General features: G+C 37.6%; 3 protein-coding genes and 1 long non-coding RNA gene across 6 annotated transcripts in view; 2 read left to right on the forward strand and 2 right to left on the reverse strand.

The window, feature by feature from the left end:
* LOC118762145 overlaps nt 1-9947 on the forward strand; it is an 11993-nt gene extending 2046 nt beyond the window's left edge. The window contains exon 3 of the long non-coding RNA XR_004997924.1: nt 9937-9947. This is a non-coding gene — a long non-coding RNA (uncharacterized LOC118762145). The remainder of the gene's footprint in view (nt 1-9936) is intronic.
* On the reverse strand, nt 2999-10440 carry LOC115232633 (RING finger protein 37-like). 2 transcript variants are annotated; one of them, XM_029802628.2, is made up of 2 exons: nt 10328-10440; nt 2999-5251 (listed from the first exon to the last, which is right to left on the reverse strand). In XM_029802628.2, the coding sequence occupies exon 2, from the start codon at nt 5189-5191 to the stop codon at nt 3515-3517; it is 1677 nt and encodes a 558-aa protein (XP_029658488.1). In that variant the 5' UTR covers nt 5192-5251; nt 10328-10440; the 3' UTR covers nt 2999-3514. The 2 variants fall into 2 exon arrangements, with proteins under 2 accessions (XP_029658488.1, XP_036356424.1); XM_036500531.1 differs by lacking the exon at nt 10328-10440 and adding an exon at nt 9844-10265.
* A 3946-nt stretch (nt 10441-14386) lies between these two features.
* LOC115226101 (biorientation of chromosomes in cell division protein 1-like 1) lies at nt 14387-43806 on the forward strand. 2 transcript variants are annotated; one of them, XM_029797087.2, is made up of 10 exons: nt 14387-14662; nt 19409-19533; nt 24926-25152; nt 28268-29860; nt 31032-31198; nt 32920-33061; nt 34707-35517; nt 37699-37827; nt 39895-40251; nt 42658-43806. In XM_029797087.2, exons 1-10 carry the CDS (start codon nt 14534-14536, stop codon nt 43454-43456), a joined length of 4479 nt encoding a protein of 1492 aa, XP_029652947.1. In that variant the 5' UTR covers nt 14387-14533; the 3' UTR covers nt 43457-43806. The 2 variants fall into 2 exon arrangements, with proteins under 2 accessions (XP_029652947.1, XP_029652955.1); XM_029797095.2 differs by lacking the exon at nt 39895-40251 and having other exon boundaries at nt 14388-14662.
* Nucleotides 43807-47430: 3624 nt separating this feature from the next.
* LOC115228680 (peroxiredoxin-2) lies at nt 47431-65250 on the reverse strand. The gene is made up of 7 exons (XM_029799214.2): nt 65103-65250; nt 60265-60346; nt 57338-57482; nt 53256-53391; nt 50317-50420; nt 48286-48416; nt 47431-47590 (listed from the first exon to the last, which is right to left on the reverse strand). The coding sequence occupies exons 1-7, from the start codon at nt 65115-65117 to the stop codon at nt 47505-47507; spliced, it is 699 nt and encodes a 232-aa protein (XP_029655074.1). The 5' UTR covers nt 65118-65250; the 3' UTR covers nt 47431-47504.
* Nucleotides 65251-72089: the final 6839 nt, after the last annotated feature.

The raw sequence follows: 72089 nt of genomic DNA on the forward strand, positions 1-72089 counted from the left end.
TCTCCTGGTGACAAAGGGCCTCTCGCTCAGAATAAAAGGCAGACTGTATGACACATGTGTACAAACAGACAGGCTACATGGCAGTGAAACATGGACAAGCTCACAAGGAATAAAGCAAGTATGATCCGATGGATGTGTAATGTCAGTGTGCATACTCCACAGAGTGTTAGTACCTTGAGAGAAAAGTTGGACCTAAGAAGCATCAGATGTGGTGTGCAAGAGAGACAACATTGCTGGTATGGTCATGTGGCAAGAATGAATGTGGATAGCTGTGTGAAAAAGTACCACACCCTAGCAGTTGAGGGAACCTGTGGAAGAGGTTGACCCAGGAAGACCTGGGATGAGGTGGTGAAGCATGACCTTCGAACATTGAGCCTCACTGAAGCAATGACTAGTGACCAGAACCTTTGGAAATATGCTGTGCTTGAGAAGACTCGGCAAGCCCAAGTGAGACCATAACATTGTGGCCTATGCCAGGGATGTAACCAGCCCACTTATGCATACCTTTCCTTCATTGGACACTAAACCCTGCTTGTGAAGACCTGTTGAGGCAAGTGAAATTGAAATCAAATTTGATGACTGGCATCCGTGCAAGTAGAGTGCTAAGAGTACCATACGAGCGTGAGCAATAAGCTGGCCTCCATGCCGGTGGCATGTAAAAAACACCATTCGAGCGTGATCGTTACCTGCAACACCTTACTGGCACTTGTGCTGGTGGCACGTGAAAAAGCACTTGAGCGAGGTCATTACCAGTGCCGCTGGACTGGCTCCTGTGCAGGTGACACATAAAAAGCACCATTTGAGAGTGGCCATTGCCAGTACCGCCTGACTGGCCCTTGCGCCAGTGGCACATAAAAGTACCAACTACACTCTTGGAGTGGTTGGCGTTAGGAAGAGCATCCAGCTGTACAAACTCTGCCAGATCAGATTGGAGACTGGTAAAGCCATCTGGTTCACCAGACCTCAGTCAAATCGTCCAACCCATGCTAGCATGGAAAGCGGACATTAAACAATGATGATGATGATGATAATGATTTGTTTGGATTGTTTGAAGAAGCTTCTGCCAATCAAAAGGTTCAAATGAGTCAAACAAATTAATATTTAAAGGAAGTAATTAACACTCTGGAGGTACAATTTATATAAAAGGGAGACCATATTCCACTTCATTCATTACAATTTCAAGCTATTTTGCAGATATTTAAAAAAGAAATTACCATATGTACACACAATGCCTAAGAGGAAATCCTATTCTGTAAAGGCAAAGTTAAATCAGATTGACCACATATGAAATAGTGAAATCAAAGCCAAACTATCAAGAGAGTCCACCCTGCATGGTTGGGATTAGGATGAGGCTAACCTCAGGAGTTATGTACATGCAGTTGTGGACATTGAGGGCCTAGCTAGGAAGAAGGCCAGGACTGCCACTGACAGTGGACTTGAGAAAGCAGTTCTCACCTGGTTTGTTGAAGAGCAGAGTGGTGGCACCCTACTGTCAGGCACCATTATCAAAACCCAGGCAGAGACCTTTCATAGCCAACTGCATCCAGAGCAACCTGACCAGCAGACCTTTCTAGCCAACAAGCGCCATGGTATAGGTACTGTCAAGATCAGTGTGGAGCAGAGATCAGCCAAGCTGCAGATGACTTCCCTGCTACCCTGAAGCAGCATTTGGAAGCAGAGTCCCTCACACCAGAACAACTGTACAATGCATATGAGTCCAGCCTCTACTGGAAGATGCTACCAAACAACACTCTAGCAGTAATAACAAATGTTCATAAGACTTTGGGCTACAAACAGGCAAAGAACAGACTTGCCATCCTCTTTGCCTGCAATGGGACAGGCACTCACAAGCTTAAACCCCTGGTTGTGGGCAAGTTTCGATCACCCAAGTGCTTCCACCATGTAAACATGAAGTCGTGGCTGTGATGCTGCTGCCAGGGTCACTTGGTACAGGAGTTCTTACAGGTTGTATATTCGCTGTTGATCCATGGTGAAGTAATTCACAAACAGTGAAGTACTGGAACCTGGTTGAGATGTGTGTGTAAAGAAATGATGTTGACAACGCAGAAAACATAACTGTGACAACAAAAAAGGATGCTGCCATAATGTTGTTGGATGAAGTTGTAAGTCTCAACATGGCTGCTGTGGTGTCGTTGCTGGAACTGGCTGTGTCTTGTGTGGTCTAAAAAGATCTGGAAGTGAAAGACCTTGAAAGGAGGAGGTGAGTTATAAGGAGCTGTAGGCTCAAAATTGGGTTGAGAACAGGCTGTCTTGTGATTTTATTTAGAGGTACGTGTCTTTAAAACAAAACTGGATCTCTTCCTGTCAAGGGTTCCAGACGAGCCTACCTCATGGCAGGAAACACAGATGAGGGCAGCGGCATCAAATTCCCTCATTGACCAAATGCCACATATCAGATGAGGTTTACTACTTACTTAAGTGCATGCACACATAAACACATGTACACACACACACTCACACATAACCCTCACTATGAGTTGGATGGTTTTTCAGGATCCGACAAGTTGCAGGACAATCTCAAGCTCCAGCATTGGCTTTATGTGACTTCTATGGTTGGATGTCCTTCCTAATGCCAATCACTTGGGTGTTAAATGGCTTCTGTGCCGGTGGCACATAAAAAGCACCATCCGAACGTGGCCGATGCCAGCACCGCCTTGACTGGCTTCTGTGCCGGTGGCACATAAAAAAAAGCACCAACCGATCGTGGCCAATGCCAGACCCCTCTGGCACCTGTGCAGGTGGCACGTAAAAAGCACCCACTACACTCAAGGAGTGGTTGGCGTTAGGAAGGGCATCCAGCTGTAGAAACACTGCCAGATCAGACTGGAGCCTGGGGCAGCCCCTGGCTCCCCAGACCCTGGTCGAACCGTCCAACCCATGCTAGCGCGGAAAACGGACGTTAAACGATGATGATGATGATGATTATGGTGATATATGACGGATTATCAAAATCAAGAGTAATGAATATCAAAGCTCAATGTTTAAAAATACTTCTCATTTAATAATTATTTTTAAATATTTGTCATCATTTATAATGTATGAATTGATTAAACTGAAATCATTTGGAATTTAATATCCAAACTAATGGTTTATTAAATTTTCATCTCTCTCCCTCTCACACACACAATTGTTTCTATTTTGAATAAAATGGAATTGTTTTATGAGTTGTTGCTTAGCCTCAAGTCAGCTTTGATGAAAGGGCCATTCCAGCATTTTTAAAAATACAATATGCTCTTAGCCATATAATCAAATGTGCCCAATTTTACTTTGGCAAAATGTAATTTGAGGTAGATTTGTTTGCTATTTCTAGCAGGTTACGTAATCACGAAGTTCCCATCACTGGCTTAAGTTTTAGGATGTATTTTCGAAAGGTTATTTAACCATAAGAATTTTTATTACAAATTTCAAAGCAAAAGTACATTCTTTCCAACTTTGTATGAAACATATACAAGTCACAAAAAAAAAAAAAATTATTCATATATTAGAGAAGAAATCAATCATAAAGTCGCTGAATCTCTTTGGAATTATAAGAATCCTTGCACTGCAAGCAAAAATATTTCATAGTACCATTCTCATTTCGGTAATTACTATTGAGACAATTTCGACACAGTATATGGGTGCAAGGCAACACATAGAGATGTGCCTCATTGCTTATTTGACATTTTGCACATTTTTTAGCAATGATTTCTTTGCTATTCATAACTGGTGTACTGAAAGATGGAAGTGTACCTAAAGTTCGAGATAAAGCTGCTTCAAGGCTTTGGTTTAAATCATTCTCATGTGAATCTCTAATTACCCGAGCACTTTCAGATGTTTGTTGTCTTTTGGCAGTGTTACCAACATCATCACTAGTTTTTGAAGAAGATAAAGTTTTTCTCTTTAATCCAGGAGTTAGCATTTGAAAATTTTTTCCATCAGTAGTTCTGGATTGTGCAGAACTGTTGGAGATATTTTCGTGCTTTGTGTGAGATTTAATATGACCGTTCAAACTTGAAGCTGCCAAATTCTGATGTTTATTTAGTGATGAACATGATGCTTTAAGTTTAGTTGAAGAGTTACCATGCTGAAGAAATGTTTGGCTGCACATTTTTCGAGAATCAGCTCTTAAACGAGCAGGTTGGACCCAGCTTTTATTTTCTATAGACAATCCTTGATTCTGTATGTCTGAAGCACGACCAATAGTTCTTGGTACATCAGAAAGTTGCTGAGAGTTGTCTAGGAGGAATTTATCAATCCTTACTTTGAGTGATGTATTCGGTACAGGTTTGTAAGTTGAAGTGAATTTAATGGAAGTGAAAAGGTTATTTGGTGTGCGTCCCCATCTTGATTCAGCATTATTATAATTGACTAATGTAGATTGGTCCACAGACTGACCAGAAGGTAACAACATCGGCATGGTCATTATTTCACATGTGATGGGATCTAGAAAATCTTCAGGAACATCAACACCATTTAAGTTAAAAGAATTGCTATTTGTAGGTAAAGAAGAAGTTGCGTTTTGATTAATAAAGTCGTCCGTGTTCACTGTGTCTGTCTCACAAACCTGATCATTCAAAAAACGTTCTTCAAAACAGGAATAAACTTTGCTTACGAGATTTGCGACACCGTTTGACACGGGTTTGGCCCATATTTCAAGTTTCCCAATGCAAGGGACACTACTCCCCTCTGTCTGAGTTATTCTCAGTGACACGTGACTAACAAAAGTAAGAGATTTCTGTTGGTGGTGTTTCAAAGGTAATTCTAATTGACAAAGCATTGTACTAGGTATTTCCCGCTGGCCTTTAAAACTATAATTACGGAAACAAAACGTTTTTGCTTCTTTAAGAAGAGTTCTTCCGACTGGAACAAAAATACCATCTGTATTAACAGACGGTGTCAGACTGGAGTTCATCAACCACGAATCCATCACAACTTCAGATTTTGTGTGTACCTCAAAGCCTAGAGATTTTTGTCGACCAACAAAGGGATTGATACATATTTTGAAAATTTCAACATTACATGGGAATTTCAACGTTATAGTTACTGGTGGTTTGATAAATCGTTCCACCATAAAACCTTGGTTTCGATAGGATGTCTGCTGTATAAGATTATTAATTTCATAGCCATCATAAGTTGGTTTGTTACAAACAATCGCTGGTTTTAAACTACTGTGACAAAGATTAACCAGCATTATTCAAAGAAGATACTGACTGATTCAAAATATCTTTCATTGGTGTGAATATAATCCACCCTATAACAGAAGAAAACCAGTTTAGTAGGGAAAACAATTTTAAATTTAACCATAAAAAATATTTTTTGACATTATTATCTAAAATTATAAAATAAAAATAGACAAGACAAAAACTAGGTAAATATTGGTTTCAAATTTTGGCACAAGGCCAGCAAGATCAGGAGAGCAGTGTAGTCAATTATACTGACTCCAGTGCTCAACTGCTACTTATTTTATCGACCCTGAAGGAATGAAAGGCAAAGTTAACCTCAGTAGAGGTTAACTCAAAACATAAAAACATGTCGAAATACCATTAAGCATCTTGCCTGGTGTGCTAAGAATTCGCCAGCTCACAGCTTAAACTACGTAAATATTATTAAAGATAATATTAAGGCTGAAATTATGGGGGTCATGAAAGGTAACAAAAAAAGGAAAAAAAACCATTCCAGTTGTGACAGTTCTGTATTTAGAGATATCTTGGACTACAATATCCAATGCATGTTTTTCTTATTTAAAGCAGATGTGAGTTGAAGGAGATCCTTCAGCTATTTTCAATAGGCTGAGCAACCAAATTGAATCTCTACTGACTCATCAAACATCTGTAATTAGTTGCTGAAGTTAACTGACTAAAAGCTAAATTTGTACAAGTTTAGTGGTTACGAAAAAACGAATTGAAGGCTTGATAGAAAGAATATCTGTCTGTGTGTCTGTCTATCTCTTTCACTTGTTTCAGTCATTAGACTGCGGCCATGCTGGAGCACCGCCTTTAGTCGAGCAAATTGACCCTGGGACTTATTCTTTGTAAGCCCAGTACTTATTCTATCGGTCTCTTTTGCCGAACTGCTAAGTGACGGGGACATAAACACACCAGCATCGGTTGTCAAGCAATGCTAGGGGGACAAACACAGACACACAAACATATACACACACATACATGCATATATACGACAAGCTTCTTTCAGTTTCCGTCTACCAAATCCACTCATAAGGCATTGGTCGGCCCAAGGCTATAGCAGAAGACACTTGCCCAAGATGCCACGCAGTGGGACTGAACCCGGAACCATGTGGTTGGTAAGCAAGCTACTTACCACACAGCCACTCCTGCACCTATATATATATTTATATCTATCTATCTATATCGATATATATATATACCGGAGTAAACACATAAATGTGAAACAAGGTGGAAAAAAGAGTACTCAAATACCAGTGGTAGAGTAATATGCTTTAAATAAAGTGTATATATATATATATATATATATATGTATATACACTTTTATTAAAGCGACAAAATCTTCACAAAACTGTTACTCAGAGTTTCATGTTCCTGTTTGCTGTACCTCGAAAACATTTAGAAAAATGTATGTAACCTCTTTGTTAGATCATGTACCCAGGCATATATTTTAGTAGTTTTGAACATATAAACACATACAATGTTTATAGATGTACAATAACAAGTGAACCAGATATCATACCTCCATACCCACAGTTTACACAGGTAGGGTAGAATAGTTAGTGGGCTGTTATGTAGATGTATGTATATATGTGTGTGTATGTACATGTATGTAAGCATATGGATGTGAAAATAAACAGATCAACATGCAGACGGATAGGTACATAAGTTATATGAACAGACAAGCACACATACGCAAATGGAGAGTAAAACACATGACCATATATACACACACACACACTTTACTTCACACAAGGACACATATGGAGACACGTGTCCACACATATAGAGATGCATATCCATACATACAAACATGGTACATAGTTGCAAAACACACACACACAAGGAGACAGAGGTGCATACATATACAAACACACATACATAGAAAATACACAAACACGGACATGTAAGCACATAAATATACAGATGCACACACATACATCATTGTCATCATCATCGTTTAATGTCCGCTTTCCATGCTAGCATGGGTTGGATACATATGCATACACATACATATATACATACACACACATGTATACATACATACATACATGTATGCATGCATGGGCACACACACACTGACCCACACACATGCGCACAATCAAGCAAAAAGCAACGCAGTGTAAATAACAGACAGAGTCAAGACTATTGAAAAGATTGCATGATGCAATGAAAATTTTAGAAAAATAAAAATAAGAAATAAGTGGAAATTTTACCGGTGAGTGTGTTAAATTATAAGGTACAAAAAGAAAATGACACAAATGTATATATATATATATATATATATATATATATATATATATATATATATATATATATATATGTAGTGAATCTTGCAAGCACAAAGTGGATTTGATCCACCATAGCCAAATTTAAATTAACATTGCAAAAGAATTGTTCCCACGGTGGAACAATGGTTTTTCTCTGACAGCAGTTTTACATTTTCCAGATGCCTTTCGCTAGGCTAAAATAATGTCTTCACCACTTGACCCTTTCTAACCTCTTCAACTTCATCAAAAGCTAGAATCAAGATAACAAGACCACCAACTAAATCTACTGTTCTCAATGATATATCTATCCTTCTGAATAGTTATAAAAGCAAGCACACCCCAAGCAAAAATCAGTTAGTCACAGTCGGTGACGACTCAACCAAGTAGTCACTTGGCGACAACTGGGCGAGGCAGCTCGTGACAACTCAATTAGTTAGGGAACGGACTGCTAGAATAAGGATCACAAGGAATGCCTCTACTAAAGTTAAGTTAAGTTAATTTTTTGGCTCAAAAAGCAAAAAGCAAGGCCATGTAGGGGGACATGGAGTTATGTACAGGGTGGTGTTCATGCAAAGAGTTCAGGCCATTTCTGGTCAAGAGAGACTTTGAACCGAGCGGTTGTCGGCATCTTCACTATCTCGTCCGGCAGCTTATTCCACAGGTCTACAACCCGGACGGAGAAAGCCCCTCTCTTTCGATTGAGATGAAATCATCACAGATAGAGCTTTTCGGAGTGACCCCGCAGCCAACGCTCTGGAGCAGGAGTGAAGAACAGCTCTTTCGAGAGGGTACACTTTCTGCTTATGATGTTGTGAGCAAGAATGAGATCACCACGGTGGCGGCGTTTTTCTAGAGAATAAAGGTTGAGCGTCTTCAGCCTTTCTTCATAAGACAAATGCTTGAGACCAAGAACCATGCGGGTAACCAGCTTCTGGACTCTTTCGAGATGATGTATGTCTTTGAGGAGATAAGGAGAAGAGGCTTGAATCCCATACTCCAATATGGGCCTCACCAGCGTGACATAGAGCGGTAGGAATATGGCTGCTGTGAGCATTCCAAATGACCATTAAATCAAAAACAGAACTCCGCGTGCTTTGTTGGCAGCATGGACGCACTGGGCTGAAGGCGAAAAGGAAGAATCCACCAAGATACCCAGGTCCTTTACCTGGTCGGTCCTCTCCAGCAGCAGACGACCCGGCTCGAAATCAAGTTGAGTTGCAGGAGAAGAGCCAACAGGCAGATGACAGCACTTTAACACGTTCAGACACAGGTTCCATTCGTTAGACCATCTCCAAACTTGGTGGAGGCATCGACGAAGATCATCTATATCACCGCAAGGAGCGACCAGTTTGACATCATCGGCAAATAGAAGGGTGTGTTGCATGAGGTCGTCGGGCAAGTCATTTATGAAGACTAAGAACAATAAGGGCCCAAGCACTGAACCTTGGGGCACGCCACTGCTCACACTGGAGACGTCGGACAGCGAACTATTAACTTGAACTTGGAAGGAGCGATCTGAGAGGAAGGCACCAACCCATCGTACAATATCTGGATGGAAACTATATGCTTGAAGCTTGACAAGTAATAGGCGGTGGTTTACCGCATCAAAAGCTTTGGCAAAGTCCAATAAAACGATGTCAACAGCATCACCATCATCCAGGATATGCGTCACCAATTCTTCCATTACCAGTAAGTTGGTCAAGCATGATCTCTTCAGCATGAAGCCATGTTGGGAATCAGAGATAGAGGCTGTGTTTTGGAGGTGGAGCAACATACTTTTCTTAAGGATGGTTTCGAATATCTTGCTGATTATTGAAGTAAGGCAAACCGGTCGGTAGTTAAGCAGGTCTTCGCGGCTCCCTTTCTTGAAAATTGGGCAGATTATCGCTGTTCTCCAGTCCGCAGGTATAACACCCGTCGCCAATGACATATTGAATAGAAGTGTTAAAGGTTTGCAGCGAGAAAAATGAAGTTTACTGTCAGCAACTGTGAGACAACACCCTACAACTCTCACTAGCTCTAATTCTATTCTCTTACAACATCATTCAATCTCTCTCCGCAATTACTACTAAACAATGAAGAGAACACATACACAAACTTTACTTCGCATGCTTTTGGATTTATCATAACCTGCCCATCGAGGCAAGGTATTGTAACGTAACGGTGTATAAATACTTTCTTAAAACTTCATGCATTGTTCATCTTTCACATCCTACAGTATGCAATTATAGAGAGAGAGATTACTCAATAAAAAGAATGAAAATATTTTTATCGAAAAATAGTTTCAGAAATTAAAAACCTTACTATATAAACCTTATTGTATTTCCTATCACGCTAACTTGTTTCAGTCTATCAGCTGGTTACGTTCCTATAACAAAGAAGATTCTTACCAATTGTTCTGATCGAACACACTAGCATCAAAAACATTCACCGTCCGGTCTATTTGCTTTTCTTTGTCTTCTTCAGACATAGTGTACCCCCAGAACAACACAAACCAATATTTTTGTCTTTTAAGTCATTAGAGTGTTTGAGGAAAATTTAGACGTTATTTCTAGCTGTCAAATTTTCGCTCGCTTCATATAAGTTGTAGGTATAGGGCAGTACCAGCAAATCAGCTCAAAGATTTAATATTTACACACGTTTCCCAAGACGGGTGGATGTAAGAGAAGAAATCTACCCAAAATATTACTAATATTTGTTCAATCACACACCAGGAAGGTACAAAACAAAGCAAATTCAGTAAATCTTCGAGGTATTTCAATGTAAAAATACGTGAGGGTGGGAGATTTGATGAACTTGTTTAGCTAAAGACAGTGTAAAAATAAAATAGTTACAAATCATGTTAACTGATAATAATACAATAAAAATATTTACGTTAATATTAAATCCAAAACTACTGCATCGACCTCTTTAACTATATTTCATGCAGTCACCATTTCATAGCACCGGAATGTTTATTAGTGAAAACTAACCGAAAACTTCAGCAGAAAATAAATTATAGACACTTCGTAATATAATGATTAGTTTTAAGAAAATATATTTAATTTCGTCTTTTATTTCTGTTGCAGTGAGAGTCTTAAAAAGAATAATACTTTTAATTAAATTTAATTAAATTTTTAAAATGGTCAAGCTATGCCATTAGTTATGTCTGAAATATTCGTAAACTTGTACATTTCTTTGTTGTCATCTAGAGACGATTCCTTCTCCAGAGGATTTCTTACAATAAATATTTATATATTTCACGCTTGTTTTTAATTTTCTCGTATCTCTCAAGCTAAAATAAAATATTCTTCGATGAATATTACAGAAACAGATTATTGCAGAGAAGAGAATCAATACTTCAAACATCTTAAACTCCGGTGTCTTGTTGGCTGTCACATAATGACAAGTGTCAGTCCATTAACCAACCCCACACCGAATGTGCATGAAATGGAGGAAAATTCAGGTGGAGGAAGACTAGAAAGCGGCTGGCACTCGATGTAACGCGTTACGAGAGAAGATCGTATAGACCAGGGCAGATGACGATATGGAGACAAATCGTGATGGGCGACTGCGATTGAAGTTTCAGGAATGCTGAACGAGATATTCTTAGCAAGGGGCTCGGTGGACAAATTATTCATAGACAACAGCATCGCATTTCGTTGAGGGCTGCTGAAAGAAACGCTCGACAAATAGAATGTCAGACGCTTCTTCGGAGCTGATATAGTCCAAGTAGAAATAAGATTATGGAAAAACACCATCGAACAATCAAAGCCATTATTGAGAAGGGGAAATCTTCCCCCTTGAAGCAGTCTTCTTGCACAACACTGTAATAAATCTGTTCCTCTTATCATACTTCATCTTCTCATCACCTTGCCTCAAATCATCTCTTCCTCTCTCTCTCCTGTTATGGTGGTTGCTTAGTTTTGCCAAAAAAAAAGCAACTTTGGTAGTTCTGGTACTATGAAAGAGAAAAAAAAGCACCCGGTACACTCTGTAGAATGGTTGGTGTAAGGAAGTGCATCCAATCCTTCCTAACCATGCACATCCTGAGACATCAAAACATGACATGGTCCTTCTGACTGGTCGGATTTATGTTGAAATAATATTTAACTTATGCCACTATGGAAGGCAGACATAAATGATGAAGATGATGATGATGGTGGTGGTGACCATGATTATGATGATGATAATGTCTGTTTCGGTAGTTTCTCCTGGTGATCTCAAGCTCCTTCCCCTCCTGCTGTGTAAGTGTGTGTACGTTGTGTATGTATACATGTGTATATATATATATATATATATATATATATATATATATATATATATATATACCGGAGTAAACACATAAATGTGAAACAAGTGGAAAAAGAGTACTCAAATACCAGTGGTAGAGTAATATGCTTTATGTAAAGCAGCAGAGAAATTCAACAAACCTGTTACTCTGAGTTTCCGTTGCCGTTCATCGGACAGTTTTTGCTAGAAAAAACTAGCAAAAACTGTCGATGAACGGCAACGGGAAACTATATAAAGTATATATATATATATATATAATGAGGAGATAAATTGAATATTAATTTAATTAATATTAATTTAAAACCAGTAGCCTAGCATATATAAAAAACTGAAAATCAGAAAAAAGTTTCAATACATGTGTATACTTAGGGATAAACCACTAGGTGGATACCAATATGCTAGAAGATCACATACGATCTAACTACAAAGAAAAGAATGTTCTCCAGTTCTTCTTCTGGTGTTTGCTGAATTTCTCTGGAGAACATTCTTTTCTTTGTAGTTAGATCATATGTGATCTTCTTCTAGCATATTGGTTATCCACCTAGTGGTTTATCCCTAAATACACACACACATATATATATATATGTCTATATGTATGTATGTCCTGGATATGACTTTAAACTGCATCCAGTAGTGGAGCCCTAACTCAGTTGATCCAGGATTTGAGGAGTGTGGTAACCTCTTCTTAGCCATTATTGTTCCCAGGTCTACTCTGACCCCAAAGTAGCAGCATGTATGAAGGTCCCAGTTATAGGTTAATTAGCATGTTAGGGATTTCCTACCTATGCATATGAAGACTAGGCCTGGTTGAATTATGCAGAAGAAACCTTCATTGTTTGATGGAAGGGAAGGCAGCTGCAGAAATGCAATATGGAGTGTGGGGAGCAAGACAAGACAAGTAAGACATCTTCGTGATGCACTGTATCTACAGACATGGAAGTGCTGTTGGTAGGGCATGTCCAAGACGTGGAAATAGTGACAAAACTGTTCTGCATGCTCTTACCCAATGCCTGAGCATTGCTGATTTGTTGGTTTATGCCGAACACCTGCTGTTACATGTAAAATGGATCCATCTATTGGCTGAGTCCATTGTGAAGATTGTTCTGTCACCTTCCTTTGGCCAAGCGGAGCAGGCAGTGTTTATCTGTTTGGTGGCCTGAGCGAAAGAGGTTGTGTGGTGGGCCAGATGGAAAGGGCTAAAGATAGACACTTTCCTCTTTGGCCAAGCCCTCATGAATTTTTTTCAAGCTTCACTTGAATAGGAAAGTGATGGTGGAAAGGGAAGTGCTGTCTCCTGGTGATTTTTTGGAAGGTGGGTGAATGTGGCGATAATGGTCAAAGCTTGCACCTATAGATTGAAGGAAGAGGACAAGGAAAGGGTACTTGCCCTAGTGGTCAGGGCAACTGTGGTTTTGTGGGGTTTCCACAAGCAACCTTAGGAAGTCTCCCACTTTCATTGTTGAAATTATATTTATTATTGTTATTTTTTCCATGCTCCTTTATGTAACCCCAGTGTATTGTACTGTACCAGCTCCCATGTTTCTGTGAACCCTTTAGTGGTTAATAAAGTAAATATTATCATTATCATTATTATCGTTATTATTATTATTATTATTATTATTATTATTATTATTATTATTGTGAACAGACAGAATCGTTAATATGCCTGGCAAAATGTTTAGCGGTATTTTGTCTGTCTTTATTAAGTCGATTACATTGACCCCAGTGCATAACTGGTACTTAATTTATCGACCCCGAAAGGATGAAAGGCAAAGTCGACCTCGATGGAATTTGAACTTAAAACGTAGCGGCAGATGAAATACCGCTAAGCATTTCGCCCAGCGTGCTAACGTTTCTGCCAAAGCAAAAGATTGTCAGAATTATTAGATTGGGATTAATACTGGCATTTCAGTTTTGAGCTTACAGCTGTACAATTTCCTCTCTCTACCTTTTCTATTGTTCATTGAAGCTGGTGGATCTCATGCCACTCCTACTCAAGCCATCATTCCTGGCTCCCTTATCTCAGTTCATCTTGCCACCCATATGGCCTCCTCTCTAGTCCTTGCACTCATCACTATGTCCAGTTTTGCTTTCCTTGGGTATTGGTCATCTAGAATTTCTTTGCTTGTCAACAACTACAGGCTTTTCCTGCAATTGTTGACTTGCAACTGTCAAAACTGCATGCTCCTCACAGGCTTTAGAATACTTATCCTTACATGTATGCAACAGTAAACAAAATACAAAATCTTGTCTTTCAAGGTTACTATTAAATTACCCTTAAGTCAAAACAATTCTGCATCTAAGCAACACTTTGTAACATTTTACCTTTGAGAATTTATATCTCTCAATACCATATCTCTTCCTTAAATTCTGAAACTTTTTCCTAAGTAAGAAATTCTTAATTAGATATTTTCCCATTTTGTTCACAGAATAAACACAGCTTGTAGCATTTTATTTCAAAATGATATAAAATAATACAAAATCTTAACATTATATGTTATTTTTCAAATTTTTTTCTTATAAATTTCGAAAATAAAATACATTTATGGTTAAAAAGAAGCTGAAGTGTGTTTTTTTCCCTCTTCCTTTTTGCCTTTAACAACATGGCCGATCTTAGATCTGGTATGTAGTTATCTTGGCAGTTACTTGATCCTAACTACCACTTTCTCAGAACGAGACTCAACAATAATGGATGATATGCCTATATGTCATGTTTCAGTTGTTAACATTGTATAATTCAAATTCTATATTTTTCAAGGATAAATAAGACGGAAAGATATTTGTATATGTATTTTCTGATGTTGCATCATGAGTACAGCAGTAACTTCATCTTCACCTGGGGATCCCAAACTTGTTCAGGAGATCATAGACAAGTTGAAATCTCAAGGTTTGTTCGACCAGTTCCGAAAGGAGGGAATGGGCGATGTAGATACAAAGGTAAGTAGTATCACATACAATTTATGTTTTTAACGATTTAATTGAACCGTAAAGACGTATTATTGCATGTACTATTGACTGATAGATTGGATTGTGAAATATTTTAGTATAGTTTGATTAAAACACCGCCGTTAGAAATAAGTAAACAATGTATTATAAACGTGCTTTCGGTGATTATCCGGCTTGTGTTTATTACTAGGCAACATAAGAGCAATATTACTTAAGCAAAATTATCAACATTAATCTCCGGCGATCTTTCGTCTCTAGTAGACCTTTCCGTCGATTTCCGTAAAAAACTTTCTTTTTTTTTTTACATATGGGCTTGCGGGAACTTTTGAAGTAATATACATACATATACACATACACCGAGTAAAAAATTTCAGTTATCTCTTTCTTTCACACATTACTCTGCCTCTTCACACATACTAACAGAAGCACTGCACTTACACAACATACTGTCTGTCTCCCACACCCCATCAAACACACACATGTACATCAATGCTTCCCCTGGACGGTAACTTCAAAAGAACTTCCCTCGTCATGCAATCGTTTTCTATAAGACTAATCTATATATATCTTCTAGATATTTTACTAAGAAGACTAGAATTATTAATAAACCGTAAATGTTATTTCCGAAATATTCTAGCGTGAGTTTGGTATTAAGACTACAAAAGTGCACAACTAGAAATTTACAGAAGAGTCGAGATTTTGTGACGTTCATGCATTTCCCCAAGGGCGTTGTCAACGCGAATGAAATGTAAGCTTCAATCGGTTATCAAAACCGGCTTGCTGGACTAAAAGATACTTCGATTTCTTCTACGAGGAACAACACTCTATATATTTACGGGGAATCAGAAAGTGAAAATCAAAATAATAAACAAATTAGCGTTGTTAAAATTGAAAGGAAATGTTTTCTACAGGGAATCGAAACGTAGACAGGTTTCTCCTACCACGCTCGACTGAGTCAAGTAAGGATGACATCTAAACAAAACAAAAAGAAAAGAAAACTCTTTTAGTATGACAATTATTTTCTTCAGATTCAAACATCATTGCTTCCGTGACATCACACTGGAGGATTCTTCAGTAAGGCCCTTTGTGTTAAATGATCATAATAAAGGACGATCTCCATACATCAGCGACAAAAACAGTGCAAAACTGATTCTGCAACCTTGTTATGATACCCTATTGTTTGGCCTTTCACCGATTCTCTCCAAATTGCATTAATAGTGCACAATCTTAATACAAAGTCATTATATAAGTTGAAGAAGCCTTTGAGCAGTCGTATGATCTATTGGAAATAGTAGACAAGTCTCCTTTACGTCACACCCTTCTGTCTTAAAAAAGAGCAGGGTACATTAGATAATATGGTCCTAAATGCATTATAAGGCGACGAGCTGACAGAAACGTTGGCACGCCCGGCGAAATGCGTAGCCGTATTTCGTCTGCCGCTACGTTCAAATTCCGCCGAGGTTGACTTTGCCTTTCATCCTTTCGGGGTCGATAAATTAAGTACCAGTTACGCACTGGGGTCGATATAATCGACTTAATCCGTTTGTCTGTCCTTGTTAGCCCTCTCTGTGTTTAGCCCCTTGTGGTAGTAAAGAAATAGATATGTGAGACTACATTAGCCAATTGACACTTTAGATACACCGAAGTCGAAATGTTTATGGTTTGAGCGACTTTGATCACAGGTTTACTTGATCACAGTTGATTGGGGTCTGAACAACAACTTTTGCAATAAGTTAGATGAATATTCATAATTCATTTTATATAAACGAAGATGCACCATTTCAGAGCCTTTTGGGGCCAAACGTGCATATATAACTACATGCACTCTCATTTATATAGTAGATATATAGTTCAAATAAATATTTGATTAGTCTTCTGTGCATTTGCCTGTTAACAGCAACAAGGGATTTATAGCTGTTTTAACAGTCCAGAGCTCATCAATTTGAGTCTCTTTCTCTTCTCAGTGACCATTGTGTTTCTCTGTTGAGTCAGATCTACAGAAGCTTGCTCTTTTATGTTATGTCCAAATGTTCTCTTACCCTTCAGAACTTTGGTAAAAGCAAAATCCTAGGTCTTGTCTACCCCCTTGTGGCCTTCATTTATCTCACATCTCTGAAATTGAAATTTCCTCACAGACTACTACATTGTAGCATGCATTTATAGAACTCTCCTTGATCCACACTTTAACAACTCTAATGTATCCAAATGTTTGATTACATCTACACTTGTCCCTTTGTACGTTAATTGCACACATGCTGTTGCTTCTAACAACAGGCTCCTACACATTTAACCTTTTTGTTACTATATTTATTTTGAGATGCTCTGTGTTTCATTCAGTTACTTTAAATATAACAAAGAATTTAGTAAAATAACATTGTTATCATTGAGCTAGTGTTAGGAACATAAATTGTGACCAAGATTTGGTGGAAGATTTGAATTCAAAACTTACGTAAACAAGACATTTATACTAAAGAGCCAGCGCCGGTTTCAGCTGGGTTGGTAACAAAAGGGTTAATATTACCTTTCACCTTTTCCTAATCTATTGCACACAGACACCTTCATATTTAACCGAGAGATGAACGGAAACTTCAGTGGAATATGACAACTTGGTCTTCTTCAATAGCATGTATGAAGGAAATAGTCTTATTCTGCAACCTCCTTGTAAATTAACAATAGTTAGACATTCTAGACCACATCCAAGTGAAAGTCATTTGGTTGATTGGTGAAAATTCCCTTTACGATACACTGCAATCTCTAACTAATAGATGTACTCTCTTCTATTACCTTACTCTGCCATCGAAGTCCACCTATCATACTTGTTCTCTGCCTCATTGTCCTTACTGTGCCTAATGCTCCAAACTCTCTATTACTTTTCCTAATAAGTCCACTTCAGGATGGGTCTTCCTACCCATCACCTGCATAATATTAATTTTTTTTCTTCTTTGATAAGGCCTCAAAGTTTAACTCTTTTGATACCAATCTGTCTGAAATTGCTCCTCGTTCTTCATTATAAACTTCTTGTTTAAAGTGATCTACATTAAAACCTTCCATTAAAGTTTTGTGTTAATTTATGTTCCAAACACTAGCTTAATAATTATAATCAACATCCTCATCATCGTTTAACGTCCATTTTCTGTGCTAGCACGGGTTGGACGGTTCGACCGGGGTCTGGGAAGCCAGGAGGCTGCACCAGGCTCCAGTCTGATCTGGCAGTGTTTCTACAGCTGGATGCCCTTCCTAATGCCAACCACTCCGAGAGTGTAGTGGGTGCTTTTTATGTGCCACCGGCACAGGTGCCAGGGGAGGCTGGCAGCGGTTACAATCGCTTGGTGCTTTTTACATGCCACTGGCACAGAAGCCAGTCAAGGTGGCGTGGCAAGAGTATTTTACAAAATTCTTCAAAATTAATTGAAATGAAGGTAGTGTATTTCATTAGAAGTATGATAATGAAAATGTTAACTCTGTTACGTTCTCATATTCGTTTATAACCTGTAAACACACAGCAACTTGCAAATCTAGCCAGCATCTATAACTTGATGTCCAACCATCTGTACATCAGCATTGAATTTTCATTGAAGATTCAAAAGATTCTTTACTTTACTTTCAGTCTGCAGTTGTGCATCATCCCTAGTGACAGTTCTAATTACCACTTTATCATTTTCCTTAATGACTACCAGTAATTTCTCATCCTTTAAGAAAATACTATTCAAGAGGTTTAACTCAGGCACAGGCATGGCTGTCTGGTTAAGAAGTTTCCCAACCTCTGATTTCAGGTTCACTTCCACTGTGTGGCACCTGGGCAAATGTCTATTACTATAGCCCCAAGTCAACTAAAGCATTGTTAGTAGATTTGATAGATGGGAAGTGAAAGAAGCCCATATGTGTGTATATATATGTATATAAATATTATATAAGTCATTATACCTGGCCAGCTCCTGTGAACTGTCCTACCTATGCATTCATGGAAGATGGACATTTAACGATCTTGATTATTATTATTATTAATCCAAACATGTGGTGGTACAGAAGAAATGAAGTCAAAAATGCTCAGAGAATGTATGAGAATTTATTCAGATTTTAATACACCACACACACACACACACTTGATCAGTTTACATTTGTTATGTGGAGCTGTGTTGCAAATTGCATCTTTTCTGGCTATCGTAAAAATCGGACACACGCATTTAAAAATGTGTGTGTGTGTGTGAGTGTGTATGTATTTGTGTCTCTTTGTCTTGACATCACATGATTGTTGTAAATGAATATCAGTCATTTCCAATATTCTGTGAAAACATATCTGATTATAGGGAAGCAGGTAAGTTTTGTCTGACCCATGCAAGTATAGAAAAGTGGACTGTAAAATGATGATGATGATGATCTCGTCAAATTTGCTGCTAATGAGGTTAGACTTGCACTAATCTAAAATTGATAGCTACTTTACCATCATTTCATAAATAGATTGGTTCTCATCTAAGTTTCTTTACCTTAACTAATGACCTCTCTCTTCAAACTATATTACTTCTGAAATAACATTAAGTTATCTTCTGAGATGTGACTGTAGATACAACAGGTGGAAAGAAAATATTAATTGTTGTAGAGATTGTGAGAAATAAAAACAGTTGTTGCATTAACAAGTAATATCCAAGCATGGTAATGAAATTAATTTTAAATTGCCTCATTCACACTTTATGTGTTATTATAAATAATTAATTTTTTCTTTTTCTTTTCCTTTTACAGCCAGCCTATCAGAATTTGAGGCAACGAATGGAAGGGCATGTGTCCCGCTTTTTGGAGAAGCAGGTGTGGAGCCCAAATCTGAATAAAAATCAGTTACGAGACCAACTAAGAAAACATATCAATCAGTATGTTGACAACTATTGTATTCTTATATTTTTATATTATTAAAGCAAAACCATTTGGGTCTCAGAAAAATTGCTTTGCAGTATTTGTTCTAGCTTTTTATGTTCTGAGTTCAAATTCCTCTGAGGTTAACTTTACCTTTCTTTCATTCTTTCAGGGCTGATAAAATAAAGTATCAGTTAAGTGCTAGGGTCAATTTAACTGACTAGCCCTCTCCCTACAAATGCTGGCCATGCTGGAGCACCGCCTTTAATTGAGCAACTCGACCCCGGTACTTATTCTTTGTAAGCCCAGTACTTATTCTATCAGTCTCTTTTACCGAACCACTAAGTGACGGGGACATAAACACACCAGCATCGGTTGTCAAGCAATGCTAGGGGGACAAACACAGACACACAAACATATACGTACACATATATATATATACATATATACGACGGGCTTCTTCCAGTTTCCGTCTACCAAATCCACCCACAAGGCTTTGGTCGGCCCGAGGTTATAGTAGAAGACACTTGCCCAAGGTGCCACGCAGTGGGACTGAACCTGAAACCATGTAGTTGGTAAGCAAGCTACTTACCACACAGCCACACCATTTATTTTTATTATGTCATAAGGTGGTGATTTGATTGTACTTTCACTTTGCTAAATTGGCCTTGTATCAAATAGGCAACTGATTTTCTGCAGTATGGTATTTACTGAGAAAGCTAGATAAATGTGTTGGAGAGATGTTTTTAATTACATATAAAGTTTGATCAAAATTAACAGCGCATATGATTAAGAGTTTAACGTTTAAGACTCCTAGCCATTAGTCCCTCAAAATATCCAGCTGGATTAGTGTCTGATTGTTCTTTCACTTTTAGTACTAGCAGAACTGTTAGCATGCTGAACAAAATGCTTAGTGGCATTTTGTCTGTCCTTACATTCTGAGTTCAAATTCCACTGAGGTTGACTTTGCCTTACATTCTTTTGGGATCAGTAAAATAAGTACCAGTTGAACACTGCGGTTTTGATGTAATCAACTTAACCCCATCCCCTGAAATTACTGGCCTTGTGCCAAAACTTGAAACTATTGTTGTTGTTGTTATTGAGTGAGAGAACAGCACATGCCATCAAAGTGACACTGGGGTACAAATATATGAAGCCCAATATACTCATCATGACTACCTGTCTGATAAGGGTGCACCAGGCACATTCATCACAACCATACATGTGTGACATGGTGATCTCATATCAAGATAGACAGCACATGACCTTGCAGATGGGGCCCAGTCAGAATTTTCTTCAGGTTGAGTAGCCCATCCTGCTCAAAAGGTCTCTGAATAAGGTTTGCTTAAGGATGATGAACAAAACACCCATGATTCCAGAGGTGACTTAATCAAACCCCAAAGAATTTCTCTCAACATATGGCTATGATGCCCTCTGATTACTTCTGTTCATATCATCAGCCACTCAGGGACGTGCTCAACTGGTTACTGTCAAGCAACTGACAAGCAGATCTGTGGTATTGAGCAGAATATTTGCTATAGTCCATCTTTTATTCCAAGACAAAACAATGTACATGATAACACTTCCAATCAGTTAAGATCAAAAGTCATGAAAGCCAGTGCTTGGTACTGCATCAGGAAATTTTTTATTATCATCATCAAATCATTTTTTATTATCATCATCATCATTGCCTTTGCACAGCTTCTAACGCTGGAGATGTACAACAGCGTCAGCTGTTCATTACCAGTGAACTAAGGTAACACCTTATTTTTCAAGCACCTTCTGGAGCATTCGAGTGGTTCCAAGCAGTGCTGTTTTCTGCAAGTGCACCACCCTTATTGCAGCCCCTATTTGTTCCACATGCTTCTCAAGATTTTTGCTCACTGTTCCCAGGGCTCCAACAATTATTGGTACTACTGCTACCTTTTTCATTGACCACATTTGCTTAACTTCCCAAGCTAACCTGTCATATCTCTCAACTTTTCTTTCTTCTGATCACATACTTTGTTATCAGCTGGGCATGCTATATCTATGATCCAGCATAGTTTCCTTTCTCAATTAAGACTATGTTTGGCTTCCTATTCCCTATCTCATGGTCGCACTGAATCATAAAATCAGGGTCTTTGCATTTCTATTTTTGACGATGCCTTCAGGTTTGTGGTCGTACCAATTGTTTGCTCTGTCAAGTCTATACTTGTTGCAAAGTGTCCAATGGACAAGCCTAGCTATATTGTCATGGCATCTCTTTTATTCCTTCTGGGCTATTGGCGTACATTGGCTGGTTATATGCCATACGGTTTCACCATTTTGTTCACAGATTCTGCACTTATCACTTTCTGCTGTGTTGTCTATTCTGTATTTTATGTAGTTTGTTCTTAGTGCTTACTCTTGGGCAGCACAGATTAGAGCCTCCGTTTCCGGTTTTAAATCACTTTTAGTCATCCACAGTCATCTTTTTCTCTGTCTGTCTTATCTTCAACATCCATATGAAATTGATCATGCATTCTTTTCTTTACCCACCTATTTTCAATTCCATTCGTTTTCAATTTCTTGTACAGTGCTTAATCTTTGCAATCTTTCAACCTACACAAGCCTGACCTTACTTCTAATAATAGCGGTTCTGTGGCATTTTTTACATACCATGCTATGTTGTTTTCTTCTGCTCTAATGCTGTGTTTGCATCTAATAAGTTCTCTTCTCCTTCTTTTTCTTGGTATGTACAGTCTGTCTGTGTCACTTTTTGGGTGGAGTGACCAATATCTAGTCAGCAACTTCCTTGTCTTTCTGTCTAAGCTGTTTAGTTCGTCTACTGTCTGTGCGATTACCCCTGCTCCATACCAGGTAACATTGAAAGTCAAAGGTTTTGGAGTGACATCTGGAGCACAAGAAGGATGCTGAATGGTTGCAAGAACTGAAACAAACAGTAGTCTGTCCAAAACAGGCAGAACTAGTCATTTCAGTTAGGGAAGTGAAGGAAATCAGCAAAAAAATGAGCAACTGGAAGGCTCCAGGACTAGATGGAGTTCAGGGCTATTGGATCAAAAGATTTGGTGAATGTCATGCATGAATAGCTGCACAACTCAACACCTTGTTAAATGCTGACCAAGTAACACCAGAGTGGTTGACATTGGGTAAGACAGTGCTGTGCCTGAAAAACATTGAAAAAGGCTATACGGTAGACAATTACAGGCTGATATCCTGTTTGCCACTTATGTGGAAGTTATTGACTGGAATATTTGCAGAGTCAATGTATGAACATCTGAAAAAAAAAGGAGTCCTGCCACATCAGCAGAAGGGTTGCAAGCATAAGTGCAGAGGCACCAAGGATCAACTCCTGATAGACAAAACTGTACTTAGAGACTGCAAGAGGAGGAAAAGTAACTTAGCCATGTCATGGATCAACTATTGTAAGGTGTATGGTATGATTCCATATTCTTGGATTATGGAGTGTATGAACCTATTTAGTATTGCATTGAATGTTGAGCGATTGCTTGAAAAAATTGTTGTTGTTGTTGTTCCTCCTTTGTAACATAGTGTAGGTAAAAATGCACCGGAGTTTTTAGTCATCTGTCAAGTCACAACAAGGACCTCAGACAAATAATACTTTCCTTAAGATGTGTGCTGTGCTCAATAAGCTGCTTTTTGCAAGACATCAATCTTGCATGGGATTTCCAGTTGCCCTAAGAAATCTTGAAGTTTCAATGGGATTGAGCCCAACACTCTGATCACCACTGATATCACTTTTACATTACTCTCTTGCATTCTATACAGTCTGGCCATTTCCACTTTCTACCTCCACTTTCAATTCAGAGTACTTTTTGATTTTTTCAACCTCTTTACTCACAACAGTCATGTCATTTGGTATGGCTACATCAATGATCTGACAGTATTTGTCTCTCTTGTTCTATATGACAATATCCTGCCGATGGCATTCGATTACACGGTCTATCTGAAAATCATAGTCCCCGAGTATCATTACTTTTCCATCCTCCTGCATAACTTAACTTGGTACATGCTCATACCATTTCTCTGTTACTTCATATTGATATTTCCGACATAAGAGCCAATAAAGATACACACGCACACTTTATTGTGGCGGCATTTGTATTCTTTTTGTGCAAGGCTCTCACATCCACTTACCTAGTGGGTCTCATTTTCCACAGAGTCTGCATTTCTGAGTGTCAAAAGTTTTATAGATGTTATACTTCACTGAATTGGTAGCGAGAGCCTGGGCTTGTGCAGCAATGATCAGGCTTTCAGTGGTATGCTTCAAATCACCTCATTCAAGCCATGCCCACTCTGCTGTGTAACATCTTGTGTATTCTTTTCAAACTGTCCATGCATTCTCATTTCAAGAAGGTCTTCTTTTCTGTTCTCCTCAGCTCTTTGCTTAAACACTGCCTTGCCCATCATTTCATCTGCATTTACACCCATATCTTTGGCAGCATATTGCAGCAGGTCTTCATCATTATTTATCAAATACTCAGCAAGCGTTCTCCTTTCACTCCTTATACAATGGTCTATACTAATTAGTCTTCTGCCACCATTCTTTCTTTTCATATACAATCTGTTCATGTTTACTTTAGGGTGTAGCACCCTATGCAGCGTCATCAACTTTCTCGTCCTTCTATCTAGTGTTGATATTTCCTCCTTAGTCCATTTGAGAATGGACGCACTATATCTGACCACCACAACTGCCCAGATATTCATTGCAGTAATCAGATTTTTGGCATTCAGGTTGGATTTCAACACCATCTTCACCCTTTTTTGATACACCTCACTGACCTTGACTTTCATTTCTCTGTGTAGAATGTCATCCAGCTCCAAAATCCCTAAATATCTATACCCACTACTGTTGGGTTCACCCATGATCTCTCCTGATGGTAACCGCAATCCTCTGTAGGCTGCTTTCTTCTCTCTTTTCATATTAAGTACTGAGCATTTGGTGATCCCAAATTTCATACCAATGTCCCTACCACACTTCTGGACTATTTTGGTTAAGGAATCTATGTGTTTTTCAGATTTCACCAAATAATTTCAGGTCATCCATAAACAGAAGATGGTTCAATGATGGGCTTTTCTTCCCACATTGGTAACCCATCTTAACTTTCCTAAGTGTCATTGTTATGGGTATTAGTGCAATTACAAAAAGTAATGGAGAAAACGAGTCACCTTGGAAGATTCCCCTTTTAATATTAACTTCTCCAAGGAATACATTACTTGAGTACAAATTAGTTTTCCACTCTTTCATACCAAGTATCAGAAAATTTGTGATGTTGTTTGCAACACCAAACATCTGCAGGTATTCAACAATCCAAGAATGAGGCATCATATCATATGCCTTCTTAAATTATTATTATTATTATTATTATTATTATTATTATTATTATCATTATCATTATCTTTTAGGTCTGGTATCTTGGCTAGTGGAGTGGAGCGAATCATTGAACAAGTGGTTAACCCGAAGATATTTTTGGTAATCAAGCCTCGCATTGATGAAGTCATATGTGAACATCTGGAAATTGACTTTAAGGAGCGGCAGGAGAAGCTACTGCGCAAGAAACACCAGCAGCAAGCCTTGGCCGCTGCTGCTGCTGCAGCTGCTGCAGTGGCTGCTTCAAATAATGCCATGGCAAGTAAGTAGAAATATTTTTCTATCTGTCTGTCTGTCTGTCTATATGGGTGTGTGTGTGTGTTTGTGTCTATCCTTGTCTTGATATCCCGTGATGATTATAAATGAGCACCGTTGCCATACAAGTAATGTTGTTAGTTTCTGGTCTTCCATGAAAAGTGTGCCTGGACATGGGTAAATATTATCTTGCTTGGGAACAGGAAAAGCATCAGGCTGCAGAAAATTTGCTTCAATTCCATTTTTACCTGCACATACATAGAAAAATGAATGTAAAAACAATGATGACGATGATGATTGTGTGTAAAACATTCGTACAGCAAGACAGAACCAACAAAAACAAGCAATCTAAACTTTATATGTAGAGACTATTCTTAGAATATTCATCATTATCATTATCATCATCATTTAAGATCTTGGCCCCGTGCTGGTGGCATGTAAAAAGCACCCACTACACTCTCGGAGTGGTTGGTGTTAGGAAGGGCATCCAGCTGTAGAAACTCTGCCAGATCAAGATTGGAGCCTGGTGCAGCCATCTGGTTCGCCAGACCTCAGTCAAATCGTCCAACTCATGCTAGCATGGAAAGCAGGCGTTAAACGATGATGATGAATTTCCTGATGACATAAGTTAAATGGTTTGACAGGATCTGATAAGCTCAAGGACTGCATCCTGCTCTTGTCTAGCATGGTTTCTGCAGCTGGATGCCCTGCCTAATGCCAGCCACTTTTCAGTCTGTTACTAGGTGCTAGCTCTAGTGAGGTTGCTGTGCAGATTGCCAAAGCAGAACAGGTTTCTTAGTGTAATGGAGCAACATGATTACTCACATTTTAGAGGAGGTGGGCGTGATGTGGAGTTGTAAATATTGATATTAGTATTGGGATATATTTTAAATAGATTAGTTTCTCTATACATAGAAAAATTGATAGAATCAATCTTAAATCAATCTATGCCAAGATTTGCTCCTTACAGTTAAGAGTACCACTATTTTGGCATCAAATCCTGGCAGAGCCAATGTTGTTCATTCTTTTAATATTGATAAGATAAAATACCAAGATTGATTATCTCTCTTGCAAGATTGTCTCATATGCTGCCCAAACAATTTATTTCAATTGTAAGATATGAGAAAGGAAGGTCAGATATTTAATTTATTTATTCCTGTATTTATTGTAGATATTTATATCTAGGGTGGTAATAAGAATTTTGGCTGTTATATCAGAGGTTATAATGCTGTGAAACTGAATGAAGACGATAGGCAAACAGCTGACCAGCACCAGTCATGCAGCTTCAGAATTCATGAGAATTGCCCACTGGAGTGTAACTATTTGGCAAAGTAGATAATATGTAGTGCTAAGGTAGACAGACAAAAAAAAAAGATGAACCTAAAATGTATATAGCAGCAACTGACATTCAAAAATTGATTCCATTTGTCAGCCATGTTAAAAATGAACTACAGCTTCGTCAGATTTATGTTCCATGTTTTCACGAATTCAAAATTACCTGGACAAATGTAGGTAAGGCACAAACATATAGAAACAGTAGCTTCAGATCAAAAATATGGTGTGATCTTCGCACAAAAAATTAAGAATCTTGCATCAAGACATTGATGATTCGAACAAAAGAATTGAATTGTTAGTGTCTTGTATGTACAGAGCAAAATATTTTTTGTGTAAATACCAGCCTCCTTAAATTTTGGCCTGGTTTAGGGAATAAAAATACTCCAGAAAACATTGGCTTTGAAGTGTTTAAAAAATTTTTTTTAGATATCACTTGATGCGATTTCATATGGGCAGTTCTTAGAGTGATCTCCCTTGTCAATTATTTTCATGAAAGTTAGAAATGAAATGAAATATGCTTGATTTTTTTTTTAAACGTAAAGATAAGGGTTTTCTTGATAATTTTAGTATAATATATTTCGAAATATATTCATATAATAGATAATTCAAGAGAAAACATATTTCGACTACCAGCTGAAAGACTGGACACGTAACTCTTGAAGTACTAGAAATTATAAGCTTTTTGGTTGTAATGTATTAAAGAATACTGTACATTTATATATTGAATTCTGTAATTTATCAGTTTTTTGTGAACTGTGGCTGTGTTGTAAGAAGCTTACTTTCCAACCATGGTTTCAGGTTCAGTTCCACTGCGTGGCAACCTTGGGCAAGTGTTTTCTACTATAGCCTTGGGCCACTCTAAGACTTGTGAGTGGATTTGGTAGATAGAAACTGAAAGAAGCCTGTCGTATACGTGTGTGTGTTTGTATTTGTCCCCCCACCACCACCACTTGACAACTGGTGTTGGTATATTTACTTCCCTGTAAATTAATGGTTTGGCAAAAAAGACCAGGCTTAAAAAAAAATACTGGGGTTGATTCATTTGACTAAAACACCTCAAGGTGGTGCTCCAGCATGGCTGCAGTCTAATGACTGAAGCATGTAAAAGAATAAAAGAACATATATGTATATGTAAGACCATTTTTTTAACCTTCAGTTTGTATAGTGATTGCAATGGTGCCATATTAGCATTTGGGATTAGAGAAGGTAGGAATTAATAAGGTGGAAGAGAAGATAGTAGTTTGATACAAGATCACTATTAGCTACATGATTGTATCATGTTGGAAAGCTTCTAGCAGGCACTAGTAAGATTGGTCATGGAGAGTTCCAACCCTGAAAAGTTGATGGCTGATATTGGATATCTGCTAGTAAACTGACTAAATTATTCACATTTCCACAGTCATTTTCTCTCTCATTTTTTCTAGATTTAGTTTCAAAAAATGTTTTATTAAATACTAGCAGTATCGCCCAGCGTTGCTCGGGTTTGTAAGGGAAATAACTATATAAGCATTTTTAGAGAGTTACTTCCCTTATATGATAGCAAAAAAATGCATTAAAAACGGGAAAAAATGATGGCAATTTTTTTTTTAGATCGTAGACTCATCGTAGACACGCGCTAATACCCAGAAGGGCTTGATATGAATCACGACTATAAGATACCCGCTTTTGGTTAAACTGCACCGCAAAATGTGGGAGTAGTTAGGAATCTAAATCGTAGGAGACAGACACACAACTTCACTTTTATATATAAAGATATTTCTACTATAAATTTCTTATTTGTATTACAGGTCATGCTTCATATGGAAATAACTATTTTCCTTATCAACAAACCTCATATTGGCAACAGCAACAGCAAATACGACCACTTCCACCAAGTACTTCACAGCAGTCACAGCCTCCTACCCCTTTGGCTCAGAATCAACAGAAACAGACCATACTGCCATTTTCATTACCTGATACATCCAAACCACCACCTGCAGCTTTTCTTCCTGCTACAGGTGGATTTGGTCTTCCTCAGCAACCATATCCAATAATCCCACAACAGACCTGGAATACTTCTGTCACAACAACTACTGTCTCAACTTCTACTAGTTTTAATCCCATGTATCCTCCCCACATACTGCCACCAAGCGTACCTTTAGCTGCTGGTGCCCCTCTACCGCTTATGAATTTTACATCAGTGCCACCCCCAACTTCAAGTAGTAAGGCTAGTGTTACAAGTAGCACTACAAGTTTGACTAATTCTAGTATCAAGGAAACAGGTCGTGGTTTACTGGCTACTCCTAATTTGTCACAGGCAATTGCTCCTATAACATTACCTCCCATGAATGTTCCCCCTCCGGTACCACCTGCTCCTCTACAACCACCAGGTATAGCAGCCCCTGCTTTACATCCACCCGTCCTTCCTCCACTAAACATGCCACCTCCACCTATCACAGATCCATTAACTCGACCACTTCCCAGCCTTCCACCTCATGGACACGGTCCTTCTAAACCCCCTTTGGATAATGTTCCTATGAAAGTTTCTGTAAAAACTCCACTTCTTCCTGATCCCATTATTTCAAAACTTGTTAACAAACCTTACAATAACCCTGTATTACAACCTCCTGTTGGACTACCAGTAATGCAGTCTTCTATGCCACCTAATGTCCCTGTTCCCCCATTAGTTTCACAACCAGCACTGCCTCCTTTAACTAAACCATCTTTGCCTGCAATTCCACCAAAACCCCTTTTGCCACAACCAGCTCCTCCTCCATGCGTCACTGATATCCTTCCACCACCAACATCTTCATCATCATCGTCATCGTCATTACCATCTGTACCAAATCATGAAGATCATCAAAGTTCTAAAATTCCAGAGATAAATAGGGAAGACATCAATCAAAGAATAAGCGAGCCTCCAGAATCTCTAAAACTTGCCGTTGAAGAAAAAAGCTGGTCTGCTCCGAAACTAGAAGACATTCCTTTGCCTCATTTACCATTTACAGTCACTACACCTGAAAAAAACAAATCTGCTGACCCATTAGTTAAAGAGAAAGACACTAAAGTTTCTGAACAAACAGTTGAAATAAGTGAAGAAAAACCAGCTGCAGAAAATTCTTCAACTGCCAAGAATAACAGTAAAGATGTGCCTTCCGATGGTTTTGTGGAACAAACATCTGCTAGTACTCAACCTTCTGCTGATGTTGAAGCAGCTCCAGAGGAAAAATCTCGGACATACAAGTTCTCATGGAGTAAGGGCAGCATGGAAGGCGAACTGTCTGATTTTACAATCAGCTCTGTGCACACCAGTGATTTGTCTTCTTTTGATGAGGGAGATGGTAACATTTCTCTTTCAGATGTAAACAGTAGTCCACGTCATGACAGTGATACTAATCCTGGTAAGATTTTTTTTCTTAACAACTACTGTATCATCATCATCGTTATTTAATGTCCGTTTTTCATGCTGGCATGGGTTGGATGATTTGACTGGAGCTGGTATGGCCAGGGATTGCAACTAGGCTCCATTGTCTGTTTTGGCAAGGTTTCTCTGGCTGGATGCCCTTCCTAATGCCAACCACTCCACAGAGTGTTTTTAATGTTGCACCAGTATCAATTCTGCTGTGGCAGATGGATCTTCTTGAGTACAGCAATGCACCAGATATCTCAGTCCTTAGTCATCTCCGTTGTGTGGGTGTGTGTGTGTGTGTGCGTGTGTGTGCGTGCGTGTGTGTGTGTGTGTATATGTATGTATGTATATATTTGTTTGTTCACTTTTAGGTCAGTTTTTCCATGTGAGTGTTGGCTAGAAAGTATCATTTCTAATTTTATTAATATACAGCTATCACCTCTTAGTTTATTTACACATTGGTTCAAAAGGTCTACAAATTTCCAACAGGAAATGAAATGAAATACTACATAACTCTTTACATTTTTTTGTTTGTATGTCCAGCACTTGAGAATCAATCTCTGTGTCTCTCCTAAAAGGAATGAAAAGTTGTTTAGATTTAAAAATGAGAAGAGTTAAATAGTATTTCATTTTATGAAAATTTGAAGACCTTTTATACCCATACTTGATCTTCCTAAGCTCTATTATTAATCAGTTTGCTTCCCACCCATATGCTTTTGGGTTCACTCCCACCATGTTGTACCTTAGGTAAGTGTCTTCTATAGTCCCTGGCTAACTAAACTCTGGTCAGAAACCAAAAACCAGAAACTGAAAGAAGCCCATCGTCTATGTGTGTGTATGTGGTGATTGTGCGTGTGTGTATATGTATGTGTTATTATCTCCTTACCTTGACTTTGCATGTAGTAAATGAATGTCATCAACATGCAAACAGTCTCCTTTGTTTTTGATCATCTGTAGAAACATGTCTGGGGAAATATTACCATACTTGGAAACAGTTGAGAGTTGGTGATAGGAAGTGCATTCAGCTGTAGAAAATTTGCCTCAACAAATTCCATCTGATCCATGAGAGTGTAGAAAAGTAGATGTTAAAACATTTCAGCTATATTTATAGTAAAAATTGTTGGCAATTAATTCATAATATAAATATATATATTTTTTTGTAGACTTGGAAGATGTTGCTGAAAAAGTTGTTGAAAAAACAGAGCCAAGTCCATGCAAAGAGACAAAGAAAGCTAAAATTCCTCCCAGACCTCGTAAACTGATTTCTTTATCGTACAATTATTCTGACAGTGATGATGATGAAACACGAGAGGAACGTAAAGAACGAATTGTAAGTATTTGGTTTTAAAAGGTTTAGTTTTTGCTGGATGTATTCTACTTTACAGATTACTTAAAGAATAGTCATGTTAAATTTCCCCCCATCGTAGTAAGTTCTTGTGCTGTGTTAGTGCTGCCATATAAATACAGTTGTTCAATCAAATTTGGTTACAACTGATCATATTTTACTGTTTACCTTTGTAATGAAAGTAGACTTTTTTGTTTTGGGAGTGAATTTGTGTCGGTTTTTGTTGCTTGTTCTACCAATCTTCTGTTTTGAAATTGAATTCATCATCATCATCATCATTTAGCGTCCGCTTTCCATGCTAGCATGGGTTGGACGGTTCAACTGGGGTCTGTGAAGCCAGAAGGCTGCATCAGGCCCAGTCTGATCTGGCAGTGTTTCTACGGCTGGATGCCCTTCCTAACGCCAACCACTCCGTGAGTGTAGTGGGTGCTTTTTACGTGCCACCCGCACAAGTGCCAGACGGAGCTGGCAAACGGCCACGAACGGATGGTGCTTTTACGTGCCACCGGCACGGGGGCCAGGCGCGGTTGGCAACGGCCACGAACGGATGGTGCTTTTACGTGCCACCGGCACGGGGGCCAGGCGAGGCTGGCAACGGACACGAACGGATGGTGCTTTTACGTGCCACCGGCAATATATTTTTCCTTCCTTCTTAAGATGGAACATTTGTTTGTTATTGTTAGCTGATCAACAACTTTATTTAGCCTCTCTTATGATGCCGCCAGAAATTAGTGCTGAAGAGTTGCAACTGTTGCATTCTGACTGAATCTGTAGTAGAGGGTTTGTGAAATGTGATAAAACCCAAACTATCATAGATTAGCTGAACACTTCAAAGAGGTCAAATTTCCCCTGTGAGGAACAGAAGTCTGATGTCCTTTGGAAATAAAATGTGACTGCAGTTTTCTAAGCTTGACAACACCAGTCTTAAATTGCACACAGTCACTTTGCATATTGTTATAGCATACTCTAAACTTAACTGTGAAATCAATTGTTGATTTTATTCAGTTCTGAAATAATATTTTTAATTATCAAAAACTTGTCAGTGAATTAAAACTAGAACAAACTATATTAACTGTTTCAACAATGTTTGACTCTATTTATATCAGCAATTTTGTTGAAACTTCTAAGAGAGCATCTTAACCACAAATTCACAGATTTTATGGTCGGGATTTCCTAATTTAAAAATATTCAGTTTTCATTTGTCAACAATTATGTAAGTAATATTGGTTGTAAATTTGTTAGCGCTTTTATTATTGTATTTATTGATTACTAGCAGTATCGCCCGGCATTGCTCAGGTTTGTAAGGGAAATAACTATATAAGCATTTTTAGAGATGTAAAGTATAATAACCATCTCAATATGGCTAACCACAAAGGGGGAGGTGTTACTGTAGCTTTTTACATTCTGAGATTTAATAATAAATTTTTAGAGAGTTACTTCCCTTATATATGCCAAAAATGCATTAAAAATGGGAAAAATTGATGGTAAATTTTTTTTTAAATCGTAGACTCATCGTAGACGTGTGCTAATACCCAGAAGGGCTCGATATAAATCACGACTATAAGATACCCGGTTTTGGTTAAACTGCACCGCAAAATGTGGGAGTAGTTAGGAATCTAAATCGTAGGAGACAGACAGCACACAACCTCTCTTTTATATATAAAGATATATGACTGACGCAATCTGCTGTTTTCTCTTTGTTGAAGGCTAAAGAAAAGGAAGAGCGTTATCTTCGTCGGCAGCAAAGACGAGCTGGTTTGGAAGCCAAAAGAAAAGACCGAGAAGAAGAGAAACAACGTCTGTGCACAAAGACAAATGTTGATTCTGATGAACGGAAAGAAGATTCAGGTTAGTTGAAAAATTAGTCTTATTTCTTTATTGCCCACAAGGGGCTAAACATAGAGGGGGACAAACAAGGACAGACAAGGGATTAAGTCGATTACATCGACCCTAGTGTCCAACTGGTAATTAATTTATCGACCCCAAAAAGATGAAAGGCAAAGTTGACCTCGGCGGAATTTGAAATCAGATCATAGTGGCAGATGACATACCACTAAGCATTTTGCCCGGCGTGCTAACGTTTCTGCTAGCTTGCCGCCTTAGTTGAAAAATTATTCTAACAGTCATTCAATAATTGTTTCAATATTATGGGAGAAGTCATTGGATTCTGTTTTTAATGTCTTACAATTTTATCCCCTCTCCTAGAAAGAACCTAGAAACCTAGAAAGAGCTTACTTCTGGAACTTACCAACACACTTGTCACTTCATCAGCATTCCTAAATTAAAGTAGTTGATGTACTGGACTACTGATTCACTGATTATAAGATCAAATTCTGTTATGTACCACCTGACAAAACAATCTATAAGTATCAGGTAGTCTTGTGGTTGAGTGATGAAGTATCCTCTTCAAGGAAAAATTTCAGTAAGTTGTAAGTGTAGTGATAATAAGTATATAAAATGTAACATGTTTAACATGCTAACTAATGCATGCTCTGTTTAATTGAAGCCATGTGTCTCTTTCTAGGTGCAATCCAATGGTCATTCATGAATGAAGGGGGTTTTTATCCTTTACAGCATATAAGATACCAACACGTGTTTCTGTTCTGCAAGTGCTTTAGCATCCATAAATGTGATCATACAACTAATCAATTCATATTAAATTGACTTATTATGAATCTGTTTGTTGTACAGAACCATCACATGATATATTATATATATATGTGTGCTTGAGGAGACTTATTGAGTCAACCACATCATCATCAAAATAAATATCAAATGCAAATTGTAGTTGTGATACCTGTGCCGGTGGCACATAAAAAGCACCAACCGATTGTGGCTACTGCCAGCCTCCCCTGGCCCCGTGCTGGTGGCACGTAAAAAGCACCCACTACACTCCTGGAGTGGTTGGCATTAGGAAGGGCATCCAGCTGTAGAAACACTGCCAGATCAGACTGGAGCCTGGTGCAACCTCCTGGCTTCCCAAACCCCGGTCGAACCGTCCAACCCGTGCTAGCACGGAAAACGCACGTTAATCGATGATGATGATGATGATGTGTGTATGTGTAGGCTGGTGTCTCCTTGACTTGATGTCAAGTGATTGTTGTAAAGAAGTCTCACTGTCATACAGGCAGTGTCCTTCATTTCCTATCTTCCATGAAAACATGTCTAGTAATGGGAAAACATCACCAGGTGAGGATTGGTAATAGGAAAGGCATCTGGTTGTAGAGTGTCTGTCTCAACAGATTCTGTCCAACCCACATAAGTATAGAAGAGGATGTTGAAATAAGGATGATGGTGGTGGTGATGGCATGCTTTAATATTGTCGTATCATTAATTTGGTGTAAATGTTTGGGGTCAAATGTTCCATAAGTTTTAAGGTAGCCTGCAATAATAGGATTTTTCTCTTTCAAAGAAACTTGATTTTGTTTTTACTTTATCAAACCACCTTTCTCTTTGAATATCGTTGACTTAGTAAATAATTCTATAATTGCAGCACTACCCCCATCAAAAGTTGAGCCTAGTATTACTGTTATATCTGAGGACAAGGAGAAAAAGGAAGCTGTTGTTGTACCCCGTAAGAAGTCAAAGGAAGAAATGAAAGAACAGCTACGTAGCCAGAAGGTAATGGAAAAGCGCCTTGCTCTTCGGCGGCGGCGCACCCGAAATAGACGCTACACTTCTGAGGAATTTACCTCCATATTTACTGAAAAAGGCCAGTCATTTTCTAATTTAAGTTATCAAGATAATGATGAAAGCTCTCCAGATCAGCTGCCTGGTGAGAATGTAACCCAGTTTGAGTCAACTGAGAATGAAACTGGGACCTCACAAGCAGTTGAAGTGGATGATTGTTTTCCAGAGTCACCCCCTACTCCCACACAAGATGAACATGACCCTGATATCTATGATACACCTGCATCTGAAGTACTTGTCTCTGAACTGACTAAAATACCAATTTATGAAATGGGTGGGACAACTGCCTATTCTGCTGCCCTTGGCCTGGGACCACTAGATGAGAGTGTCCCCTCAAAACAACAGACTTCATCAAATGCTAACAGCAAGAGCACTAACCCTGAATCTTCTTTTTCCGGAACTCGATGTACTAGTCCTTACAGTGATATTTCAGAATCTTCTAAAGAAGATTTAATTGATGAAATACCTAAAGAAAAGAAACCTATTTTAAAGAAAAAGGAAGAAAAAATAGCAAAGATTGAGAAACCATCTCAGAAGATTCCTTTGTTGGATACTTACAGTAGTAAAAGAAAACCTAGCAGCCATAGTCATTATAATCTGGGACCTGCAGCACGGTAAGTTGGTTTAATTGGTTTGTTTATTTTGTGATTTGTGTCAAGTGACTATTGTTGATTTTTGATATTCACACTGAAGATTAGAATAGTTTTATCGACCACATCAGTTACATGATTTTAGCTCATAGGCCTAGCGTATTGTAATTTAACATTAACACTTGATCCTTGGGTGCCATTAGTTAGAGTGAGTTCACTGTCCTTTCTCTTCTGACTAATTACAGAGAAAAAACAACCCCCAAAGATTACTTAATCTTAAAAATGGCAAGGTTACATTATATAATATAGTCAAAGGTATTCTCCACTCCATAAAAGGATGGGATGGTTACACTTGGAATGCTTTTAATTATAGATTAGCAAAAGCTAACCCTATGATCAAAGCTATTCTATTATCTTCTCTTCTCTTGTCTTGCGACAGCATTCACGCGGGTTGGGTTGAGCTGGCTTCATTCATCCTCAATGCTGTATCTCTTACAAACGCCGACCAGACCTGGCGATTTGAGGCTAACGACCACGTGATCTCCAACCACTCCTTATTCCAGCAGCGAATGCCATAGATATGGGTGCCTAGGTTGGGTTCCAGATCAGCCTTGACTGTCATCAGCCAGGTTTTTCGTTGTCCACCACATCGCTTTCGCCAACCATGAAGGGGAGCTGGGGCAATTGCTTCATAGATGAATTCTCCTGGTTGACAACAGAGGGCATGACCCAGCCGACGCAGACGTCTCGTTAGGATGATTTGTTGGAGGGAGGTGATTTTGCACTGGTGTCGCACCGAATTGTTGGAGACAAAGTGATGCCATCGGACACCAAGGATGCGGCGTAGACAGGTGATCGAAGGATTCTAGTCACTTAATATCTTCCATCCTCATCGGCCATGACTCGCTGCCATAAAGGAGAATCGTTCGCAAATCTATTATCACCCTTTTGTAGCTCCAAAATCTAGCTGCTTACAAGCCATCACTGTTTTCACATATCAGACCATCCACAAGGAGGAGGCATGCTAGGTTTAACTTGTACACTTTGTTTCTTTTGTATATTGCAGTTGGTTTTTGGCATTGTATATTGTCACTGATTCTTGGCATTGTATATTGCCATTGGTTCTTAGCATTCAGATTTCTCTGTCCAATGTTAATGCTTGTTTATTCACATTGTTTTGATGTAATCATGCATTATCTTGTGGCTTTGTTGATATGATTGTATATTTTTAGAATGGCATTGTAGGGTAGGTGTGAGAAGTTGGGTATGGCTGATTTGAACATAAAACAGGTAGAATATTTGGGCCAGATATGGCTGGTTTAAATGCATAAGGATTAACTAACTTTCACTTTATCTTCCTTGTAAGTTAATATGCTTACTCAACAGATTATATTCAACTAATTTTTCTCCACTTATTACAGAACCTCTACACTTTGTGTGTATGAGTTGGTAGTATTGAGTCTGGTGAAGTGGAGAAAGAGTTTAGATGAATTTTACCGTGTGCATAAAGTTGGGTACAGTATAAGTAACAAATGGAAAGCTCTTTTTTTCTACTGGGGTACTTCTTATAGAGTCATTATTATCGAAAAGTAGTGGGTAAGATATTACTACAAAGAGGATCTTTTTTTTTCAAAGGATCAAAATTATTGGCTGTTGTTTGAAAGTAGGAGAGAGCTTATAAGATATGTGCTGTATGAAGGCATCTTTTGTTATGAGTGATAACTTTTAAGTGGGTAAGAGCCATCCAATTTGTATAAGTAAGTGATTTCTTTTACCAAGTATTGTAAACTGTGTTCTTACTCTGAACCACTGTAGTACAGCTACAAGGGAATCATTTGGAAGATTTGGGGTTATATGTCTTGTTTGTTTGTCTACGAAGTGGAAAGACATGTGTAGTCATCTGCTTAGCCATGTCTTTTAGGTCAGAGTAAGGTACATGCACTGTCAAAGATAGTGTAGAGCTGGTTGAACTCAGATCAACCAGCTTACTTGAAGTGATAGAGATGCATTGTATATATGAAGATATGTGGTCAGTACTCAGATAAGTTAGTGGTTGGATGATCTGGGCAAAAGGTTGTAGGTGACAAAAATCAAGAATTAACTTTTGTGTCTTCTCAAAAAAATTTATTATTAAAATATCCCTTCTTTTAGTAGACACAGTTTAATAATTTATTTTCGATTTAATTTTTTATGTACTTCTTTCAGGCCACCTCCTCTCTTACCTAAACTGTCAGCAGCTGATAATCGCAGCCGTTCTGGTCAGCGCTACAACATAGAGGATTTATACAAACCTCGTATCAGTCATCGCCGAACCTTGTCACCAACAGATTCTGGGTAATTTTTTTTATTAATTTACTAGTATACAAGTTGTTTTTAACTTTGATTTTTACCAAGATATTCATAAAACTGGGAGTCTTACTATGGGTTTTGCATGTAAAATAAGTCCAGTTGCATTGAATGTGTGATAGTTTAATTGTTTATGACAATATAAACTTATTATATGGGCTCAAAATCTCTGGTTTTTGGAGCTTATTAGTGACTATGTTTACATCTGGCAATCAAAATCATGACAAGATCTTATCAGGATCTTACTTATTGATGGTGTTTGCTATCTGTGATAAAGAGGCATTGTATTTTCCTCACTTAAATCCTATTTAGACATGATGGTTAGTTCTAGAATGGACAACAGGAAATTACAAAGAAAATTTTTTAAACTGTCCTAAGAACATCTGTTAGTTTTAGAATCCCTAAATATAATCTAATATTTGCTAGCATTAATAACACAACATTTTAAATAAGGTTTCTTACAAGTATGACATCAGTTATGAGATGGGAGTTCAATTGTTTGAATTAAAAAATCTTGCAGTTGTTCCATCATCATCATCTTCATTCAATGTTTGTTTTCTCTGCTGGCATGGGTTGGATAATTTGACAGGAGCTGGCAAGCCAGAAGACTACACCTAGTTCAACTGTTTGCTTTGGTATGTTTTCTATGGCTGGATGCCTTTCCTAATGCCGAACACTTTACAGAGTAGACTGGGTGTTTTTTTTGGATACTACACATTTGCTTATTTCAAATAGCATTGATAGTTTGATAGCTCTAGTTATCAAATTTTATCTCCTTAGATATTTTTATTTGTTTTATAGAACAGAGCAGCTGGAATAATTACATACTGCATTAATTGGGGTGTAAGCTTTGAAAGGGAAGTTTCAGAAAATTTCACTTGATGCTATTGATTACCAAAAGTTGATTGTTTACTAGGAGGCAATGAAGACATTCATGAATTCATGCTTCTTAGTACTATATCAGTAGGTAAACCAGTCATAAATGCTTATTTGGAAGTTAAATACATTTATGGATTTCAATAATGTTGCTTGCATATTTGATGTGGTTTCATGTGTTATTTCGGATGTGCAGATATAAAATGACAATTTACTATAAAACTATTAAAAGCGGGAATATATATGAACTGTGAGGAAAGAAAAAGTCTAAGTTTTGAAGTTGTTCTAATGAAGAGCATTGCCCTAAGCAATTAATTCTTTATGACAATATTAATTTTTCTTTTTATGCAGGCACAGTGTCAGATTTGTAGGGTTCACTAATATGTTTACAACTGGTAAATCAAAACCATGACAGGATCACATCAGCATACCATTTTCTAACTATTATCATACTGACCACCATTAACCTCTTCAAATTTTCTTCCATTACTTTTATTCTATTTACCTATGCTATTAATGTTTACTCCCAAACTGAAATTATTTTCTCTATCTCATCAACTCTAACTAACACTACTAATTAAACTGTCCTAATAATATGTAAATCTATGTTTCTCCTAACCAACTTAGTTTTTTAACTGAGAGCTTTTCATTCAACAAAGCAAAAAAGTTAATACTGATCATTTTAAAATTGCTTTCCATAGTTTTTATTTTGTTTTCTACATTTTTGTTACTTCTCAAAGAAGGTTTGTATTTCTTTAGTGATACATCTCTAAACTATATATTTATTTGGAAAATCAGTGCCTTCCTTTTGGTTTGAAATTCTTGGAGGAAGGAAATTATTTGATAAATGGTCAATTTTCCTTCATAAGGTCTTATGGAATGTTTGTGTTCAGATGTGCATAGTCTGGATTTGAAGAACAAGTTGTTCATTTAGTTCTTTCATTGTTAAGGAGTTGAGTGATCTTTATTTAGTTGTCTTTAATGTTTTAATACTAGTAGTTCTGTATTACCAGTTATTTGTAATCTTAGGGTAGGAGTAATATCTACAACTTGCTATTGATTTTATTGCTAGTTCTGCCTTTCGACGGGCACTGTCTGAATAAGCTAAGCATGAAACACTCCTACAGAACACTTACATGTTTAGTTACTTCTGTTATGGTAGACTTCATGTATTTCCAGAAGGTACCCGGACACTGACCGGCATTACAATGCTCAGCGTTACAGCGGTGATACCAGTTACAAAAATCGCACCACACTTAGCAGTCTAGGCAGTTCTGCCAAGCGACGTCACACAACTCCACCTTCCTCGTCTCCTTTGGAGAATAGAAATTGTATTGTAATGCCCATGCCTCGAGCAAGTTCACATCACGAAAAAACCAAAATGAGAGACAACTCTTTTAGCAGCAGCCATATTTCACAAGAAGAGCAGCAGACTGTAGAAGCAGAGAAGAAAAAATATGAAGCAGAATTACTAGCAGCCGAGAACAAACTCCAAAAACAAAAGTCTACATTGGAATCCATGGAAACAAAACAGAGGTGAGCTGTTGGGTGTAGTCAGTGTATGTATGCTTTACTGTAACATGTCTACTATTTGAAGCTTGTTTCAGTTGTTTCGGTTGGTTGAAGTCGATTCAACATAAGGTCTTTGAGTTTGGCCCTTTCACTCAAAGGCTCGTCTCACACAGAGCTGTTGGAGAAATTTGCATGAATTTGCAACAGTCGATTTCTAAAACCAACATTGTTGCCCCTGTCTAGTGTTTGTCTAAGTGTTTGTTGTGTGTCTAAGTCTGCATGTAATAATAATTAATAGAATTGTTTCTGTATCCAAAATGATTGAAATAGTTTATCTCTTGGTCACTGTTTCATTAAATAGGTAAAGAATATCAGCGAAGAGAGTTCTTAGAACAGTTATTTATAATTTCTTAGCTTCAATCTGTTTTCATTGTCTGTTAGATAGTTTCACTGGCTGTAGTATCGTGCAAGTGTTTCAATCTATTCTTTAATATGGTTATTTTAAGGATTAATATATGGTTTTACCGTAGGGGCAGAGCTTAGCTTCTTCTAATGAGAAATTTTATTGCTGGATTTCTTTTCAATTAATTATTCAACTGCTCAAACATTGAGAATATTGTCACCAAATAGATTGCATCAGATACAGTATCCTGCACATGCTTTCTAGAGCATAAAACACACATGTACATACCTATGGACTTTCTTGACTACACTTGAGAAAAAAAATGTCTGTCTGATAGACAATCCTACACTCACTAACATTTCTTAACCACCTGCCCACTGAATCCTCATAATCCTCCTTCTGTTACTATTGCAGTGGTTTCTACTCTTCTGAATTAGTACAGCCTCTCCCGCTCACTCATCTCTTCCCCTGCCATTATCTTCCCAAACTGCAGATTAAACATTTTCCAGTCCTCCCTCACAACTCACCTTCCAATTCCCAACCTCTAATATATTCAAAAAGAATATTAACTTTATTGCCCTTGTATACTTATCCCCTGGCCTAAGAGAACCTAAAAGATTTGCATAAACTCTCTCCTTTTAACAAAAATATGTAAAAACATCAGCTTAACAGTAATTGTTACTCCAGTCATTTAAACCATAATTTTTGAAATTTGCTTTTTTTTTTTTTAATTTTAACAGCAACTAAATCAGAAATTGAAAATTTGAATTAGACCTCCATGAGAAATTATTTTCATATTAGACATAATTTTATATATTTACCTCTGATTTTGCATCTTTATTGTAAGTTGATTTGTTCTGCAAATTTTCACCTTTGTATGAACTATTTTTCACGGCAGTTAAACCATTTTGAAAAGCAATAGTGTTTTGTTCCTCCTTTTAGATAAAATTCTTATTACTTGGTTTCTATGAAATGCTTTCTCAGTTGCATTCAGAGATTTTATAAAACAACTTCAACTAGCAATGCCGTACATATTGAAATTGTGCTTAGTGATTATGTGACACAACAACTCTAAAATAACTGACCATATAGTGTTGAGTATGATGCTAGTACTTTGTCATTTTTGTTTGTAAAATAGTTATGCTTTCCTATTAGAAGTAGATATTACTCAAAATAAAACTGATACCAAGAGAGAGTATTTTTAACAATGACAAATATATTTCATCTTCTCAAAGTGCTATAATTCAAACTAAATATAATTGTTATTTTACCAATTACAGTTTTTGGATGAAACAACATTATGAATGTCTTAAATTTTTTTTTATATACTAACAATATTAAAGCCATTCATCCTCATCACTATACCAGCTCCTTTGACTGTCTAAGCTGTCTTATATTTTCACACGCCTGTTCACAGCAGTATACATACTACTCACATTTCATGGTTGAGTGCTTAATGTTTAGGAAATCCAGCTTGAAAACTCATCTTTCAATAATTCATGCAAATACCAAAATTACTTCTGACTATTTTGATTAATTATTGGATAATACAAAACTCATTAGTTATGATATGAAGGCACAGCTTTAATTCTTGAAAAACTGTATGTAAAAATTCAGCTGTAGACATTGTATTGTGCTTTTAGGGCAGGCAGGCACATAGATCTGTATTTAAATCTTAAAGTAAGTATAGAAACACCTGCTTTAAGATTTAATGCAGATGTATCAATTTTCAGGGAAGCACAGGGAAAAGCAGATGTAAACAATAATTTAAAAAGATAGGCCATCCAATTTATTATTTAATTTCAGTAAAGGTTTAATGACCATGACATAAAGTACAGGATTTAGTAATGTGATTTACACAATCAGTCCATCCGGTCTATGCTAGCTTGGGAAATACATTTGTGGAGAAATGGAACAAAATTGTTTCAACATGAAAAACCTGTAATGAGTAAAATGTTGTTTTTTTCACCTTAAATCCAATTTTTGTTCACTACTATATTGTTCTAAAATGTTTGTTTTTATTTTAGAGTGCAACAAGCTTTAAATCCAGTGAAAGACCGGTACCACTATGATAAAAGGAACATAACGTACCCCACAACTACTGCTGTGGAACCTCGCACTAAATCACCACAAAGGTCTTTTTCTGATACTCACTACATTTCTCCGGCTGCTGAAAAGGAAGTGCGGCGCAGTGTTCCAGTTCGTGAGATGATACCTGGTCGCATGAGAGAACCTTTTGCCCGAAGTCCATTGATTTCTACAAGTCCCATTGGCCTGCACGAAAAGTCTCCTTCCCTTACATCTGACCTTGCCACTTCACGCACTTACTACCCAGAGACAGATAGCAGACTTCAGTCTTCTAACAAAAGAACTCCTGGCCGATCACCATCCCCAGTAAGCAGCTTACATGGTGCACGGTCACGGCGAATCAGAACCCCACCTCATGCCACTGAAGTTGATAGAGTTAGTCAATGGCAAAGTCCACCTCGACGGCACAGCCCACCAAGACGTCCTACTTTAAGCCCAACATCACCAATTAGACGAAGTGATAGATATCCCTCAGGCCATAAGGTTTTGCTCCCCTCCACTTCCTCCTCCTCCTCTCAAGGTCAACTGCCTATACGTGATATTTGGCGCCATCGAAATCGTTCCCCAGACAACACTGATATTGGACATAGAACTTCAATTTCTTCATCTTCTTCCTCGTCATCATCCTCACAGCTTCCAATGAGAAGACGTGCACCATCTCCCACTGCACTTGCTGGTGCTGGCAGCAGCAGAAATCGCCGAGAAAGGAGTCCTATTTCTAAGAGACCACGACGGTGATAATTCTATGTTTCATATCAAATTCACTCCCCCATGATTGCAACTTTACAAGTCAACATCTGGCTTCCATCAGACCAAATTCAGATGGAGTTAACGACTATTCTCATCTTTTAGTTGGCTGAGTCACACATCAAAGATTTACCATGTCGTTTGTCCTCCCAAATGTTTCCCAACTAATCACTTCAAATTTCTTTATCATCCTTTACATTATTTTCCAAGATGAATTAAGACAGAAGGATCTCAAATTTATTGAGAAAAGCAGTCCTGTATCTTTGAGCAGTTGTATGCCAAAGTACTTATAAATATAAGAAAAAAAAAATTAATTTTATTAAAAGAAAAATTGTAATGAAGTTATTGTATTTGTTTAAAAAAAACAAAGTCCCGTTTTACCTTGTATTGTTGTCTTCAGCTTTATTTTTAATTACATTTGATTGTCTGCCACTTTCTTCCTCTCACATTACATTTAGTCATCTATTTGGAATTCTTATTTTTTCACATCTGTACAAGCCAAAACAGATCCTCATCATCATCATCATCGTTTAACGTCCGCTTTCCATGCTAGCATAGGTTGGACAATTTGACTGAGGACTGGCAAACCAGATGGCTGCACCAGGCTCCAATCTTGATCTGGCAGAGTTTCTACAGCTGGATGCCCTTCCTAATGCCAACCACTCCGAGAGTGTAGTGGGTGCTTTTACATGCCACCAGCATGGGGGCCAGTCAAGCGGTACTGGCAACAGCCATGCCCAAATGGTGTTTTTTTTTACGTGACAGTAAGGCGACGCTGGTAGCAATCACACTCGAATGGTGCTTTTTACGTGCCACTGGCACGAACGCCAGTTGGCCGCTCTGGCAAAGATCACGCTTGGATGGTGCTCTTAGTGCTCCACTAGCACGGATGCCAGTCATTGAATTTGATTTCGATTTCACTTGCCTCAACAGGTCTTCGCAAGCAATGAAGGGAAGGTAAGCATAAGTGGGCTGGTTACACCCCTGACATAGGCCACAAGGTTATGGTCTCATTTGGCTTGCTGGGTCTTCTCAAGCACAACATATTTCCAAAAGTCTCGGTCACTAGTCATTGCCTCAGTGAGGCCTAATGTTCGAAGGTCGTGCTTCACCACCTCATCCCAGGTCTACCTCTTCCACAGGTTCTCTCAACTGCTAGGGTGTGGCACTTTTTCACACAGCTATCCTCATCCATTCTTGCCACATGACCATACCAGCGCAGTCGTCTCTCTTGTACATTACATCTGATGCTTCTTAGGTCCAACTTTCTCGAAGTACTTACACTCTGTCGAGTATGCACACTGACATTACACATCCACCGGATAATACTGGCTTCATTCTTTGCGAGCTTCGTGTATCACCTGGTTAACTATACAGGTGACTAGGCTATGACCAACACTGCCAGATATTTTGAGCATCTCTGCAGTGATTCCTGTTGAATACATGCATGGTATTGTTGGTCTTAGTACCCTGATCAATCCACTCAAAAGATGATTAAGCAGAAATGAAGTAAAATATTTTACTTAATCTAAGTATATAAAGTAATACCAGTGCACAGGTATGAAGTTAATGACCTTTTGCTTCACTAACCCAGCATTTTGAGAATCAATCCAACTATGTTTTGCTTGCTAACAGGGAATAAAATTTGAAACCTTTACATATATTCAATTATTGAATTACCTATGGCTAATTACTCAATAAAGTACAAATGTCATAACTTGGTATAAACAATTGAAACAGCATTAAATTAAAATTGCACTGTGTATCATACTAAATGTATATACACCATTATAAGGCATAATGTAGTGGAATTGTCTGAGATAAACTCTCTTGATAGGCTTCATATATTAAAAACAATACATATTGGAACAAGATGAAAACCATGCATTTTTGTGTTCATCACTTGTTTAAACAAAATCTATGTCATGATATATAGGAAACAATGATTAAAACATTTAGAAGCTTACTGGACTGTAGAAAAATTTGGTGTATGCAATGTGGACAGACAATTCCACATTATGCCATCTAATGGTGTGTGTACATTTAGTATGATACACGAGATAGAAATAGAAATGTTTTACTTGACAGCATAATTTTTCACTGATTTTAAGCCATATGGTGTGAAATGCAGCTTTCTTTTGTGTAATAAAACAATAGTGTGAGCTGGCCAGTTAGAGCATGAATTGGTCTCTCTTTATCAGGAAGGAGCATAGTTGATTCAACCACAATGTATTTTGCTGTTATTTTATTAAGAGAATTTGAGTTTAAAATGTGAAGTGGCTCAACTACATAAAGCATCTAGTTTAGTTTTCTAATAATTACACCTACTACACTGCCATAGCAATCTGTATTGTTTCTGAAACTGATCATCGTTTAACGTTCGCTTTCCATGGTAGCATGGGTTGGACGATTTTGACTGAGGGCTGGTGAACCAGATGGCCGCACCAGGTTCCAATCTTGATCTGGCAGAGTTTCTACAGCTGGATGCCCTTCCTAACGCCAACTACTCCGAGTGTAGTGGGTGCTTTTTTATTCTATCATATTGGAAGTATAGAATGCATAACTGCTTTTATGTTAGTCTAACATGGAATGTAAGTTGACCAAGTTTGTAACATGTTAAGTGTGCCAGGCATATAGATTCCTGGTTTGTTGACAAAAACAGCTTTCTTTGTAAATGGGTGTTGGATCTAGTTGCAGTTTGCAACATGTAATAATACGTTTTATCTCTTTTTCTTGTTTCAGTTATTGGACTGTAGCCATGCTGGGGCATTGTTTCAGAAGGTTTAGTCAAACAGATCACCCTTGTACTTACTTTTTAAATCTGCTTCTTTTTCTATTCTATCAGTCACCTTTGATGCATCACTAGGTTATGGGGACATAAACCAACACTTGTCATCAAGTGATGATGTGGGGTCAGGGGAAACACACATATGGCCTTCCACAGTTTCCATCAACCAAATCCACTCACAAGGCATTGGTCAGCTACAGTAACCATCATCTACCCAAGGTGCTGCACATTGGGATTGAACCCCAAACCATGTGGTTGCAAAGTGAGCTTATTAACCACACAGCTTTGCCTGCATACAGTTATAAGTTTAAATTCCGGTATGTGCTGAGAGACAGTAACACATCACCACCTTAGATTCTCTCAGAGAAATGAAATTTGTGGTAAATCTTTAATTTATAGGATACTAGCAGTATCGCCCGGCGTTGCTCGGGTTTGTAAGGGAAATAACTATATAAGCATTTTTAGAGTTATAGCCAAAAAATAGCAAAAAAAATGGTAAATTTTTTTTTAAATCGTTGATTCATCGTAGACATTTTTAGAGAGTTACTTCCCTTATATAATAGCGAAAAAAATGCATTAAAATGGGAAAAAATGATGGTAAATTTTTTTTTTTAAATCGTAGACACGCGCTAATACCCAGAAGGGCTCGATATGAATCACGACTATAAGATACCCGGTTTTGGTTAAACTGCACCGCAAAATGTGGGAGTAGTTAGGAATCTAAATCGTAGGAGACAGACAGCACACAACCTCACTTTTATATATAAAGATTACTGCATTGTTTTTCTTGTTTGCTTGATCTTCTTTTACATTATTTTAAATGTAGAATAGTTTAGTTCCTTATAGGTGGCATTGCTTACATAATAGCAAAGCTGCTCTCACAAAGTTGTTCTAGAAAGTACAACCGGGAAAAGAGTTTATGTTATGCAGAAGATGTAATTAAGAAAAGTTAAGAAAATATTTTTAAAAAAATCAAAATTTATTTAAAACACACAATAAAATAATAACAGGATTTCTAACAAGTATAGCAGGACTTCAGCATACAATTACTTATCTCTCAGAAATTTGTTGAATAGAACTGAACTCAGAATTTTTAATTTAAAAAAAAAAAAAAAAAAAAAGCAGCTTTATTTCTACAGAAACAAAGACTGATAACTGAGCAGTAAAGTTGTTATACAGTTTTTGTTTTTCATGTTGGACTTGTCTTTATGGCTGAAGATACAGGGAAAACAACCCGAAGAAATTTCTTGTTTAATTAACTTGTTCAAAATATTCTTTGGAACCGTCTACTGTGGGTTTTATGGTTTTGCTGTCAGGTTGCCAATTAGCAGGACAAACTGGAAAAAAAAAAAAAAATCATAAGATGCAGATTACAGTGTATAAAATTGTTCTCTACTTTCTTCAAAGTATCTATGTACAAGCTCTGAAAAATGATTCAAATCGTAGCTGGACGTCTACATGTTTATAAATGTATATACTCTCCTTTCTAAACATGTTCATAAATACATAAACTCCCTTCTGAACATATTTATAAATATATTCTCCCCCTTCTATGCAGGTTTGTAAATATATGCGCACTTTTCTTTGTGTTTATAAATATATATATATATACCCTTCCCTCTAAACATGTTTATAAAAATATACCCTCCCCTTGAAACATGATTATAAATAATATACCCACCTTTCTAAACATGTTTATAAATACCACCCTTTCTACAAGTAATTGTGCTTTGACAACAAAATACATTTATATTTCCAGTTCTTATTTCACCATGAATCAGATTTGATTATGTAGACCTATGATCAAAGACTCTCCACTCATGACCATCCTATCTTTTCTTCAGACATATAGTATATATATATATATATAGGACTTTATTCAAGGTGTTCACCTTCTATTCAAAATGTAAGGAGTCATTTAAAGGAGATTTGGCTGCTATTTCTAGCAAATTGATTGACTGCACAGGGGTTTAATTTTCACAAGAAATGCTCATAAGCAACTACTGAAGATTGAATGGTATTAAAAACTCACCTTCTCCATGTTTCTCAACAAATTGAAATGCTTTGATCAATCGTATGGTTTCATCAACTGATCGGCCCACTGGGAGATCATTAATGGTGATTTGACGAAGAATACCATTAGGGTCAATAATAAACAGACCTCTGCCAAAAGAAAAAGAAAAAAAAAAGCAGTGTTTATGGTGACAAAATTCAACACTCTCAGAAAATGTTTACTGTTTTTTTTTTTTAAATATCAAGATTTTCTAATGATTAATGAAAAATATCATTGGTGGCTGTGTGGTAAGCAGTTTGCTTCCCAACCACATGGTTCTGGGTTGAGTCCCACTGCATGGCACCTTGGGCAAGTGTCTTCTACTATAGCCTCAGGCCAACCAAAGCCTTGTGAGTGGATTTGGTAGATGGAAACTGACAAAATCCTGTCGTGTATGTATATATATATATATATGTGTGTGTGTGTGTGTGTTTGTCCCTGCCACCATTGCTTGACAACTGATGTTGGTGTGTTTATGTCACAGTAACTTAGCAGTTTGGCAAAAGATACTGATAAAATAAGTACTAGGCTTACAAAAAGTCCTGGGGTCAATTTGTTTGATTAAAGGCAATATGCGGCAGGATGGCTTCAGTCAAATGACTAAAGCAAATAAAAAAAAGTAGAGTTTAGATCATTTTTTTTGTGACAGAACAATAGTGGTGTTAATTGGCCCAGTTAGAGCATGAACTGGTATCCATTTCTTGTTAGGAAGAAGCACAGTTGATTCAACCACAATGTATTCTGGATGCTATTTTATTAAGAGAATTTGAGTTTAAATGTAAGTTGTCTCAATTATATAAAGCATCAAGTTTAGCTTTCTAATAATTACACCTACTACACTGCCATAGCAATCTGTATTGTTTCTGAAACTGATATTTTTGTTGCTCATGATTATCAAGCATCTATAAAGACAATGGAGGAGCCTCTACCTCCAAGCCAAACACAAGAAAAAATTGCTTAGTGGTATTGTATGCTTCTTTCAATGGAATAACACACCTTAAAACAGAAAAATGTAATAGCTATAATTTGGAAGTGTAGTGAGTCTCATAACATTAGTACATAGGAACATCCTACAAGATTTGCCTCATTTTGTGTATACAGAACAAATGACCTTGGTGAGACCAATACTTGCCAATCTTCATCCATGGTACATTAAACTAATGAAACACTCTTCAATTATAGTGTTCTCTGTTTATGTCAGTGTATTGTATCTATCCATGGTAAAGCTTCATGAGTTGGACAGAAATTGAAAATTGTGAGTCACATACATAGTTAATGAATTGTCAACATTTTGAGTGCCAATTCAACATCCTCTCTATTTAACAAACTGCACTACTCTGCATTGTCATTGAGTTTTAAAGGAAGACAACAAACAAAAGATTAAAAATGAGATATCTTTCCGTATTTACATGCCCATTACATTTTGACCAGCGCTGCCTGACTGGCGTCCATGTCGGTGACACGTAAAAGCACCAACCAATTGTGGCCATTTGCCAGCCTCCTCTGGCCCATGTGCTGGTGGCACGTAAAAAAACACCCACTACACTCACGGAGTGGTTGGTGTTAGGAAGAGCATCCAGCTGTAGAAACACTGCCAGATCAGACTGGAGCCTGGTGCAGCCTCCTGGGTTCCCAGATCCCGGTCGAACTGTCCAACCCATGCTAGCATGGAAAACGGACGTTAAACGATGATGATGATGATCTCTGATTATTATCATAAGAGGTCTTGTTCTTGTAGGTGTATGGTTATCAGACAATATTTGAACAAGTAACCCATTAAGGAAAACTTTACATTATAGCTTAATAACTGACACCTTTAGCATTTAAACTGGCCAGATCCAGCCTCTCACACTTATCATACAATGTCATTCTAGAACTAATAATATCATTAAAATCTCAAAGCCACAAGGTAATACATGATGAATTCAAAACAATGTCGATAAATAAGCATTACATTTGACAGAGTAATCTGAATGCTAAAGGGTTGAAGTAAGGACACTAAAAACTTACCGAAGAGCAATACCCGGATTTTCAAGTAAGACACCATAATCTGATGCAATTTGTTTGCTTAAGTCAGATAAAAGAGGATACTTTAGTTGACCAAGGCCACCTTCCTGGAAGAAAAGGAAATATGTAAATTATACATTTTGTATAGATGAATATTCTTTAACTATATATCTGTCCTTCTGCCTAGTTTCCTATTTAATCAACTGAATCGTGCCACTTCCTTCAGTCTCTGATAAAGTCCTTCGAGTGAAACAAAATTTGTCAAATTCAGGGTTAATCATCATCATTTAACATCCATTTTCCATGCTGGCAAGCCAGAGAATTGCACCAAGCTCCATTGTCTGTTTTGGCATAGTTTTTGCAGCTGGATGCCCTTCCTAATGCCAATCACTTTACAGAGTGGATTGGATGCATTTTACATGGCTCCAGCACTGGCGAGGTCTGTTTTTGCATGGTTATGCATGATCCCATTTCTCGTCACCAGTCACTATTTGGCCCCAAAAAAGGTTCATTCGTGAGATGTGACAGCACACATTCACTCTCTGCATGCAATTAGACTCAGAAACCTTGTGAGGAACCCATTGACCCAATTTGCTGGCTTTTCCGATGGCACACAGGTGTCAATGAATAGTTGAATGACCAAATCCAAGCTTCTTTCTTAGTTTTTCAACAGTTATGATGGGATTTTGTTCCACCAGGTTTTGCAGGACGTCCTCATTGAGCTCTACAGATCTTCCAGCACGAGGTTTGTCTTCTAGGCTTTAGTTTCTGGCTCGAAATTTCTGGAACCACCATTGATACTAGCTTATGCTTATTGTCCAGTCCCCATATACTGCACTAATATTCTTTGCATTTAAAGTTGCATTCTTGCCTTTATGGAACTCATAAAGCAAAATGTGCCAAATATGCTCCTTTGTCACTTCCATTATAGCTTTGTTAAAATCGAACTGCCCTCTTCAAAGCTTTGTTAAAATCGAACTGCCCTCTTCAAAACTCGCTAAAAATAAGGATAAGGTAAAATTACTGTTTTAATAGCAAGTTGATCCTGTCCCCCTCTGATTTTTAGTTCATGCAACTGAAAAAAAACGCATTATTTGTGGGCTGATCCACTATACACATATACAAACTAGCATAGCTGGGGGTGGGGTGAGGGTTGCATTTTTGGGTCTGCAGTAGGCAATGTGTGCTTTTTGTGGGTTCCAGGGGTAGCAAATAGAAGGGCCGCCCCGGGTAGCACACACTCTAGCTACGCTAGTGCATACACATATACACACACATACACATATTCTTTTACGTTTGTCAGTTGGTTGTGACCATGCTGGAACACTGCCTTTAGTCGAACAAATCGACCCCGTGACTCATTCTTTGTTACCCTAGTACTTATTTTATTGATCTCTTTTGTTAAACTGCTAAGTTATAGGGACGCAAACACACCAACATCAGTTGTCAAACAATGGTGGTGGGGGACAAACACAGACACACACACACATGACAGGCTCCTTTCAGATTCCATCTACCAAATCCACTCACATGGCTTTGGTTGGCCTGCATCTATAGTAGAAGACACATGCCCAAGGTGCCACGCAGTGGGACTGAACCCGGAACCATGTGGTTGGGAAGCAAACTTCTTACCATACCTACCATAAATTATTGAAGGAAATAGAGAAATACAATTGACATATAAATTCATTAACATTATAATATAATAATACTATAAAAAGATAACATAAAATAATATAATAAATAAATAAAACAAATATATATCCTACAATTTGTTTTGATTCATATCCACTGGTGAATTTATAAAAAATTCACATTTATGTATACAAATCACGTCTATTTTATGATTTAGCAGTCCTTGCATGAAATTTTTGTCTATTTTTAAGACAAATATTACCCTGATGAGATTCATATACATAAATGTGAATTTATTTATAAATCCACTAGTGGATATTAATCAAAACAAATTGTAGGGTATATATTTGTTTTGATTTGCTCCTGTGCCGGTGGCATATAAAAAGCACCCACTACACTCTCGGAGTGGTTGGCGTTAGGAAAGGCATCCAGCTGTAGAAACATTGCCAGCTCAGACTGGGGCCTGGTGCAGCCACTGGCACTCAGTCAAACCAGCCAACCCATGCCAGCATGAAAAACGGATGTTGATGATGATGATCATCATCATCTTCGTTTAGCGTTCGCTTTCCATGCTAGCATGGGTTGGACGGTTCAACTGGGGTCTGGGAAGCCAGAAGGCTGCACCAGGCCCAGTCTGATCTGGCAATGTTTCTACGGCTGGATGCCCTTCCTAACGCCAACCACTCCGTGAGTGTAGTGGGTGCTTTTTACGTGCCACCGGCACAGGTGCCAGACGAGGCTGGCAAACGGCCACGATCGAATGGTGCTTTTTACGTGCCACCGGCACGGGGGACAATAATATATCTTTCCATAGTATAATTATATAATGTTAATAAATTTATAATATGCCAGTTATATTCCTCTATTTCCTTTAATATTTATATATTGAACTTATACCATTTTAAGTTCTGATTTTTTTCTCTACTGTATTGTGGTACTTAACTGAAGAACCAGTGAAAATTCTATGTTTTCCATCCCTTTGAAAGAAATTGTTTTTTCCATGGATTGAATAATAATGTACACACACACACACACATATATATATATATAATATATATATATATATTATATATATATATATAAATACATGCATTTACATATCTATATACACACACATTGAAAACCAAAATGTTAGTTGGTCATTAATTTATATATCCTATTATAGGCTTTAGCATTGAAGTTACATACTTAGTCTCTACTAATGACTGTCCTAAAGCAGTTATAAATAAGATGCATTGAAGTAGCTTTGCTGAAAGGACTAATTAATTTTCATTAAAACTGAAGAGAATGTAAAGCCATAAATTTACCTTTCTAGGAGTGTTGATCCAAGCAAGGTGACTGAAATGGGAATCAATTGAAACACCAACAACTTCTGCATTGATCTCTTTGAATTTTTCTATATTATCACTAAATGCAATGATCTCGGTTGGGCATACAAATGTACTGAAAACAATAGATAAAAAAGGCTGATTTATTGATTTCTACCACAATGAATAAACAATTGAAAGGTGAGGCTGATGGGCTATTAACACAAAAATCCAATAACACCATTCTGAAACCATTATTCCTCCCACTCAGTCCATACAAACATACACAAATAGCAGCAGTATCAATAACCTTATTAACCCTAATTACTGTGCCTGGATTTGCACAAGAGAGAAATGTAGAGGAACAGCAATCGATGTATTTCACCTGAATTCAACTTTTTAGCCCATGCTCTGGGCTAGAACATGGGCTGGAAACAGTAAAGCAGAGAGACTGCTGAGAGAGAAATATTAAACACACTTGACTGGCCTCCGTGCTAGTGGCATGTAAAAGGCACCAACTGATCGTAGTCGTTTCAGCCCCGCCTGGCCCCTGTACCGGCAGCACGTAAAAAGCACCCACTACACTCATGGAGTGGTTGGCGTTAGGAAGGGCATCCAGCAGTAGAAACACTGCCAGATCAGACTGGGCCTGGTGCAGCCTCCTGGCTTCCCAGACCCCAGTCGAACCATCCAACCCATGCTAGCATGGAAAGCAGACGTTAAACGATGATGATGATGATGACATGTTGTCCTCACCCAAGTGGTAGCAAAATATACATGGAGAGTTGGATTGGTAGTTTGTATCCAGTTTCTTCAACTGACTTCTCACATTAACAAGCACTAACAACAGAATACTTGTTTCTTGGTGGAGGACATCCAAACTTACAACACTTTTTGAAGTTCTTGAACGTAATTTTTCTATTCAAGTATAATTTATATCACTCTTAGTGAATCACACATATTTCTTTTATTGATCTGGTAAGATAAAAGGTAATGTTAACTATAACTGAACTTGAAGCAAGAACCGCTAAACTAATTACTGAAAATTATTTAGTCCTTCACCTCTATATGTATTACAGTGTAACACAATTTTCTTTACAGCATGTCTTAATATTAATATGATACATTTAAAATATAAGTTTAAAATCAATTGAACTAACTCACCAAATTATAAGTATATATTTTATTGACTCAGGAAATACAAAAGACAAAAACTATTCCCAGTTGCGTTTGGGCCCAAAAGAACAAAAATAAATAATATGAGGAACTTAGTTTCACTGCTTTGGTCCACTCATTGTCTGGCACATTGCTGTACTCAAGAAGACCTGCACACCACAACAAAATTGATATCCTAAAACCAAGGTGACGCATCAAAAGCATTGGTATGGGTGCTGGTACCATGTATAAAGCATCTGGTACATTTTGTAAAGTGATTGGCATTAAGAATGGCATCCAGCCATACAAACCAAATCAAAACAGACTACTGAACCTTACCAGTTCCTGCCAAGCTGTCCAACCCACACCAGTATGGAAAACAAACATTATTGATGATGAGGGCTGACAGTTCCCATGTTTAGAATGTGAGCAGATAGCCAAGTTAAAAGGGTACTGGACAACCAAGTTTGTGATTGTTTATATCTTGTCACTGGCACCTAACTTTCAAATAATCCAGCTTCCAGGACTGAGTTTGGTTTCCCCCATGGTTATAGCTTGGAGAAGGAATGGTTCAATTGAATTGACATATCTCAGACATATATATGGCATGAAAACAAAGTCTTTAGTATCTTATTAGCTTCAGTCATACAACTGCATCCCAGCTGGGATACCCCAACCCTAGTACTTATTTTTAATTCTGGTAGTTATTCTATCAGTCTCTCTTGCTGAACCACTAAGTTATGGGGACAGTGGTTGTCAAGTAGTGGCATGACAAACACAACACACATGGGCTTCCTCACAGTTTCCATCTACCATCTTCACTTAGAAGGCATTGATTGGACCAGGGTTATATAGTAGAAGACACTACTCCCACTTACCCACTCCTATATAACGTGCCTATAGCAAGACACCCATGCTTGTCCTATCATACTTTAGCTTTTCAACACTTGGCATAAAGCTCCCAAACCACAACAGCTTGAGCTTTATCCATTTCCTTTTTCCCCTGTACTTTTCTGTCTTACAGGTTACTTGACAAACTAACTAGAGCTTGTAGCACGAAAAAAAAAAAAAAGTACCCAGTACACACTTTAAAGTGGTTGGCATTAAGAATAGCATTCAACCATGGAAACCATGCCAAAGTTGACAGTGAAGCTCAGTGCAGCACTGCAGTTTGCCAGATCTTGTCAGACCATATAACCCACACAAGCATAAAAAACAGTCATTAAATGATGATAATGATGCTTTCAGCAATTTTCCCAGTTACTCATTAACCTAGTCATGCTTATCTTAAGCTTTGTAGTCTAATTAAATTCCTGGGGTTCACCAAGGATCAATCCTCAGCTCCCTCTTGTTTACCATCGTCCTCCAGGCAACAATAGAGGAATTTAAAATGAGCTTCCAGTGGCAGCCACTCTATGCTGATGACCTTGCTCTTATAGCCGAATCACTACCAGAACTAGAAGAATTTCAGGAGTGGAAATAAAGTCTAGAATCAAAGGGCTTTAGATTTAATCTAGCAAAAACCAGTCTTAGTAAGTAGGTAAGCAAATCACAAATCCCTTCAGGTAGATGGCTCTGCTTGATCTGTAGAAAAGGTATAGGTAGAAACTCCATAAGATGCAATGCAAGCTATATCAGAAGGTTAACTGGGAAAATAGTATACATGTGTGAAAGGTGCACAGGTAAAATAAATACTAAAAATGTACAGAAAAATAGACTCCATCAAATGCCAGTGGGGAAAGCTAGAAGTAGTTGATAGCTTCCGTTATCTAGGTGACCAAGTCAGTAGTGGATGCTCTGAGAGAGTAGCTGTGAGAATAGGCTGGGCAAAGTTCAGAGAGCTTCTACCTCTGTTGGTAACTAAGGGCCTCTCCCTCAGAGTAAAAAGCAGATAGTATGATGCCTGTGTGCAAACAACCATGCTACATGGCAGTAAAACATGAGCTATGACTGCCAAGGACATGTGTAGGCTTGAAAGAAATGAAACCAGTATGCTTTGTTGAATGTGCAATGTCAGTATGCATGAACAACAGATGGGGTATACGAGAGAGACAACTGTGTTGATATGGTCACGTGATGCATACAGATTGTAGACAGCTGTGTAAAGAAGTGCTGATCTCTGTAGAGGGAACCTGTGGAAGGGGTAGACAGAGGAAGACATGAGACGAGGTGGTGAAGCATGATCTTTGAACATTGGGTCTCACAGAGACAATGACAGGTGACCGAGACCTTTGGTGATATGCTGTACCCGAGAAGACCCATAAAGCAAAATGAAATTGTAGTCATGGCTGATGCCAGTGTCACATAACTGATACCTGTGCTTGTGGTACGTAAAAAGCACTTATTACACTCTTGGAGAGGTTGGTGTTAGGAAGGGCATCCAGTCATAGAAACCATGTCAAATCAGATTGGAACCTGATGTAGCCCTCCAGTTTACCAGTTCCAGTCAAACCGTCTAATCCAGGCTAGCATGGAAAGCAGATGTAAAATAATGGTGATGATGATTCACTGTTATTATTTTAATGATGTTATTGTAATGAAGCGAGGTCGTTACCAGTGCCGCTGGACTGGCTCCTGTGCAGGTGGCACATAAAAAGCACCATCTGAGTGTGGCCGTTGCCAGTACTGCCTGACCGGCCCTCGTGCCAGTGGCACGTAAAAGCACCCGATACACTCTCGGAGTGGTTGGCATTAGGAAGGGCATCCAGCTGTAGAAACTCTACCAGATCAAGATTGGCGTCTGGTGTAGCCATCTGGTTCGCCAGACCTCAGTGAAATCATTCAACCCATGCTAGCATGGAAAACAGACGTTAAACGATGATGATGATGTAAAAAGAAGGGATTAATATGATTTCTCTAAATCAACTCAGAAATATTTACAATGTGTTTTCCTTCATGACATCTAAATGAATCAGAGAAAAACTTACAAATCTAGTGGATAAAAGAAGAGCACCAAATATTTTCCTTTGTAATCTGCCAACTTAAGGTCTTTGAATTCTCCATTGACAACAGCAGTCCCTTTGAAGTCTGGTGCAGCTTGTTGTATTTTGGCCGCCAGCAGTGCAGGACCACCTTCAAATAACAAAATAAATTTAGTTAAAAATAACTAAAACTGACATGGAATTGGATTATTAACTCCAGAGCCATGAGTTCATATATGCTGTATGAGTTGCTTATGTTCCAGTAGGAATAACTATAAGACAATGTCTGTAGAATATACAGTAGCAGAACAAAGGGGTTTCAGAGGGTTGATGTTCCGGGGTAGGAAGAATGGACAAAGCAATTAGGGTAGGGAACTGGCTTCTGAGATAAAGATGAGGAGGAAGAAATACAAGTATATCAGTTGTTGTTGTTGTTTGTTCCTTCTCGAGCCATGCCTGGCTCATAAGGGCCGGTTTCCCGGTTTCTTGGTGTATAGGTTCCCAGCCTGGACGGGACGCCGGTCCATCGCAGGTGAGCTGCAAGATGCAGTAGGACAGAGTGAGAGAAAGTTGTGGCGAAAGAGCCAGCAGAAGTTTCGCCATTACCTTCTGCTGGAGCCGTGTGGAGCTTAAGTGTTTCGCTCATAAACACACACATCATCCGGTCTGAGATTCGAACCCTCAATCCCTCGACCGCGAGTCCGCTGCTCTCACCACTAGGCCATGTGCCTCCACAAGTATATCAGTTGAAAGTGTGCAGCTAACTAGTTTAGAGAAGTAGAGATTGCTGTAGTAGTGATGAATAAACAGAGAAATAAGATAGTGAATTTGTGAGCTTGAGGCCAAAGCATGTCAGTGAGCTTTTACTAATTAGCTGGACAATCGTTTTTTTTAGATATGGATATCTTGTGCACTCAGCATAACTGACATACTTTCTTAGGTTTATACTTTTGTTATATAATCTTTTGGCTGAGGATAGGCTCAACCTAATCTAAATATGACCTACAGCATTTAAATTACTTAATGTAATCTAAAAACATGCTTACATATATATTTTCATTTACATATACACACTTGTAAACCAGGTCAAAATTATAAATTGTTTCATTGTAAAGTTGATAGAATTTTGTCATTTCTGGTTGGTTGATTGTATGTATATATCATCATCATTTTAACATTCACTTTTTCATTCCATGCTTGCATGAGTTAGATGAAGTTTAGTGAGGTAAACTTTTAACAGCTGGATACCTTTCCTGTTGCCAACCCTCACCTGTTTCCGAGCAAGATAGCATTTCCCCATTGCCAGATATGTTCGTACAGAATACTGGAAATACACGACACCGCTTGTGTGACAGTGACAATCATTTACAACAATTACGTGATGTCAAAACAAGGACACACACACAAACTGGCTCCTTTTAGCTAAATTCACTTACAATACCTTGGTTGGCTACAGTAGGAGACACTTGCCCAAGGTGTCATGTAGTGGGACTCAGCCATGCAATTGGAAAGCAAACTGCTTACCATACAGCATCATCTGTGCCTAGCTTGTGGATGAGAAAGACCCAGGGAGACATGGGATGTAATGGTGAAGGCTAACCTCAGGACTAAGCCTCATGGGAAAATGACAAAGCATTAGGATATCTAGCAAAATGAGATTCTCATGCAAACTTGCCCATTATAATAAAACAGACTTCCTGAAGTGGTTTTATATATATATATATATATATATATATATATATATATATACACACACACCCGTATCAATGTCATGTGCTTCCTCACCACACCATATCATCTATTGCAGTTGTCCCCCTGCCCCGCCCATCTCTATACCACTTTTCTCTATTGCCACTCAGAACGACCTCACTAGTTAGCAATTCTTCATCCATCAATATTGTTCTCCACACCCACATGTTAAACACCTATTCCTCCATCCTTACCCAGACCGTTAAATTATCTCTCTTTATGCATTACAATTCTTTACTCCACTGCTGCATCCAATCCAAACATGTCATCTTTCTTCTTCCCAACCTCCCCATCAACAGTATCATTACTATTCTACTGCAAGCATCCCTGTAACCTGCTTGACTAGTGCACCTGCCTCCCCTTTTCCACTTCCCCCACACACTCCTGCAAAACCCCCACTTCTCACCCACTATTGATCCTGTTACATGAGGTGCTACCTGGGCACCTTATCACCACAGTTTATCTTCTTGGAGATACTTCTAATCCATTCTTATTCTCTCTCCTAAATGTGATCAGCCATGTAGCTCCTTTACAATGAGAACCTGCTCTAGCCCAACCTTTTCCCTCGTCCCTTAACCTCCATCTAATATACAACTGCAACATCCACCCTCCCTGGGTTTGTTGACTTGCAAGCTACATGGTGACCTCAATAGTGCTGGTGGTACAACAAAAAGCACCTAGTATACACTGTAGTGTGGCTGATATTAGGAAGGACATCTAGCAGTGGAAAACACACCAAAGCAGACACTGGAGCATGATGCAGTCCATCGACTCATTGGATCCTTAACAACCCATTCAACCCATGCTGGCATGGAACATGGTAGTTATATGATGATGATGATGAAATGTATTAAATAAAAATAGATCCACACTTTTGTTAAGCTGAGCTGGCATGCTGGTCTTAATTCCAGTTGTGATTATTTCATTTTGTTTTATATGGTTAATATCATAGTTTACCCCACTCCACCTAAAAATCTCATGCTATTTAAATTATGCAAGAAACCATTATTAAACAACCTTGGGACATTTTTCCAATATGATTTAATGTTTTAATCACTAAAGCCTAGTTAATCACTAATGTTAGATTACACCTTAAGGTCTAAAACCTTTGGCATGTTCTTGGGAAGTGAATACAGAAAAGGATTGCAAATGAATGTAAAGAAGGATGTATGTAAAAGTATTACCTGTTTTAAATGTACGACATCCAAATTGTAATCTCTGAGAAGTTCCAGATGCAAATTTAACAAACTGTTGAAGTCTGCAGAGCTGTGAAATCACATGAAATGAAACAGATAAACTAAGATTAGAAAACAAAAAATATATCATTGTAGGCTATTAGTTATTAGATGATGAATATTTTACAGTCTACTAGATAACATTTAGAGGGAGAATTTATTGAAGAAATAATCAATAAATAGATCCATTTGATTCTAAAACCAGGAAATAATTCCAACCAACTCTACTGGAATCTGATTAAAAAATATTTTCAGATTTTTACCAAGTGAGAAACAAGAAAACTTAAGTTTTTAGTTTTTTAAGAATTTTCTCTGCTGCCAGAACTTTCTGAAGTGCTTGGTTTGCAATAATGATTTCCAATTTGCTATTAACTACAAAAGCCTACTTTAAAACAGATTTATATTTTGTAACTAGCAAATTTTACATAGGAATTCATGTTCTGTGTAGAAAATATGTTATATATATTACTGCAACCAAATATAAATAAAAGTTTGTGAAGACAAAACTTTACACTTTTCTTGGCCAAAATTAATTCCTGTTAATATATCGCTTACAGTTATCAAGTCTATGACAGTTTCATTTATAAACAGAATATAAGGCCATGCCTGTGCCCCATTGTGAGAACAACCTCACTGATCCTGCCAATTACATGCTAATGACTTTAACTTCTAATATCCCAAAGAACTGGAAACAATCACATTCAACCAGCTTCTTTATCATCTTGTGTGAACAGTAATTTCTGTGTATTTTGTACATTAACAATCTCTTCCTGTCATTTATAATCACACAGATCTGAACAGATGATTCAGTTCTTTACAGAAAAGTATTATTCACTTTCGTTCAAGGCACCTCAAACCTGACATGCAGAACTATGAGCACTGACCTAAAATTATCACTTGATGAGGACACGATAACCTTGTCTCATTAAATACACAGTTATTACACAAAACACAACATATATTGTCATTCTCATTCATGTAAAATACATGAATCTTCTATCTTTAGAAATGCCCAGCCTCAAGACTCTGATGATCTTTCATGGAAACTAGTTACAACATAAATAGCAACATAAACATCTTCCAGGATACTCTGTGTCAAAAAATACACAACTCACAGCTACTTAATGGCATATAAGGCATAACTTCACCTTACATTAGATTCCAAGATCAAACACAAAGGAAAAAAAGCAACCTAACTAACTGGCAAATCTTCACTGGCCGACACAATAAACATTACCAACTAGCATGCTGCATTCTCTCTCTGCATCTTCTAGTGCTACTAGAACAGTTCATGATACTGGGAATTAACCAGCTGTTACTAATCAATGACCATCTCCTTTTGACAGCTTTACTAGTGTACTAAATACTTCTCAGAATCTTTCCTCCTTAAAACTGCAATTTCATTGAACTCACTTCTTGCTTAAGTTTTGCCCATATAGACTTGCAGAAGTTCAAGCTGAACATCAACCATGCTATCTCACTGCTCTGAAGTGACCTGCAAGGTTATAGGCACAGGCCCTTTCCTTAGCCTTATAAAAAAGTAAATGATGGTATTACTTGCTAACTATACTGATATTCTCTACTTTATGACTAAGATTCTTGCATTTCTTACAAATCTGATAATTTGGCATTTTTTTAAGCATTGACATAAGCTTAATAATAAATTCTCAAGCATGAAGTTGGCTCTTTCAGTGTGAATTACTGACATGTATTTAAAGATAGATGAAAAAGGAACACATTTTAAAATATAGACAGCTACCCTGGTGATTCATCAACTTGGAATGATCTGGTTTCATTGTTTATACATTAGTATTTTTGTGATACAAAAAGTTAAAATTTAAGTGAAAAATATTCACTGAGAAGATACTATTAAGATTTAGGAAAAAATGTTAAGTCAGACCAGAGAAATTTGATTCTCATCTATTATATAAGAAGATACTACCCATAGTTCAACTTTTCCCAGCATTGAAAAAAACCCCAAAACTAATGATTAGAATTTCTATTCAGAAGCACCAAGGTTTTACTTCTTACTGGGTTGCATTATAATACATCAGAATTTTTTCTAATAAATGTTAAACAAGATATTTCAGCTAACCTTGAATTGAAAACCCATTTTCCTACGCTCTTTTAAAACAAATCTGAATAAATAAAAAGTTCAGTGCCTACTCCACTAACTATATTCATTTAATGAGTGAATATGTTCATTATGATATTTACTCTTTTACTTGTTTCAGTCATTTGACTGCGGCCATGCTGGAGCACCGTCTTTAGTCGAGCAAATCGACCCCAGGACTTATTCTTTGTAAGCCTAGTACTTATTCTATTGGTCTCTTTTGCCGAACCGCTAAGTTACAGGGACATAAACACACCAGCATCAGTTGTCAAGTGATGATGGGGGGGGGGACAAACACAGACATATATATACATATATACGACAGGCTTCTTTCAGTTTCCATTTACCAAATCCACTCACAAGGCTTTGGTCAGCCCGAGGCTATAGTAGAAGACACTTGCCCAAGGTGCCATGCAGTGGGACTGAACCCAGAACCATGTGGTTGGTAAGCAAGCTACTTACCACAAAACTTAAAAATCTAGTGTACTTCCTTCTCAGTCTAAATGTTTAAGATTACAGTAAATATTTGGCAGGAAAGGAGAGACTGGTGATGGTGCCATATAAAGAGCATCCAGTACACTCTGTAATGTGGTTGGCATTAGGAAGGGCATCCAACCATAGAAACCAAGCCAAAACAGACTATGGCACCTGGTGCAGCTCCTGGCTTTGCCAGGTCCTGTCAAACCATCCAATCCATGCCAGCTTGGAAAATGGACGTTAAATGTTGATGATGATGACGACGATGATGTGGAGAATAAGAACTGGTGTAAGGGAAGTTGAGCTCTGGAATTTTTAACTGCTGAGTTAAGTGAAGTGGTCAACAACTTCGATATTTTCATCTGCAACTGAGAGATGAGATAGAGTACCCCAGGAAGCCAACAAAAGACTGGGTCTGTCTTGATCCAAGTAATGAAGGCCAAGTGATTCAGCTTCCTCATGTAGTGAAAAGAGAGCACTTGAGACATCCAGACACTCAGCAAGAATAACTGCATCAACAAAATCAGCAATCTTTATTAGTATGGTCCATAGCAGCATTAGTTTTTTAATGGTTATAATACATTAATATAATTTGATGTTTGAAAATTATATTGTATACTATTTGAAATAAAGAAATTTCTCAATTCAAAATTTGTAATGTTCAATTAAAATATTTGGAAGATCGATTACGTCCCTTGACATAGATTTAGTTTAGTCTATGAAACTGACACTGATATTCATTTGAATAAATTGTAAAAAGCAATTTTTATTTGCGATTCTACAGATCTGGGAATAAGATGAAAGAAAGATAATATAGTTGTAAACAATATCACGACTCACACTCAAAGTCGAAATAGAAGTGACTAGAAATATTGTTTTGAATGTTACATTATGTGGCGGGAAAATAGAATTTTAAAACAAGCATACATGAGGTTTGGTACACGTGCAGCAATTAATGAAATATGCAAACTGACTCGTTAAAGCAACAGACACCGAGTAAGAACCTTTGTTTCTTCGGTAACAACTTTTAATGGTTATAATACATCCAATATAATTAGATGCATACGGTTACATAATACTAGCTATACCGGCTTACGTCAATGCGTGCATGTGATATTGGTGCATCATTCCATATTTTTAAAACAAAATTTCTCTAGCAAAAAGGTTACTGAAGAAAAAAAAGAAATCTTTTTTATTAATTTCGCAGTTAGGTACTTCATTAACAATGATTATAAAATTAAAAAAAGAATTGTTAAGCCAAGTAAGGGATATAAGCTCAATTGGGATTAAATCTACGATGACTGGTTTAAATTGGTGTTAATCGTAACTCAGCCCCTGCCCTGCTCGGGCCATACAGTAATCTCTCCAGACTTATCAGATTCGATATAATTCTGTCTGATCTGGTCACACGCAAAAAAAAAAAAAACTGTTGATGTTGGAGAACAAGACAAGCTGTAATCAATGATACTTATTTTGTCGCTCCATTCAAGGTTAAAGATGTTAGTTCCTTTTGAGTACTAACGGAGATTTGAAGGACATTGGATACGAAAGAAATGACGTTTAATACCGTGTTATGCTCCGATCAAAGGTATTACAGATTTAACTAGGGTGGCCTTCCTCCACACCCGTTCAAACAGTGTATCTTAGATTTCGTTATTACGGGTATCTTTTTTTTCAAGGCAAAACGGCATGAATAGATTTGGCTGTTTTTCCATGCAGGTCGAATGACTGCGAAGAAGTTGCTTTCGTCGGCTGAAAACCATATGCACATTATGAAACTATAAAAAAAATACTAAACTTTGAAATAAGTTGAAGTACAAACAAGATAAAGGGACAAATATTCATTTACCCAGCAAAATAATAAAAAGTGAAACGAATTACTTGGAAAGGAGGAAAACAGAACTTATAATAGGAGATATTCAAACATTTTCTTTTTCAAGAATAAAAGGCTAATTAAAATAAAATATATGCATATTTTGAAATATAAAATGAATGCTAAATAATAAATGAAAGATGCATAGGCTTCGCAAGATAATGGTATTCCACCCGTCTTGAATGAATAAACTAAATGTTGTTATGTAAAAAATACAAGGTGTCTTGGGGGTACAGGTTAATTAAACGTTCGGCAACAATTAAAGACCAACGTTCTCATAAAAATTCAGTATGGTGTTAAAAAATTAAAACATTTTATAATTACCCCTGTACGTAGCATGACTGATGTGCATTAAACAAAGAAAAATTGATAAATTAAACAAGTTTTTTAGTCGCAGTTGCAAACCCGCAAAACGTTATCGACGGCACAGTTAGAAATCAATGCGCATGCGTCATATCACTTAGTAAAGATACAGGTGCTCCTACCGTGGCTATCCCAGCGTGTAATTCAATTTCTTTTATAGATGCAATATACGTAGCGCTATACTATCCTGTTAGAATACATTTTTGAGTTATCTTTCAAATAATTTGTTAGTTTTTTTTTCTTCTCTTGTTAAGGCTTCTGGCTGTGATTAAAGAAAAGCAATTCCCCTCCTCCGACCAAAAACAGAAAGGGCGGAATTCTGGTTTAAGCACCTCAAATAACTCCCTTTACTTTTTTGGAATTTTCAGAAAATTTTAGCGAATTTGTGTTCTTCACATGGGGGAATTCATACGATTATGAAAAAAAAAAAATTTTTGATTTTACGATCTTTTTAAATATCAGTCTTTAAATTATAGGCACTCCGAATTTTTGGTTTTAATCTCAGTAATGGGCCATTAAATGTGTTTATGAGGAGAAAGATATTGGAAAACATCAATGCATGTCGGACTGACACGAAGAAAGAAGGAAAGTAAATCGTGAGATGAACGAAAAGTAACAGCTAAATAGCCCTTAAATCATACATGCACACAAATTTTTTAATGTTTTAGCATAATCGTATGAATTCCCATGAGTAAAACAAAGTTATAAAGGGTGCTTAAACTAGAATTCCGCTCCAACAAAGTAACATTTTTCGCAGCTAAAATATATTTTATTCTACTATCTCTACATATAAAAGTTCAGACGGAAAGACTTCTCCCCGCCACCCATTTTCTCGCAAATTATTGTTTCTTTTAAATTTATTTTGCCATAAACCCACGTTTCCGGAAAATTGCGAAAAATCGGAATTTTGAAATTTATTTGCCCCCCCCCCTACTTCTTCCCCCAAATTCTTCATTTTTCACTTTTTTCCATAAACCTAACCCTAAAACCCCAACCCTAATCCTAACCCTAATCCTGACCCTAAAACCCTAACCCCAAGTCGAAAAATTTTTTGAAATTTTTTTTCAAAATCATAATTTTTCTGCATATTTTGACAAAGGAAGAAAATTGTGAAAAAAAAATTCTACGGAAATTTTTGGAAATTCCTTTCAGAACCCTGATCTCCATATTTTACCTCATATTTTGAAAAAAAAAAAATTGTGAAAAAAGTTGAAAATGAAGAATTTAGGAGGCGGGGGGGATGGTAATTTAAAGATGCTGATTTTTGCCAATTTTTTTGCAGATTTGTATTCTCCATAGCTGGAAACAGGGTTTTGTGTGGAAAAAAGAATTAAATAAAAAAAAAGGGGTGTTTTGGAGGTGGGGGAGTACAAAGGAAGTCTTGCCGTTCAGACGACCTTTCACTGATTGTTTTGGTTTCAATGGAAGAAACACAAAGTTGATTTGTCGTTAATAGTGAAATACCTAATGTTTCGAACACACTTGTTCTATGGCTGCAGGAAAGTAAATGAGAATAGAAACAGGTGAGACAATAACATGGAATGGTAGGTACGGTCCCCAGGGATGGGCAAGATGGGTGTGTGAGAAGGATTAAAGTGAGAAGTGGATTAAAAGTTTGTAGGGAAAGTCAGATCAAGTGAAAGGTTAAAATGAAAGTGAAAACTCATGGGTGCAGGAGTGACTGTGTGGTAAGTAGCTTGCTTACCAACCACATGGTTCCGGGTTCAGTCCCACTACATGGCATCTTGGGCAAGTGTCTTCTACTATAGCCTTGGGTCGACCAAAGCCTTGTGAGTGGATTTGGTAGACGGAAACTGAAAGAAGCCCGTTGTATATATGTATATATATATATATATATTATATATATATATATATATATATATATGTGTGTGTGTGTGTGTGTGTCTGTGTTTGTCCCTATAACCGATGCTGGTGTGCTTATGTCCTCTGTAACTTAGCGGTTCGGCAAAAGAGACCGATAGAATAAGTACTAGGCTTACAAAAAATAAGTCCTGGGGTCAATTTGCTCAACTAAAGGCGGTGCTCTAGCATGGCCACAGTCACATGACTGAAACAAGTAAAAGAGTAAAGAGTATATATATCTATGAATATGTATGTGTGTTTATGTCCCTGTAACTTAGCAATTCGGCAAAAGAAGCCGATAGAATAAGTACTAGGCTTTAAAAGAATAAGTTCTGGGGTCGATTTGCTTGACTAAAGGTGGTGCTCTAGCATGGCCGCAGTCAAATGACTGAAACAAAAGAATAAAAGAAAAGACTCAGGCAAGTAATTTAAATATGGAGTGAGAAGACAGCACCATGGACAACAAGACAACAGGAGAATAAAATGGATGTTAAAAAAATAAATAACTCAGAAGCTGAGGAAGATTGAAAGTAAGTAATGAATTTTAAGGAGTGGTAAGAATTGGTTCAAAACATAGGGGTAGGGAAGAGAGCAGACTGTTGAAAAGTAAAACATGATAATAAAAAAAAAGACAAAAAAAAAACAGGGTTTGAGTTAGGAGCTAGATAGGAATATGATTCAATATTGGGTATGGAAACCTATAGGAGTGTATCCATGTTTAGATGTAGTGTGTAGGCGAGTAGTGGTGTTTTTCTGGGTGGGGTGAGTAAGCATGTTTATGTGTGCAAGTGTGGAAGCTATGTGTTTTATGCAGTTTAATGAGATGAGGTATTGGTATGTGTGTGTGTGGTATTGTATTATATATGTGTGTGGAGACTGTAGGAGTGGGTGCTGGTGTGAGGTGAAAGGTAAGGCTAGAGGAGTATGGATTGTGTACAAGGGTATGGGTATTTTGGACTCTAGATTACAATTGAGACCATCCTTACCAGTGTTAATTTTTTAGTTGGACCTGGGTACCTGTTCATACAGGCTTTACCGCAAACCAAATGAAAGGCTGTTGTACATTAACACAGCCTCCTGCTGCCCACCTATCATGTTCAAGAACCTAGAGAAGAGTGTTAGTAAAAGGATCTCAAACCTGTCTTCCAGTAAAGAAGTTTTCAATGCCACAGCTTCCTATTATAACGAGGCTCTGGCATCCTGTAGGTTTAAGGACTGTATCTCCTATATGCTGGGTCTTAACACCCGCAAAAGGAAGAGCTACCATAAAATCATTTGTTTTATCCCACTCTTCTCACCTATCATCAAAACTTGTGTGAGAAGGATATTCCTTAGATTGGTGGACAAACACTTCACACATAAATATGGGCGAGTGTTTACTAGACACAACTTAAAGGTTTCTTTCAGCTGTGCACCCAGCAATAAAAGAAATATTAGTGAATACTGTTAGACCACACAGAGAGGCATGCTGCTCATGCAGGGTTAACAATAAGTGCTCAGTGGGGAGAGAGTTGATGCAGCTCTTAAGGTGAAGTGTATGAAGCAGAGGTGGTGACTAGCACTGGCCACGGTAATGGCACCGACAACACACCTGCCAATAACAATGACAGCAACAGCAAATGCAGCGAGTCAAGCAGCACTGGCAGTTATGTCAGCAAGCATGACAACTAGAACAGCAATAAAAGCACCAACAATGCATCTGGCAGTAGCAGCACCAGCAGCCTTGATGGTGGAAACTGCAGCACAAGTATCGTGTCCAGCAATAACAGATGTGATACCGGCAGCAGCACCAGCAAAAGGTCAGGTTGACAATGACAACAGCATTGGCAAAGATAACGGCAGCAACTGTAATACCACCAGCACAAAGGCAAAGACACAGATATACATCAGATCTACAGGTGGCCTGTTTAAGCATCAACTTAACAATCACAGGCTCTCCTTTAGGATACAAGAGAGGTGCAAAATCACATCCCTGGCCAGCTATGTATGTTGTTTTAGAGAATAGGATACACCATACATAAATGGAGGCTCCTAGAACAACTAGGGCCTTATCTTAACAGGAGCATGTAATGTAAGCTTAACTTAGTCAAAAGAGCAAGAATCCTGAAAAAAATCCCTTGATCCGGGGATCTTTTTAAATCCATAAAAGAGATATTTAGTCAGTGCACTCATCAGAGGAAATTCCTGTTAAAAACATGGAATTCCCCATTTGTCAACTAGGGAAATGCAGCTAACTTTGGCTGGCTTGTCGTGGATATAACTGGAATCGATGTAAGGAGGATAGCATAACTTCTCCCAAGGTTTTGCCAGGAGAGTTTCATTTCAGAATTTTTTTTGCTTACAAAATTCACTGACCATGATGTTTCCTTCCTGCTATTTGAGTCTGACTAGTCGCCTACACTATCTGTATTTTAAAACTATGATTAAAAGATAATAAAAAAAAAACTGAAATTTTAGGCTTTATGAAGGGTTAATGAAAAAATTAAACAGATTTCAATATTGTTTTTAAATCATGTTTGAAAATAAAGTGGGGATTGTAATGGTGATCACTGACTTCCCCCAATTTTTTTTTTAACCTCCAAGGCTTCATCATCATTTTTAAATGTGTAGTACAAAAAAAAAAAGGCCAAAATTGGTACTGCATGGGGGAGGAGATTTGAAAAAAATTAATAAATTTTCAAATTTTTTTTAACAAAAAGACATCTATTGTTAACTATGTAGTGTAAAAAGGAAAAAAAAAAGAAACTGGACTAAAAGGTGGGGAATAGGGCATTCATAAATTTTCAAGCATTTTTTTCATAAAAAAATTCCCCATATCATTTACAATGGTGTGGTTGAAAAAAAAAATTTCTAAAATCCCTGTCAAAATGAAGAAAAGCCAACTTTCTTTAAATTCTTTAGAGTGTTTCAGCTTTAAAGCTGTGATCATGCTGAGGTACCACCATTGTGCTGGGGCACCACCGTTATATTATTTAAAACAGCTTGATTCAGTTCCATGAGACTTGAAGTTTTGCAGCTGCCTAATGGGAGCCCGTCTCTGTCATGCTTAGGATATATATATTCTGATTGAATCTTCCATGTGTAAACATGTACCTCCTTGTGACAATGTAAACTTTCCTTTAATCAAGATATCCTTGGCCTGAAGAGTAGCCTGTGGTATATACCTTCCTTGGATATTTACCACTTCCGAGGTTCCACTTGCTATGAAACATATACAGCCTAGATTTTATCTACTCCATTCCTTAACTTTTGCTTTCCATGAAATATAAAAAGAACTTTCTTCAATTTATCATACTTTGATAAAAAAAAAAAAAGATCTACAACCTTCCACCTCAATAAACCACTATTGTCCTTGAAAGTTGTTTTTTTATATTTACTATGGATTGCTTGAAGCTAACTTTCTTCCTACACCTCGATCCTTGGATCTTATATTTCTCTCTCTCTTCTCTCTCTCTCTCTCTCTCTTTCTCTCTCTCTCTCTCTCTATATATATATATATCAGAGGCGACTCCAAGTCATCAGCGTCACACACACACACACACACATGCATGACATGCACTCACACAGTTTCCTTCTACCAAATTCACTAACAAGTTATTGTTTAGCCCAGAACTGTAGTAGAAGACACTGGCCAAGATACTGTGCAGTGGGACTGAACTCAAAACTACAAGAGTTTGAAGTGAGCTTCTCAACCACTCACCCATGCATCTGTTTCATGTTATTATTTTCTCAGTCTATATCACTACCACAAATTTTATTACTTTTGATCTGCCATGTTTACTCTGCTCATTGTATTTACTCCAATAACATGAACTACACATTCACAGAGGTCCCTTGTCTCAAAATGCAACATCTTGTGAGCAGTCTTTGGTGCTTTGTTCCAAGTTTTTCCTAGTGTCTCTCTTCTATAAATTCCATTCACTTTGTGTGTGCAGCACTTCTTTAAACAGTTGTCATCCTCCATATGTATCATGTATCTACACAAAATCTGATTCCTCTGATATCCAGTCTGCCTTGTGGTCTTTCGATTCCTTAATACTCTGTCACTCATGCATGCTAAAATTACACATCAGATGTGTAATTCTTCTGATGTGTTACACATTATCAGAAGAACGATGTGTAATTCTTCGGAATTACATGTTATTGAGAAGCTTACTTGCTTTATTTCTTTCTCATTTCAGCAAAACCTCTGCATTCAGGATCCTTACCTCACTATAAATTATCAATTTATTAATTGTAAAGATGATTGAATTTAATACTTTCTGACTTGGTGTTTTAAAAGAAGAAAAAACATTGTAAACAGTTTTGAAAAAGTGATAAGAGAAATTTTGGGAAGCTGAGCTTACAAGCTGATTTTAATTCCCAGTCGTAATTATTTGTTTATCTGATGAATGTCATTGCTTTCCAACTTCTAAAAATCTCATGTGATTAAAATTATGTGAGAAATCATGGTTAAACAACCTTGGAACAGTGTTCCAATCTGATTGAACCTTGATCTGTAATGCCTATGTTCTGATCTTTCATAGTTAATCACTAATGATGGGTTATACCTTAAGGTTTAAAACCTCTGACATGTTCTTGGGAAATGAATACAGAAAGGAATGCAAATGAATATAAAGAAGGATGTATCTAAAAGTATTACCTATTTTAAATGTGTGATATCCATATCCAAAGTGTAATCTCTGTGAAGTCCTAGATGCAAATTTAACAAACTGTTGAAGTCTGCAGAGCTGTGAAATCACATGAAATGAAACAGATAAACTAAGATTAGAAGACAAAAAAATATATCATTGTAGACCATTAGTTATTAGATGATGAATATTTTACAGTCTACTAGATAACATTTAGAGGGAGAATTTAGTGAAGAAATAATCAATAAATAGATCCATTTGATTCTAAAACCAGGAAATAATTCCAGCCAGCTCTACTGGAGTTTGATTAATAAACATGCTCAGACTTTTACCAGGAAAGAAGTAGAGTGGAAGAGAAGAAAATAGAAGTGATATCATAATGTAAATAGTTGCTGTTAGAGAAATATATTTGCTTGTTTTATTATTTTATTTTTTATTTTTTAAAGATCTCTGA

The sequence above is a fragment of the Octopus sinensis genome, linkage group LG2 (assembly GCF_006345805.1).
Source record: "Octopus sinensis linkage group LG2, ASM634580v1, whole genome shotgun sequence".
NCBI classification, from domain to species: Eukaryota; Metazoa; Mollusca; class Cephalopoda; order Octopoda; family Octopodidae; genus Octopus; species Octopus sinensis.

Coding starts and splice junctions, on each gene's coding strand:
- LOC115232633 (XM_029802628.2), bottom strand. CDS start 5,191: ATGCTGGTTAATCTTTGTCACAGTAGTTTAAAACCAGCGATTGTTTGT.
- LOC115226101 (XM_029797087.2), top strand. CDS start 14,534: ATGAGTACAGCAGTAACTTCATCTTCACCTGGGGATCCCAAACTTGTT. Junction 19,534..24,925: donor CTAAGAAAACATATCAATCA/GTATGTTGACAA, acceptor ATTATCTTTTAG/GTCTGGTATCTTGGCTAGTG. Junction 35,518..37,698: donor AATCTGGGACCTGCAGCACG/GTAAGTTGGTTT, acceptor TACTTCTTTCAG/GCCACCTCCTCTCTTACCTA.
- LOC115228680 (XM_029799214.2), bottom strand. Junction 57,483..60,264: donor ATGTCGTACATTTAAAACAG/GTAATACTTTTA, acceptor TGTTATTTGAAG/GTGGTCCTGCACTGCTGGCG. Junction 48,417..50,316: donor AATCCGGGTATTGCTCTTCG/GTAAGTTTTTAG, acceptor TTCTTTTGGCAG/AGGTCTGTTTATTATTGACC.